The sequence below is a fragment of the Diceros bicornis genome, chromosome 5 (assembly GCF_020826845.1).
Source record: "Diceros bicornis minor isolate mBicDic1 chromosome 5, mDicBic1.mat.cur, whole genome shotgun sequence".
Taxonomy (NCBI): Eukaryota; Metazoa; Chordata; class Mammalia; order Perissodactyla; family Rhinocerotidae; genus Diceros; species Diceros bicornis.
Window position 1 is genome coordinate 60943682 of NC_080744.1, and position 72089 is coordinate 61015770.

Here is a 72089-nt window from a genome sequence, read left to right on the forward strand (position 1 = left end):
AGATCCATCCCCCGTCGAGCTCAGATGACTGCAGTCCTGGCTGACAGCTTGATTGCAGCCTGTGAGAGCCCAAGAGGCAGAGGGCCAGCCAGGCCGTACCCAGACTCCTGACCCACAGAAGCTGGAAGATAATGAATATGTGTTGTTTTAAATCGCTAACTTTGGGGACAATTTGTTATGCAGCTGCAGATAACTAATTCAATACATGTCGAAAATGCCTACAGTGTGCCTGGCCCCTTTCCCATCATTCTCTCCCCTGCTGCACCTGGGAGGTCAGCCCATTTCACAGACTTGGAAGGTGAGACTCAGGAGGTCCTGTGACTAGCGTAAGGTTGTATAGCTGGAGAGCTGTGAAGCCAGAACGCAAGTCCAAGTCCAGGCTCTTTAACCACGACCTCCTTGGAAGACAGGGGCATCCTACCTCAGACTTGACAAGGCATTTTCACCTGCCTCATTCTCCTTGAGCATCAAAGTCAGGTAGATATTATGACTCCATTGTCCAGATGAGGAAACTGAGGCCCAGAGGGGAGACTGACTTGTTTAAAGGCATACAGAGTGTTAGTTGCGAAGGCACGGTTGGAATCCAGCTCCTGAGTTGGGCTCCAGATCTTCATTTACCACACTCCAGGCTGCCCCCCCGACCCACTCCTGCTCAGGCAGAATCCGTGGAATGGGGATCAAAAGCAGGCAGACATTAGTGATTCTCAGCCTGGGTTCCTCAGGGCTCGGATCTGTGGACGCACCCACTGGGAGGGCACCTTTGCCGTCTAATGCCTATTCTTTGGGGCCTGAGACCTTGAGTCTAGGCCCAGCCCCTACAGAAGCCTAAATGGTCTTGGGGTCAAGAGAGAGCTCATCCTCAGACCCCAGGAGGCCACAGCCTTATGTTCTCAGACGCCCCACATGGAGGAGCCAGGAGTCCTGGCCAGAACAAGATGGGCAAAGGGTCTCCCCCATGTGGTGGCCAGGGCAAGTCTGGTGCCCTGCTGTTTCCACTTCTAGTTGGGACCTGGGACTGCCAGATGTGGGGGGCCTGGGCCCAGGCAGAAAGATGGGCAACATAAACGACCTCACAGAGTACTCACCAGATCCACATCCAGATGCACGGCTGGCCTGGATGTGCACTGAGAACCCTCCTCCTTCTTCTCAGAGAGCCTGTGTACAGACAGGACTGCACGGTTCCTGCTGGGGCCTCACCCCCCGGCTGGGACACTAGAGGGAGTCTGATGTGACTCCACTTTCACATTCTTGTCACCAGAATGCCTTAAAGTGAGAGCAACTCCCTCCAGAAATGGCCCCACTCCCAGCAGTCATGTCAGGAGATCATGGACTGTCCGAGCCAGGGAGGACGTTAAGGACCATCTGGCTCACCTCAAGCTCCCAGGGCCAGCCCTGTCAGCCTACACCTAAAGACTCAGAGGCCCCGGGGAGGGCGCCTGACTTGCCCAATGTCACAGAGCCTGGACTGCCAGGTCCAGGACTAGAACCAAGGTTTTCTGGCACTCAGCCCAGGGTGCAGTGCTTCTCAAGCTTCAGCTTGTATCAGAATCATCTGGAGGGCTTGTGGAAACACAGGTAGCTGGGCCCCGCCCCCAGGGTTTCTGATTCTGTAGACCTGGGTAGGGCCTGAGAATCTGCATTGCTGACCAGTTCCAGGCGCTGATGCTGCTGGCGGACGACCACACCTTGAGACTCTATCTGTCTAGACTATCTGTCTCCCAAATCGCTCTCCTGATGGTTCCCCAAAGCACAGACCAAGGGCAATTTGCAGAGTCCCAGAGTCCCTGTCTAGGCATCGTCTCCTTTGAGGGAGTGGGGTGCGGTTGAAAGAACCACGAAGGGCAGTGCCCTGTCTCGTTCATCTTTCAGCTATTTGCCAAGCAGCTTCCATATTTGCTGACCCCCAAAACCCACAGATAAATGACATACCTCGATTTTATAAGGAAATATTTTTGAAAAAAATTAATTTCTTTTTATCATAACCATATCCAAAGTATTTTCTTTTGTTCAGGTAAATCAAGTATTATAGGCAGGAATATTTTTGTTAAGAAAACCACCAATAGGGTATCAATGGGAAGTGAAATGATTCTCCCTGCTGTCATGTTTTGTGTTTCCATGCTTCGCCACTAGGGGCTGGTTTCATCCATCGCTGTATTTTACCTTTTTGGCACTAAAGCTTCTATCCTTAAAGCTGGTGCTTTGGGTACTGGGTAATTGGTGGATCTATCGATATAGACACAGATTCATATGTGGATGTGGATTCAGATAGAGATACAGCTGCAGATACAGACATAGATGGAGATGTAGAAGTGATGTTCTCTGAGGAAAAGGACATGCTTCCTCCCTCCCCTTCCCTCGGCCTAGCATGTGGATGGGGAGGGGAACCAACATGGACACATCAGGATGCCAGAGCAACAAGGTGGAAGGGGCCTGGGTGCCTGGACAACCTTGTGGAGCAGGATCACTGTTCCAGTCCTGGACAACCTACCCCGGGTCGTCACAGCAGAGAAAAGCAAACTGCTCTCTGACGTGCATCTAATATATCACACACATGTCCCCCAGCAGACAACACGCTCCTTGAGGGTAGGAACAGAGCCACCTTCTTTCTCACCAGACCACCCAGAAACCTAGCATGTTTCAGATCTGGTTCTGCCCTTTATTGGCAGGTGACCTGGGGCAAATGACCTCCTCGGCCTATTTCCTTTTCTATAAAGTGAGACTAAGAAACATTCTCATAAGACAGTTGTCAAGCCTAGAGATGTTGTGTGTAAAACCCCCAGCCCTGTGCGGGCACATAACAGGCGCCAAAGAAATGGTGCCTATTATCAGCTCTGAGTTTTTGGAAACCTGGTCCTGTCCCCTCCCAACCCTGCTCCCTAGTTCCCTTAAGCTAAAGTCTAAACTCCCTACCTTGACCCGTAAGACCGTTTATGCCCCCATCCTGCCCATCCCTGATCTTATCTCTTATACTTTGAACAATGCAGCCAGATGGAGTTGCTCTGCCCTCCCATCTTTCCCAGGGAGTTGTCCTGAGGTCAGAGTGAAAGGTAAGATATGTGCTTCTGAGTCCAAACACCCTTGAAAATCCCCCAAACTGCCCATAGGTACGGCACCCAGACCTAGTACCTCTCAGTAAGTCCAAGACAGTTTTCCTCCAGGGTAGAAGCAGGTGGCTATATCTTCAGTTGAGCACCAAGGTAGCTGGCTTGTGTTTAGGGACCTCCTGGAACCAAAAATATGTCTTTAATCGGTGGAATCACATTCAGAACTAAAAGTTCATGCGATGCTTCTCTACTGTACTTTCAGTCCTGGTAACACGTGCTGTCCTCTTATCTCCAAGCCTTTGCACATATTGTTCATTCCGCCTCGGATACTCTTCCTGCCTCCCCCTCCACTTGGCGTGGCCAACCCTCATTCATCTTTCAGGCTTCTGTGCAGGTGCCACTTCCTGGAGGAAGCCTTCCCTCACTACCTCCCACCTTCCTTCTGCGGGCCAGCATAGTCCCCCGAGCCTCCTCCGCCCCCTGCAGAGTCCTTCCGCTGTGCATCATCTGTGGCTGCTTGTCTGTCTTTTCTACCGAGTCCTTCCATCTCTTTTGTTCAGTGCTCAGTCCCCAGCACCTAGCACAGAATCTGGAGCAGAAGAGGTGACCAGTAAGTGCCTGGAAAGAATGGACCATGACTGAACGGTCAGGGATGCCTTCGCTTCCGTCGGCTGGCGTCCAGGAGAGGGCAGGAGGGGGACAGCGAGCGCCGTGGGGGCCTCTCCTTCCCCAGCGTCCTCCCAGACCCTTTCCCTGCCCAACAGGGCGCCACTGGCCTGTGCCACACCCTCTCTGCCGCCTGCCCAGTGACCTAATTATTGTTTTTTCTTCCAGCCCCGCGGAGGGGAAAACAGAAATTCCTGGTGGATGACACAGGCCCGGCGGCCGCCTGAGAGCCGAGCACGGGACCGGCTGGGCCGGCTGCGTCCGCCCTGCCCCGCGCCCGCCCGCCAGCGGGGCCCGGGCCCGTCACCAGGCTAAGTACAGGGCGGGCGGCGGCCGGCGGCCGGGAAATTGCCGGGTCCCGCGGACCCGCGGGCCTGCGGGCGCCCCGAGTCTGGGGGCCGGGGGCGGGCCGGGGCCCGGGGGAGCCCGGGGGGTCACGCGCGCCCGTGGCCGGGGAAGGAGCGGTGGGCCGCGGAGGCCGCGCGGGCGGAGGGGCCGGAGGCGCCAGGCGCGGGCGGGGCGGGGGTGCCGGGCGGCTCGGCCCAGGGTGCGGCCGCACAGCCGAGCGCGGCGGGGGCGCCGGGGCCCGGGCATCCCTGCCCCTTTCTGGGCCCTGCGCCCGCTCCGAGAAGGAGCACTGGGCCTGGAGCCAGACCGCTCCGGGGTCACGGGTCCCAACCCTGATGGACCGTGGAATCCGCCACGACCGTCCGTGGGCCTTGATGCTAGAGGAGCCTCAGGTCCCCGACCGTGAAATGGGTTAACAGCAGCTGTGGACGACATGAGGCGTGCATACGTCACCCCTCTCCTCCGTGCCTAGCAGATAATAGATGCTCCGTCTTCTTTCACTTATTAAGGGAAAAGGCCCTCAGTCATTCCTGCCTTCCCCCAGCAAATGGTGATTGGACAGCTACTGTGCTAGGCACTGTGTTAGGCCTTGGGCTTACAGTGATGAATAAGACAGATCCCATCGTACATTCTCAGGGGAGACAAACAGTAAGCAAACCGTAAACTAATAAATACGCTCGGAGGGTGCTTTAGATGGTGATAGGTGTTAGAGAAAAATAAAGGGATAAGGGGAGTGGGAGAAGTTCTATTTTAGACTCAGTGGTCCTGGAAGGAAAGTCTTCATGGTGAAGTGCCCTGTGAGCTGAGACCTGAGTGAAGCATGGGAGTGAGCAGGGCAATTAACTAGGGGAAGGCTTCCAGATGCAGCAAACAGCAGGTGCAAAGGCCCTGGCTCCCCCTCCCCACCCCTTGCTGGCGGAATTACTCTCCAAGGCTCCTGGGTTCCGGAACCACAAGATTGCTCCCCTTTCTCCACCAATCTACAGGAAGGAAGTCTGAAGAGCAGATCCGGAGTCAGATCCCGGCCCAGCTACTCACTAGCTGTGTGACCTTGCACGAGTCACTTGACCTCTCTGGGTGGTAGTTCTTCCATCTGTCAGATGGGGAGAATAATGGTATGTTCCTTACAGGTTTGTGTGAGGCTTCAATGAGGTAACGCTGACACGTTGCAAGCCCAGACTTGGGCACACTTATGTGCTCAAATGAATGGTCTGTGCGATCCCTAGGATGACCTCAGTTTCCACATCTGAAAATGGGGTCTCTCTCTGACTTGGAGTGGAAAGCGGACTTACTTCCCCCCGTCTTGGTGGTGGTGGGGAGACAAGTGTAGAACTGTGAACAGCTTGGACAAACTCTGGGAGACGGGTCCCCGCTGTGGTCTGGTGTTGGTCACCCTCTGGAACTCAGAGCTCTGCTTACAGAAAGAGAGAGAAGCAGTAGAACAGACAGCTACCCCCCGCTCCGCCCCCCGCCCCCGCCCCCCGACTGTCCAAGTCTCAGCCAGGCACTCAGTGGGGTTCAGAGAGGACCCTCCAGCAGGCCCAGGTCAGGGCAAAGGTGTGACATTGACAGAGCTCGGATCTCCCGTCCCCACCCTCTTCCTTGGGCTCCCTCTGCTGCCTCCCCGGCTAAACTTGCTCTTCCTTGGGAAAGGACAAGAGGTCAGTCACTTCACCCAAGGGAGGATCTCAGTCCTTGGAGATGGTTCTGCCACTCTCCCTCATTTGGCATCTGGGGAATCTGAAGCCCAGAGAGGGCAGGACTTTCTCAGAGAACACACAGTTGTTCTGTGGTATAAGAATTCACGCCAGCAGACCTTTGAACTAGGGCTGTTTCTTCATGTACTTCATAGCCGAGTGCCACCTATTTTACAGTAGGGAGAAACTGAGGCCCAGAGCTGTAACGTGAATCAGCAAAGGCTTCCCAGGCCAGCAAGTAGCAGTGGGGAATGAAGAATGTATTCTAGGCAGGGCTAGAGGGGAGGCGGAAACTTCCTAGACCCCTTAAATCGTTCCCAGCCCCACCTGTTTCGAAGATGATCTCTAAGCCCCCACAAGGGCAAAGGCATTTGGGGAGGTCTGTGGCCGTTGGCTCCCCCTCCTCACTCGGGAATCCTAAATCCCCCCACCCTGAAGGGCCAGCCCAGTGGGCATCCACACTGGTGCCCTTATCCATCTGGCTCCCCTGAGAGCTGGCTGTGATGGCTGAGCTGTGGCAGTGCCGGGAGGCCACCAGGGTCAGGCTGGGAAGTGCCACACCTGCCCAAGGCTCTAGACCATGCCCTGGAGGGAGCTTTATCTCAGAACTTGAACATCAGCAGCCAGTCTGGCACCAAAAGCCCCTCCTGGCCTGTGACTTTTGCCACTAGCTGCTCCAAGGCGTTGCTTTTCATTCATTCATTCATTCAATGAGTATTTCTGGAGAGCCTATCAGCTGCCAGGCACTGTTCCACACGTTGAAGGTGGAGCAGCAAACAAGAAGGCGAGGCCTGGCCCTCTGGAGCTCACATTCTAGGTGGGGGACAGGCAATAAACAAATACACATAAAATATGAGGTCAGATGGAGGTAAAAAAGGTGAGGGAGGCCGGCCCCGTGGCTTAGTGGTTAAGCACGTGCGCTCCGCTACTGGCGGCCCGGGTTCGGATCCCGGGCGCGCACCGACGCACCGCTTCTCCCGCCATGCTGAGGCCACGTCCCACATACAGCAACTAGAAGGATGTGCAGCTATGACACACAACTATCTACTGGGGCTTTGGGGGGAAAAAAAGGAGGAGGATTGGCAATAGATGTTAGCTCAGAGCCGGTCTTCCTCAGCAAAAAGAGGGGGATTAGCACGGATGTTAGCTCAGGGCTGATCCTCCTCACACACACACACACAAAAAGGTGAGGGGACAGCGCATGATGCGGGTGCTCTTTTAGATTGGGTAATTGAGCAGAGGCCACAGCAAAGTGGGGATGTGCCGTGTGGATGTCTGGGGCAGGAGAAGTTCTGAGAGAGGGAGCTGAAGGTGGAAAGGCCGGGACGAGGAACATGCTTGGCATCTCTGGGGGATGGCAAGGGAGACAATGGGACTGGAGTGAGTGAGGAGAGAGGGAGGAAATAAGACTGGAGAGTGGAGGGGCCGGGCCGTGAGTGCCCTCTGTGGCTCTGAGTGCCCCACCTATTCTGCGTCTGCCTCGGGGTAGAGCTGTGCCCTCCCAAGGTGGCCTGGGCATTCCAAAGAGCCAATTACAAAGCAGGCTGTCAGGGTTACCCCTTTGCTCCTCTCAAGGAAGAAGAGGCTCCCCCCACCCTTGCGCCCCCTTCATCTGTTCTAAAAAGCAGGATTAAAAAGATGGACAAGAGGCCAGCCCTGTGGCTTAGTGGTTAAGTTCAGCATGTTCTGCTTCAGTAGCCCAGGTTCACGGGTTTGAATCCCAGGCGCGGACCTACACCACTCGTCAGCCACACTGTGGCAGTGACCCACATATAAAGTAGAGGAAGACTGGCATAGATGTTAGCTCAGGGCTAATCTTCCTCAAGCAAAAAAAAAAAAAAAAAAAAGATGGACGAGGAAGCTGGCCTTCCCTGAAAAGACTTGGGTGTCGGAAATCTCTGGATTCCAGACCAGGCTCCGCTACATAGTAACTGCATGAGCTTGGCTGAGCTACTTAAACTCTTTGAACCTCAGTCTCCATATCTGTACAATGGGCTAAACATACCTACTGCCTAAATAGCTGTGAAAGCTAAGTGTCCACCCTCTGCCCCAGCAGGGGCCCTCCTAGGTCCATACCCAAGGGAAGTGAATGCTCATGTCCAAAAGGCACTGACGATGTGCTCCTGGGGGTTGGTCACAATAGCCCCCAGACGGAATCAACGCTGATGTCCATCAGCAGAAGAACGGCTGAATAAGGTATGGCATCGTGGTGCCATGGAGTGATACCGACCACAACATAACTAAAGAATCCTGATGGACGGACGCACCAACGTGGGTGACTCTGACGTGCTGTTGAGTGAAAGCAGCCAGGCACGAAGAACAGGTACATGTTATCCCGTTAATATGAAGTGCGAAAACAGGTGAAGCTCATCTACAGTGAGAGAGGCTGGGATAGCACTTACCCTTGGGGGGTGCTGACTGGGAGGGGGCTTGAGGGAAACTTCTGGCACGTTGGAAGTGTTGTATGCCTTGATCTAGTTGGTGTCACACAGGTTTATATGCATGTAAAAGTTCGTTCAACTTGAGTTCCATGGATAATTTGAGATTCGTGCATGTCATGCTATGTATATCGTAATAAAAAAGGCAAAAAGGAAAAAAACGTGTGCTGCCTTGAGAGCTGGTGGAGAGTAAATGAGATGGAGAACGTAGTTGTGCCTGTCTCAGGATAGGACTTGGGGACATTCCCTGCTTCCCCAGTGCCACCCATTGAGAGTAGCCCCTTCCCTTCACAGATGGGCAAGATTCCCCAGAGAGATGCTTGAGGACCGCCCCCCCAACATTGGTCCATACCCAAAATGCCCCGGGGATCAAGTGGCTGGGGACAGCTGTGCCACTTCTACCTTTCCACCCTCTTCTGAAGTCATTGTCCCAAGCCCAGAGAGGGGAGTGACTTCCCTAAGGCCACACAGGAAGTCTGCCACAGAGCCGGGCAAGGCCGTGGTTAGAGGGGAGGGTGAGAGGCTGAAGGCCTGGTCTGCCTGGGCCACCAGCCAAGCTTCCCCCTCAAGCCCTTGGGGGCAAGGCCGCTCCTGGGCAAAGGCCGGGGGGTGTGTTCCCTCCTGCTCTTAAGAGGGAGGACAGCTATATTACCAATGGGGCAAGTACTTTTATTATCAACTCAGCATGGGGGGTGGGCTTCTCTGGCAGGTACGTACAGGGTGAACCTCATCACTGCCTATCTCGGGGTCACAATCTAGGACCCACCTCCCCTTTGAGCCAATCCTTCTCTCGCTCCCACAGAAATATCACAGACTGTCCCTGTTTCAACCTGCATGATCTTGGTTTGAATCCGCCTGGCACCGTGTTGGGTGCGAGATTCCAGAGGTGAATGGGACCCAGCCCAGGACCAGTACAGGAGCTGGCCTCTCCCTTCTCACCTGCCTGCAGGTGTCAGTGTCAACGTCACCTCCCCAGAAAGACCTCCCCTGGCTGACCTTATGTCCCCTCCCTGGGATCCTCTCTCCTAGCCTGTTCTGTCTCTTCTCCACCCTTGTGGCTCACTCGCACTTATCTTTCCGTTGGTGGCGTTGGCTACGGTCTGCCTTTCCCCACAAGACTGTAAGCTCCTTGAAGGCGGGAGCTGTGTCTGTTTTATTCACCGCTGGGCCTCTGGGGCCTGGCACATGGTCATAACAAGAACAAACGAATGAGTGAGAACTGCTCTGGCAGGGATGTAGACTCCAGGTGAGAGGGCCAGAGAAGGAAGGGTTAGTTCTGGTGCCTTGTGTGCGCGTGTGTGTGTGTGCACGCGCGTGTGTGTTGGGGAGGACCACTTGGGCTGAGGCTGTGTGGTTGCAGAAGTTTCAGAGGGAGCTGGCTGGAGGACGGGGGAGGGCAGGAGGCCTCTATTGAAGCCTGGACACCTGGGAACTCAGCCCTTCCTCTATGAGCTGAAGGCTTGCCTGTGACACTGTGTGGGGTCCCTGCTTCGGGGAAAGGCAGCTCTGGGGTCCACAGACGCAAGAAACCTGGGCCCACTCTCCACAGGACTCCAGGCGGAGCCGGGAGACTTTCCCCCTCCGTGGGTGGGGGAGGCCGCCCAGGCCTTCTCCAGGCCCACTGGCCCTGGACTGGGCTCTCCCTTGGGGCTTCTATCCCTAGGAGGCCCTAGAGAGCCCCTAGCCCAGCCCTCAGAGAGCTCAGCGACCTGCCCTGGGTCACACAGCAGGGGAGAGGCAGAGCTGGGACTCACGGGCCGGGGCCTCCGCTTCCCACCATCTCTGGAGGGTAAGAGCCTCATACAAGTTGGTTGTCACAGGGCAGGCAACCCCCACCCTGGGTCCCACACTCTCCCTGCGGTTAAACTAGGAGCCCAGTGTCCCCATGCATTCCGGGGAGCAGGGCCACTGCCGTGGGGGGCATCTTCCCCGGCCATGCCTGCAGCCCACACCTGCTCACCGGAACTGCTCAGGACCCTGCGAGGCCTGGCTCCAGAAATGCCTGTTCCCCCGGCCTTGGCAGAGACGTCTTCCAGCTCCCCCGACAGACTGGGTCTTCCTGGGGCGGAGCTGTGCCTCCTCCCTCACACTGCAGACGCCTTGCTCGGGGGCGCCTCAGGTCTCCGCTCTCCAGTCCGCTCTCCAGTCCGTGGGCGCTGAGTCTCACCCCAGGACCCCCCAGGCTGGCCAGGTGTCGCCTCGTACACCTCCTCCTCCAGGCCAGGCCCCTCGGAAGGCCTGGGACAGAGGCCTGGGTCAGGTCAGGGTGGGGGGATCTTCCAGCACCCTCTTCCTGGAAGCTCCTGTGATTGTGGGCCGTGTCTTATTTGTTCCTGGGTCCCCTCACCCATCATAGAGCCTGGCACAGAGTGGGCTCTTGTGACACAAAAGAGGTGACTTGGGATGTCATCGGAGGGGCTCTAGGAAAAGATTCCAGGCCCTCCAATCCCCATCCCCCCGGCTCTCCAGGAGCCGTGGTCTGGAATTCCATTGAGAGAGGCACATTTCCTGACATTCTCTTCATGAGAATAAATCACAGGATTAGTTTATTTCGCTCCCGGGCCCAGAGGCCTTAGGAACTTTGGAGCGTCAGACAGAAGATATGGGTGGTGGGGGGCGGGGGGGGGGGGGTGGTCTGCCAGCCTGTCCTCAGCCTCTGGCAGAGAAAGGCTGAGACTCCAGGGAGGGGCTGACCTCTGGAGACAGGCTGGGGCTGCAGGGACCCTTGGGGCCGGCGGGAACAGTGGGGCCTGTCTGGGAGGGAGCCTCTGACAGACGCTTTATCAGGCCCTGTCGCCGGCGTTATCTGTGGCTTCTCAGCAAAGAAGGAGTCACAGTCCTCAGCCGTGCTCAGACCACTCCAGGCCTGGAACAAAGCAGCCGAGTCAGCTGGCGGCCCCGTGGCTCTACCGTCAGACCCATAGGCTCCACAGCCCCTAGCCCACGTGGAGTGTTCAGGGGGGTGGCTAGCCCAGGCTGGCGACGGCCCGTCTGCTGGGACTCCCCCGCCAAGTGCCCGCCGCCGAAGGGACCACCTCCCTGAGGCCTGTCTGCAGAATGGGGACGAGGCACGAGGTCACTCCAGTCCCTCCAGGGCCCGGCTGAAATGTCAGCCACAAGGGACGGGACACAGAGGGGCCTGTCCAGGAACAAGGGCCAAGTGTCAGTGTGGGATGAGGGCTGGGGCCAGGCTGGTCAAATGTTTACTTGGAATGGCTCGAGTGGGCACCCTCAGGCCACGGGGGCAGCTGGCGCCTGGCACGAGGCCCCTCCACCCACCACCACGGGCACTGCAAGGATTCGGACCCATCCCAGATGGGCCCAAATCCAAAAGCACCCAGAGGGGACTGCCAGTCAAGGCCTTGGCATGGTCACTCTCTCCCAGTCCCTGCCCACTGTTAGGGAGAGAAGGAGCTGGGAGGGCTGTTTTGGTCTCATTCTGGAAGCACCTGCTTCTCTGGCTTCCTGCAGGGCTGCCATGAACGGTTGGGCAGGTTGTGCACTACAAAAGGCACCTTCCTCCGAAGTGAGTGGGCCTGAAATCCTTGCACCTGGGCAAGGAGCTGCATCAGCCCAAAGGATGGTTTCTGCAACTCTCTGCTAGGAGGGGGCACCTTTTTGTGTGCTGGGCACTAGGAACATTAAGATGACAACATGGTCCTTTTGATAGGAGCTCATAGTCTTTAAAGCGTAGGTTGCCAGATATGATACAGGATGCCCAGCTGAATTTGACTTCAGATAAACAATGACAAATTTTTTTTTTTTTTTTTTTTTTGGTGAGGAAGATGAGCCCTAAGCTAACATCTGTTGCCAATCCTCTTTTTGCCGAGGAAGATTGGGCCTGGGCTAACGTACACGCCCATCTTCTCTTCTACTTTATATGTGGGACGCCTGCCACAGCATGGCCTGATAAGTGATGTGTAGGTCTGTGCCCGGGATCTGAACCTGTGACCCCCGGGCAGGTGAAGCAGAGCGCTCGGACTTAACCACCACACCACCGGGCCGGCCCCGACAAAATTTTTTGAAAGTATAATTATGTCCCAATATTGCAATATTGCAATGTCTGAGTGTCACGTGGGGTGGATAAGTCTGGTCAAATCAGACCTTCCCCCCATACCCTCCAGCAAATAGGGGCCTACGGGTCACGGAGGAGACTGTAGGAGGCTGAAGAGGCAGGCCGGCATGGCTGGAGAGGAGCCCTAGAGGTAACAGGGGTGAGATGGCATGTGGACTTGGGGGCCGGGGTACTCTGAGTGATTTGGGGCCACTGGAGGGTTTGAGCAGGGGACTCTCATGGTGTAACAGGCTCCCTCTGGTGGCCGTGTTGAGAATAGGCTGGAGGGACACAGCCCAAGCAGGCTGACCTGTGAGGTTTTTTGCAGCCATGGAGGCCAGAGGACCAGGGCAGTGAGCAGGGAGCTGGAGACAAACAGCTGATTCCAGACGTATGACCTTTGTATTATGGAAAATGCCAAACATGTACAAAAATAGAATAGTACAAGGAGCTCCCATGTCCCCATCATCCACTTCAACAATCATCAGCTCATGGCCAATTTTGTTTCAAGGAAATCTTTCACCCCTCCTGGCAACTGCAGTATTTTGAAGCAAATCCCAGATATCATATTATTTCATCCATAAATATGTCAGAGTATATCACTAAAAGATAAGCCCTGCATATATGTTGAAGCAGGAGCCACCAGGAGTTTGCCCAAAGACCTCGAGCAGCTATTAGGAGAGAGGGGGCCCCTGACCCTGCAAAGCCCATCACTGTGCAGTTAGTTCTCCAGTCTTAGGACCATCCCTCCTGAAGCTTTCTGGTATCTTCCTCCTCAGGCCTCCTCCCACACCCTCCTATCTGCACACTCTCCTGGCACGATGCTCCTCGGGCTGGGGTCTGGGGACACTGGCATCGACTCCCCGTCGGAAGCGCCTGCCTTCTCCCCAGACCTCACAGTGTCCCGAAGCCTCTCCTCTGTCCGGTCTCCTGATAACAGGACTGTCGGTGTGTCGGCCAGCCGCAGTGGCTCCTTAGGCCCTAAGGACAATCTTTCCCTGGGATCTCAGGAAATTCAGGCGACGCTGGTGAGGGTGAGGGAAGCACGTGGGAAGTCACAGAATGACGTATAAGGACACAGATTCACACATAAAAACCCTAATAAATGCAGGGAGGCTCTTTGCTTTCCAGAAGGCCACCCCCTCCAGGAAGCAGCCTGGCTCTGCTTATAATGTACTGGGAGCCTTTGGATAGGTGCCTTCTCCTCTCTGGGCCTGGCCGTGTGGGGCTTCCACCTTCTCTCCTCGCCCCAGATCCTGCACCCCCAAAGTCTGTGGGGTGGGAGGAGCTGAGGGGCAAAGCTGGACTTGAGGGGGCAGCTGGGAACATTCTGACCCAGCCACACACACACACACTGAACCCCGTGATGCAGGCATAGTAACCCCACTTCACAGAAGAGGAAGGCGAGGTGTGGAGAAGTAAAGACACTTGACTAAGGTCCCCTGGTTTGTAGGCAGCACAACCAGGACTTGAGTGCCAGGCAAAATGCTTAGCGTTGGTGCCTAGGTGCCTCCCTGGCTTTTGAGGCCCCGGCCCGGGCAGGGTCCTCCTCAGCAGGCCCAGTCCTGCCAGTGCAGTCCAGATTCCAGCTGCTCTGCCGCCTCAGAGCGTCCTGAAGCCTGGGGCTTCTTGCAGCCTCCTCGCCTTCCTACTCTGTTCACTTTCAGTCACTGGGCTCAGGGGACACCAGACACACCAACACATCTCCTCATTTAATCCTCACAGCAACTGAGTGAGGTGCTGTGGCCATTTTACAGATGTGGAAACTGACGCTCAGAGAGGTGCATTGACCTGCCCAAGGCCACACAGCTCTGCAGCGGTGAAGACAGGGTTGAAACCAGAGATCTCTGACTCCAGGTGCTCCTCCCACTACATTGCAAGAACTGGCTTAGAACAGTAACATGTCTAATGACCCAACGCCATTTGGTTGTCTGGGCTCAGGCATCCTTTCTTTGCAAATAACTCCTCTGTGTTATTTTACCTATGTGATCACACTTGATCTTACTAATAACCATGGGAGGCAGGTATGACGACTGTTTGGCAGTTGTTTTTTTTTTTTTTTGTGAAGAAGATGAGCCCTGGTCTAACATCTGTTGCCAATCCTCCTCTTTTTGCTGAGGAAGATTGGCCCTGGGCTAACATATGCACCCATCTTCTGCCACTTTATATGTGGGACGCTGCCACAGGATGGCTTGATAAGCGGTGCGTATGTCTGTGCCCGGGATCCCAACCTGTGAACCCCGGGCCGCCCAAGCGGAGCGCAGGAACTTAACCACTACGCTGCTGGGCCGGCCCCACAACTGTTCGGCTTTTACAGGTGAAGTACCATACATGCCCCTGGGGAGACTGTGTTTGGAAACTTCCTGAATCTTCCCCCAGGTTTGAGTTGCTCCCTTGAGTGGCCCACAGATGCTTATGTTCTTCTAGCACCCCCTACAGCCCTTCAACGACGTTGAATCACTCTGCTGGGTCATTCAGCAAGTTTTTCTTGAACAGTTTTCTTTCCCTTTTTAACCCAATCCCTCCCTCGGTTGCCACATCTGGGCCTTCCCCTCACGAGTTTGGACCCACCTTGTCCCTCCTTGCTCCACATATATAGCAATAGTTACAACACGTTTGCCTCTGTAACTTCGTCTTCAAGACACTAGGATACTATTTTAAAGGCTCAACAAATTGGGGAGGTTGTCAAGCTGGGGAACCACAGGCATGAGTCTGGATTTCTGCCAGGCTGGGGACCTTTGGGGTCAAGTCTGTGTTCCCCCACCAGATTAGACTAAGGGTCTTCCAGGGAAGGAACTGTGTGCCCGCATGACCCCCACACACTGGGACAAGGCCCTTCAGAGCAATGACTTGGCAGTGAGTGGGGGAGAGGTGGCTCTGGGCTCTGCCCCCCACGAGCAGGCCTCAGCAATTACGGCCTCAAGCCTTGTCTCGTGTCATCACGCCCTCCTCCACAACCATCAAATTATTTTTGAAGCAAATCCCAGATGTCATATAATTTCGTTCAGAAATATTCAGTATTATCTCTAAAAGATAAGGATTCTTTCCCCCAAAAAGCCACACTACCTTGTCTGTCACACCTAAAATGTGTGCCATCGTCACAGATAACATCACCAATGTCACCACTCACATTTCCCCGACTGTGTCATGAATGTCGTAATTTTTTTTTACAACTTGTTTGTTTGAATCAGGGTGCAAATAAGGTGCACGCAGTGCATTGGTTTATGTGTCTTCACGTTACTTCGCTGCAAGTCATTTGGAACAGTTCTTCTCTTTGTGGTTCTAGCACCAATTCAAGGCAGAGATTTATTTGCTTCATTTTGCTTTTGGGTTTTATGAATTTATTTAAAAATTTAAAATTTTATTTATGGTTCCGAAGTCTATCATACAAAATAAAGCATGTTTAGAAAGGTCTAACTTTTATTTGGGTCTTCCTCGTCCAATTCCCCCACCCCATGACTATTAATTTAAAAAAATTACGCTTTATCCTTACATTGATTTATATATATGTATACATATATAAGCGTGTGTATGTATATTACAGACAGACATATGTATGTATATATTCGTATCCCTCCCTCCTTTTCTTAGATAAGTGTTAACACACGGTCACACTTCCCTCTACCTCGCTCCGTTCATGGGACATCTCGCCCGCCATCTCGCCCCCAGCAGTCCCTCAAGATCTTCCCTGTTCTCTGTTCTTTAGAGCCAGCGTCCTCCACTGTGCCGACGACCACAGTCCCTGCTGATGGACGTTTTCCCTGTTGTTTCCAGTCTTCTGCTATTACAAACAGAGTTGCAATGACGAGCCTGTGCTTACATCCTTTGACACACCGGCTGGAGTAGACTCCCAGCAAGGGGACTCCTGAGTCACGGGGTGAATACACGTGTAGTTTTGCTGGCTTCGGCCAAATTCCCCGGCACAGGGATTGCACCGTTTTGCATTCCCATCAGCTGCATAGGAGAGCGCTCGCTTCCCCACAGCCTCCCAGCAGAACGTGCTGCCAAACTTTTGGGTTTTTGCCAATCTGATAGGTAGGAAATGGCATCTTCAGTAGTTTCAATTTGCATTTCTTTTATTTGAGCAGTGTTGATCCTCTTTTCATATGGTTATGGGCCATTTGCTTTTCTTTTTCTGTAAACTGTCTGGTAATATTTTTAGCCCATTTTTCTAGGACGTTGTTGGTTTTTTCCTTCTTGACTTTTAGGAGAGTTCTTTATAAATTAGAGACATTAATCCCTTGTCTATGATAAAAGTTCAGGTATTTTCCCCACGTGGTCATTTGTCTTCTTTCTTTCTTTGTTCATTCATTCATTCATTCATCAGTCTGAAGCCACTGGACGCTGGGGATACAGCCGTGCACAGGGTGGCCCTGCGGGGCTCCATCACCATGTAATGCCCAAGCCAGAGCCTTGGACCCTCCTGGACACTCCCCGCCCCAAGCCCTCCCCGGCTCTCCTTTCTGCCCCTGACCCCTCTCCTGCTGCCCAGTGACCCCCCTTCCCAAGTCCTGCCCTGCTCAGACCCTTAGCGTCTCCCCGACTGAGCTCAATGAGGGCCAGAAATGGGCCTGAGGGTCTCTCTGTCTCCCCCACAAGCCTGGCACCTGATGAGTAAGGGAGAGAAGAAAGAGCGAGTGAATGAATGAGTGAATGAATGAATGAATCTTGTGAAGATAAAACAGCCTCTCAGCCCTGGAAGCCAAGTCAGAGGGGAGCTTGGAAAAGCACCTTCAGGATCAAGGTTTCTTCACCTCTCGCATCTCTTCAGACCTAACTCAGTCAGAATTCCTACCCTCAAATTGCTGGCAGACAATGTATGATGACAGCTTCATTTCATAATTTAAAAGACTATCTACTTATTGTGGAAAATACAGAGAGGTACAAAGAAGAAAACAGAAATAAACCCATTACCCAGAGTAAACCACTGTGGACATTTTGGTGTATTTTCACTCAATTTTCTTTTTTTTTTTTTACATATTTTATTTTTATATATTCTGTTTTATACATACACACACACCCTTAACATTATAATATACATATTTCCTCATGGCATTAAATGTCAGCACATCATCATAATTTTAAATGAACGTATAATGTGCCATGAAATGAATGCATCATATGCCAGTCCCACTCCTCACCCTCTCTGCACCTCAGTGTCCCCCTCTGTAGAATGGACACAGGAAGGGCCTCCTTGTGAGTTCCTGGGGAGGGTTAGCTGTGATTCTGTGCATGGTGAGCACTCAGTGAGTGTTAACATTGTCATTATTATTATTATTATTATTATTACTGTATTTCCTAACCGTGGACATTTAAATTCTAGTTTTATTCTATTGCAAATAATGCTGTACTGAACCTCTCTGTTCGTGGGAGTTCTGTGGGGGCATCAGAGAGGGTGTTCCACTCCCACCCCCAAACTAAGCACAACAGTGATGGAGTGAGCAAGGTTTGCTGGGGAGACCCCTTGGCTGAAAGTTAGGACGGCAGGTGTCTGGGAGCCTGGGGAGAGGGTGGTCTGGGCAGGGAACAGCATCCGGCAAGGCTCAGAGGCTTGAAGGAGCAGGGAGGCTCTGATGTGCTTGGTAGGGCAGTGATTCTTGTCCCTGTTTCACCAATGGGGTGATTGAGGCCCGGGAAAGAGAAGCAACTTGTCTGACCATATGAGTGGGAACCAGCTTTGCAGCCCCTGACTCCCAGGCCAGTGCTCCGCACAGGCGCACTGGCCGTCCCACCCTCTTGAAAAGCATATGTGTGCTAGATGGGAGGGGGAGGGAGTGAAGAAGAGGAGACTCAGCTCTGTTCTCCCTTAGGCTCCCACATGCAGGCCCTCAGGCTGGCAGGTCTCCGAGGCCCCACCCTCACCTCCCACCCCTTCATTGCAGCCCCTGCAGACGAAGGCTGGAAAGCTGAGGGCTCGTTTCAATTTACCGTGCAGAGGACATAATGAGGCTGTGGGCTGCCCTGTGTTTATTTTTAAAAAAGAGTGTGACCATGACACTCAGTGCTCCTGCCAAGAGGGAGGAGCCTGAGAGGGCCCAGAAAGAGTTGGGGGCTTGGGCAGCATGGGGGTTTAGGGCCTTAAAGGCCAACCCAGCCTGAGGCACACGCACTGAGAAGCGGAGTTGGAGGATTCCTGAAAATTCTCCAAAACCCTCCCTACTGCCTGTCTCAAGGTCCACCGTGAGACTGATTCTATAGCATCTCGAAGGATTTCTAAGCATCAAAAAAATGCAAATTAATAGTTTTGGAAAAAAAACATTTCTACCCTTTATGGTCTGAATTTGAGAGCATTGTATGCAATAGCAGCCTCATTGCTGCACTAGTCCAAACACTTCTGTGTAATTGTCTCTTCCACATCCTGAGGAGCTCCTGCCCCCTGCTGTTTCTAGAAGATAGTCCAGGAAGGGGAGACAGCAGTCCCACAATGGTGGAAGCTCCTCACTCTAGGCCTGGGGAATTTTCTACTCATAGGACCTGACATTTTCCTGAAGGACCGTTGTGAGTTAAACCTCAGATTCAGGACGTATGAGTGGGAAGGGGTCTCAGGGTGTCTAGGCCATTCTTCTCGTAGGGCGGAGGAGGTGTGGGGAGACCTTGGAGAGGGGGAAGGACTCACAGTAGGCGGTGGCAGAGCAGGAGCTGGAACACAGGTCTCCTGATTTCAGCCCCAGCTCTGGGTCCGTGTTGTCTCCCTCCATCAAAGAGCAGTGAGAACACGTTCAGCAGCAGCTGGAGGGGGCCAAGCTCTGAGCCAACCCAGGAGTCACAGACCCTACCCTTGAGGGGCTCCCAGAGGCTGAGGACGAGGACAAGGGAACAGAGACTCATCTAAATCGGGGTAGGTGGAGGGCCGGCAGGGGTGGGTCCAGAGAGCTGTGGAGAACAGGGTGGAGAGAGACGTCAGGAAGTCTCCAGAGGGAGTTACACAGGAGGCTGAAGGATGAACAGGATCTCGTTACCAGGGGACGGAGAGAAGGGCCTCCCAGGAATGGGGAAGAGCAGGGGCTGCCTCATGGGAGAAGGAAGCGGATTTCTCCCGCTCCTGGGTTGAGTGGGCTCCCAGGAGGCTGTAACCAGGACCCCTGGTGTCCAGGGCAGACCTCCCTCCTCAGGGCCCAAGGATGCAATCTGCAACCCTTACAGGGCATATGCATGAATACAGAGATTGGTGGGACACGGTGTGTTTTAATCTGAAAGAATGACCCTCTCGTGGTGGAAGGCAGGCTTGTGGCAGATGGTGAGGGGAGTCCTTCCTGGAGCAGTGGTGGGAACGCGGGGTCTGCTGATGCGGGGCTGTCTCCTTCTCAGTCTTAATTCTGTTGACTTGTAAATCGCAGTTTAAGAGCCATCTGCTCACGTCCAGCTGGTGGGATGGCCACGCTCTCCTCCCTCTCTTTGACTAGTTATCCCACTCTGTGAGCCTCAGTTTCTCCACGTGTAAAATGAGGCAGGTGGGCTTGCTGGTCTCTAAGGCCCCTTCTGCCTGGGGCTGGATCTTAAGCTCAGTCTCAGGCTCTCTCTTTGCTGGGGTGTCAGAGGCGCCCTCTGGTGGCCAACATTGGCCACGCAACCCAGGAACGGGCTCGGCAACCTGCATGGCCCTCTGAGTGTGTAAGTGTGCGTGTGTGTGTGTGAGTGTGCCTGTGTATGGGAGTGGTACACAGGGGATGCATGACAGGCTCATGACACACAGAATGCAGAGCTTCTCTAACTCTCTGCTCCTGATGAAAGCGCAGACAGAGAAGTGGGGCCATTTACAACAAGGCAAAGGCAGGCAAACCGTTCTGGGGCTTGCCTGGGACACCCAGGGCTGCACAGTTCCCTGAGCCACCCATCCTGCTAGTACATGTTGAGAGCATTACCCCTCAGCTCAAAATATCATCCTGTGGCCCCTCTGCTGAACAGGGTAAATATCAAACTCCTGGCCAGGGCATTTAGAGCCCTCCTGATGCTGACCCCTGCTTGGTCACCCCTATGGCCTCATTTGTCACTCTTCTTCTTTCCTGACTCACTCCAGGCAAACTATCCCATCCTTTCCCATCTCCTAACCTCTGCTCATGCTGGTCCTTTTCCCCACCAAGTCCTGCCCTCTCCCTTAGTCCCCACAGCATCTTTCAAGACTTGGCTAGATGCCACCTCCTCCAGGAAGACTCCCTAGATTTTTCCACTAGGGTCTGAGTTCTTCCTCTGAACCTCCCAGTAACTTTGGCTACATCTGTCCCCTGGGACTGAGAGAGTTGAGAGTTTACCCAGGTAACTCAGGTCAAAGATGTCCAGGTCTGTAGCCCCTCCCTGAGGACTGGCTCCATGTCTGCTTCATATCTGAGTCCCTCCAACCACTGAGCCCTCCTTGCTGGCATCAGGCTATCCTCTGCAGGGCCCTGACTCCCACTGCTTCCCCCTCCTATGTGCCCTCGTAGGGGCAGCTCTCATGGAAGGAGGTCTGGTGGTCTAGGAGAAAGACATGAGCCTGGGGCCAGACTCCTGTTGGGTCCTGCCCTTCAGCAGGCTGATGGCTGCCAAGAACACAAGTCCATCTGCTGAGCTGTGTGTGGGAGGCTGGTCTCTGGGTGCCCAGAATGAAGGATCAGACCCAGGTCATTGCCCAGCTCTTTCCTTCAAAGACAGAAATAATAACTGCAGTCCTAACAGTAATACCCTGGGCTATCTGCAGAATCTGCTATTGTCAGTTTTTGTGCTCTGTAACATGAAATTCTCACACAACCCATTTATAGGTGAGGAAACGGGATCAGAGAGGCAATGTAACTTGCTCAAGGTCACACAGGTCTGAGTGGGAATGCTCAAACTCAGTCCCTGCTTTCCAAGTGTCTCCAAATCCTGTGCAGTTTCTGGAATACTCTGCTGTCACTCTGCACTGCACATAGTAGGTGCCTGATGAATTCCTTGATAATAAAACACAGACATAAATGAATATGTAAGTATCCTTTTCTGGCTAGACTTCCAGGCTGCCTCAGGTTACACGTTTACCTCTGTGTGTGGGAAGAGTCCCAGACTGGGATGGTCTGAGAGGGGAGCGGCTCCGGGGCTGAAGGGGCAGTGGTGCCTGGGTCCTGGGAGAGGTGAATTCCCTGAGTCTGGATGTTAGGGGGTAATGGGTCCTGGGCATGCTGAGGACCAGCACCTGCTGGCCCGCTGGCCCAGTTGGTGTGTAGCCCATGGATGTCCCATAAATTCAGGACTGGCCTGCAGGGTAAAGACCTGGAATTAATCCAGATTCTCTGAGAAGCAGACTCCACGGCAGGATTAGATATGCAAGAGGTTATCAGAGGACAGATCTGTGAGGGGAATGGAGAGGGGCTGGGCAGGCCGGGAGAGCTTCAGACCACGATGCTGCTCTGACCCGGGTGAAGGAGGGAGGGCAGGGAGGGAGGCAGGCTGAGGGGAAGTGTTTTTGACTGTAGAGTGGTTCTGAGAAAGATCTGCAAGGCCAATGGGGAGTCCCCTAGCCACGGTGCCTGTCGGAGGAGTCCCGCCTCTCCCAGGAAAGGGTCTCCCTCCTATTCCTGCCTCGCTCTTCACTGACTCGTGGGAGGCACAGCGTCTGCAGGCCCAGGACTCGGCGGTGTGCCCTGGGAAGGCAGGCGTCGTGACTGATGTGAGAGAAACCCTTTCTGGAGCAGTGGTGCTGTGAACGCAGTGTGTGCTGGTGTGGGGCTGCCTCTTTCTCAGTCAATTCTTTGATTTCTAAACTGCAGTATACGAGCCACCTGCTCACCTCCAACTGTTGAGGTGGACACTTCCTCTCTCCCTCCCCTTGACCCCGTCACCCTCTGAGCCTCAGTTTCCCCACGTGTAAAATGAGGCAAGTGGACTTGTTTGTCTTTAAGGCCCAGAGTGCAGCTGCTGAAGCCTCTGGTCACTTCTGCTCCCTACAGAGATCTGAGAGGGACATTTTCCCGGGCACCACAGGCCCTCTGTCTCCTCGCACCAGCCTGGCCTGGAGGCCATCACCAGCACCCACAGCTGGAGGGAAGGGGAATTTGGGCCTCTGTAAACCCAGGAGAGAAGCTGATTGGCCCAGCCTGGGTCAGGTGTCCAGCTCTGGTCCAATCAGCTAAGGCCAGAGGGTGGAGCCCCTTGTGAGCCTGCCTACTCAGCAGGGCCCAGGAGCCTGCTCTGAGGTGAGGGTGCCCAGCACGGGGTATGGGCACTGGCGGGGGCGGTGAGGTAGCTGGAGGTGTGGTGGCACTGTGCTGCTGAATATGTCCTCTCAGTGTGACAGGCTCGGTGGTTCCACGAGGCCAGGAGCTGGACTCTGGCTGTCTGGGTGCTGGGGCGGGCACACCGCCTGGCACCAGGAGCGTGCTGGCAGGCCTGCCCTGCTCTTGCCCACCCTGGAAGGCTGGCCTCTGCTGGCCAGGATAGGCACCACGCCTACCTGATGGCGGCCACCCCAGGGCAGGAACATCGGGGTCTGTCTCCCCACTCACCTGGAAGCCCCTGGTGGGCAGGGACCACTGAGGTTGAATAGCCCAGGTCTAGTCTTGGGTTCGGGTCCAGCTCTTCCACTAACTTGAGCAAGTTCCTTCCGTCCTCTGGCCTCAGTCCCCTCATCTGTCCAGTGGGTATTATCACCCTGAGCTGGTGGGGAAGAGGCTTCACGGTGTGGAGGTTTTGGGCTCAGCTTTCGAGCTGGTTTGAATCCAGCTTCTCCAGTTACTTGCTGTGTGACCTTAGGCAAATTACCCAACCTCTGGAAGCCTCAATTTCCCCATCTATAAAATGGGAATGAAGAAGAATCTGTCTTTTGTTTCCAAAAAGGTAACATGAAGAGTCAACGAGAATGCCTAGAAAGCTCTGAGCACAGCGTGTGGCATCACCTCATTGCGATGTGGCTGTGCTGTGCAACATGCCAGGGGTACTCTTATTCATCTCTTATCCTTTGCCTCTTCCTCAGCCCCACCCCTCACAGCTCCCCGGCTAATGGGTCAAGCAGTGATCAGTGTCTGGGCCATGCAGGGGACTCAACCATGCATGATGAGTGGGAATGCATTGCAGGCCTCAACCTCATCCATTCAGTTTATGGAGTAGTTCCTGCCAGGCAGGTAAGTCCCTGGCCTGAGGGGTTCCCAGGCACTTCTGCACAGGGCAGGATGCAGATATAGAACATTTCCGTTGTTGCAGAAAGTTCTTTTGGACAATGCTGGTCTAAATTATTAGCAAATCCATGGAGAGGAAAGAATGTTTTGGAGAACAGAGAATAAAAGTATTCTAAAGATCTTTGAAAAGGATAGTGGAGAAGTGAGCAGGCAAAACCAGCAGCAAAATTGAAAAGCAGAGTAGAATTTCTAAATAAGCAAGTGATCATGGTAGTGGTGATGTGATTTGAAATAAGGAATAAAGAGAAACTTGACCAAACCAGAAAAAGCAAAGGAGAAAGAGGGAGTAAATATAATCAGTAGTAAATATGAAATTAGGTGGCAGAAATAAAACTAAGTTCTCTAGCTATCCCAATCCCTGTGATCTGGGTGAAGTCCCCTATCAGAAGTCAAGGATGCTGTTTCCGGTAGATATAGAGAGAAATATCACCTGGTATCGAACACATAAAATGCTGGATAATTTTTTAAAAATATATTTTTAAAAACATAGTTTATGGGGCCAGCCCTGTATAGCAGTTAAGTTCAGCGCACTCCGCTTCAGTGGCCTGGGGTTCGTGGGTTTGGATCCCAGGCGCTGACCTATACCACCTGCACAGCCATGCTGTGGTGGCAACCCACATACAAAATAGAGGAAGACTCGCACAGATGTTAGCTCAGGGCGAATCTTCCTCACCCAAAAAACCCTAACCTTGTTTAGATGACAGAAAATAAAGGAAATATCAGTGTTCAGAAGCATCAAGAAATCTTGAGTCCACAGAGGTAAATACATTTTGGAGCCAGTGTTTGCCCAAAGGACATCTGACTATCCCTGGTGACCCCAAGTCTGGGTTTAACAGGCTATATGGCTCATGGCACAGAAGATAATTCCTGGGGCCCAAGCAAGGTGGGAAATAGGTTATAAGAGCCCTGCATGAAGCTAGAATCCCAAAGGGCTAGTAAACTAGAAAAAAAAAAAAAAGTGTCCACAGAGATTTGTCTGCCTGTCTTCACTGGGGGTGAAGCAGGGGAAAGCAGGATCTTCCGTGAGAATCTCTAGGACAAGTCCAGTTTCAAGGGGGTGTGGCGCCAGAATTCACACTGCCTGTATTGCTCCCCGCACTCCCCTCCTCCAAAAATCTAACTAAAAATGCAGTTTCAAGTGTTCCCCAGATGCCTGATGAAGCAATTGCAAATGCTCCCCGGAGAAACACGCTTTAAATCTAGACTTCAAAGAGTTTTCACAGATAAAACTTCCAAGGAACAGGAGGTCATACTGAAAAAAAAAAAATCATTAAACAGAAGAGGAAATAAGCTACATGAAATGAGAGTCAGCAGAAACAACATTGCTGAATCAGACTAACAACAACTGAAGATATTGGAATTATCTATTACAGAATATAAAATAATTATGTGTGGTTTGCTTAAAGAAATTAAAGAGGCAATTGAATGTATGATAAAAGAATGAGAGAGAGTATCGAAACCATTCAGATGAATTTGAAAAAGAGCCAAATAGAATTTCTAGAAATGACAACTATAATTGAAATTATGAAGGATTGGTTCTGGGAAAGATGGAGTGAACACACTTTACCTTGTCTCCTACTGAATGCAATTATAAACCCTGGCAGAATGCATGGACCAGCTATCTGAGGACTTGGAAAGTAAGTGGTAGCCAATAGATTAGAGAAGGAAACAAAAATTTGAAGCACAACTGAACTGGGGTGAGTTTCTCTTTTTTTTCCCTCCGGTATTGCCTGGCCTGGACTCAAAGGCAGCCTGAAACCTGGAAGGGTGCACCAGGTACAGGCAGAAAGAGCTTCGAGAGAGCAGATAGAGCTCTCTTTCTGGTCTAAAGAGTAGGAAAGGGGCTTTTAAGGATCAGAAGGAGAGGGAGGTTTTCCTGTTTATTTTTTTCTTTTTCTCCATCATCTCCCCTCCCAGTCTCCAGGCAATCTTGCAGGGGTGGTAGTGGCAATGGCGATGGCAGCATCAGCCAAGTAGTTACTTAAAATTCTAAGGGAAAAGAAACCTTCTCTCTACCAGAAGGCCTGTGAACACAAGAGCTTGGGCAAATTTTTGTTGCATTATTTTTGTTCCCTTCTCTGTCCTCCCACTGCTTAGCCCCAGACACAGATTCAGTCATAAGAAGTGCAGCAGGCCGGGAAACTAAAACCCCAGATTTCTGGCTGCAGGACTGGGAAGGGGGGTCCCAGAGCACCAGAAAGTGTTGGGGTGATTGTGGAGAGGAGAGAGCACAAGCGAGTGATCCCATAACTTTGTGTAGGAACTTCTGGGATCACCTCCAAACTGTGGAAGCATGGATCTGATCCTAAACATAGTATGAAAGGTTTTGAGAACTGAACTATGGGGCAGACCACTGCCCAGGTCCCAGAGTGGCTGCTGGTGTTGCACATGCAGGACACATTTGAACAGCACTGCAAAAGGCTTTGAAAACTGAACTGATACTGGAACCAGAGCCCACAGAAAGTGGGTTGAAACTTGTGGCCTAAACCTAGCCATGGTCAATTGTCTGCTAATATAAAAAAAAAAAAAAATCAACATTCTCCTTAGTGTTTAAACAAGACTCAGAGTCACATAACATGATATTCAAAATGTCCAGGATACTGTCTAAAATGACTTGGGATATGAAGAACTAGAGAAATCTCAACTCACAGTAAAAAAGCAATCAATAGATGTCAACCCTGAGAAAACACAGATGTTTAAATTATCAAAGACTTCAAAGCATTTATTATAGCTGTAAGAAGTAAGGATGAACACTCTTGAAATGAAGGAAAACATAAAAAGTCTCAACAGATAAATAGCAGATATAAATAAGAACCAAATAGAAATTACAGGACTGAAAAATACACTAACAAAAATTTTAAAATAACTGGATGAGCTCAATAGCAGAATGGAGATGACAAAGAAGAGTCAGTGAACTTGAAGACAGATCAATAGAAATCATCCAATCTGAACAATGGAGAGGAAAAAGACTGAAGCAATCAAAGAGTCTCAGGGATGTGTAGGACAACACCAAAATGTCAAACATTTCACGTCGTCAAGTCCTAGATGTAGTGGAGAAAGAGTGTAGTTCAGTAAATAATAATTGAAAATAATGGCTGAAAACGTCCCAAATTTATAGATCCAAGAAATTCAGGAAACCTCAACAGGATAAACTCAAAGAAATTACCTCCCAGATACATGATAATCAAACTTCTTTAAACTAAAGACAAAAGTCTTAAAAGTAGTCAGAGAAAAAAGTGCATTGTCTGTAGGAGAACATTTATTTGAATGACTGTTGATATCATATCAGAAACCATGGAGGCTGAAAAGAAAGGAAACAAGCGCTGAAAGAAAAGAACCGCCAACCCAGAGCTCTATATCCAGTGAAAATATCCTTTAGGAGTGAAGGGGAAATCAAATTATCCTCAGATGAAGGAAAATTAAGAGTCTGCTGCCAGCATGCCTGTTCTAAAATATACACTAAAGAAAGTTCTTCAGATGGAAGGGAGATGATACCACAGGGAGACTTGGAACATCAGGAAAGAAGGACGAAGAACAGAAATGGTAAATATCTGGGTAAATAGACTATTCGCCTTCTCTTGAGTTCTCTAAAATACGATTGACAGTTGAAAGCAAAAATCATGACATTGTTTGATGAAGTTTTCAATGTAGATCTAATATATAAGACAGCTATAATATAAAAGAAGGAAGGTAAAGGGACTTATATGGTGGTAAGTTTTCTACATTCCATCTAAGGTGGTAAAGTATTTGTTCTAAGTAGACAGTGAAAAGTTAACTATGTGTATTGCAATCACTAAAAAATTATCAAGAAGATATAGTAAAAAATACAATTGATAAATTAAAATGGAATACTAAAAAATGTTTAAACAACCCAGAGAAAGAAGGAAAGGGGAAACGGGAGAACAAAAAACAGAGCTAACAGAAAATAAATAATAAAATGACAGACCTCAATCCAAATTTATCAATAATTACATTAAATCTAAATGGACTAAAAACACCAATTAAAAGAAAGAAATGGTCAAAATGGATTTAAAAAAACCACAAAACACAACTATATGCTGACTGTGATTATATTGACATAATTGTAATAATATAGATAGGCTAAAAGACTTAGATACATATACTAAAAACCATTGAACAGTACTCTTTAAATAGGCGGATTTATGACATGGGAATTATATCTCAATAAAGTTGTTAAAAGAGAGTAAGATACACCATGTAAACACCAATCAAAAGAAAGCTGGAGTGGCTGTATTAATATCAGACAAAGTAGACTTCGGAGCAAAGAAAATTACTAGGGATAAAGGGACACATTTCAAAACAATAAAAGGGCCAGTTCACCAAGAAGACATAGCAATCCTAAGTGTGTATGCTTATAACAGGACTTCTAAATGCACGAAGCAAAAACGGATTGAACTGAAAGGAGAACTGGGAAACTCCACAATTATAGTTGGAGACTTCAACAGTCATCTCTCAGTAGTTAATGGAACAGGTAAATAGAAAATAGCAAAGATATAGAGGAACTGAACCATAAACCAACTGGATCTAATTGACATTTATAGAACATTCCATCAAAAAACAGCAGAAAACAAATTCTTTCCAAGTCTACTAATAACTTTCACCAAGAAAGACCATATCTTTGTCATAAAACAAGTCTTAACAAATTTAAAATAATTGAAATCATACAAAGTTATTTGATGACAATGAAATCAAACTGGAAATTTATAGCAGAGCAATGACTGGAAGGTCTCTAAACACTTGGAACTTAAACAACACACTTTTAAATAATTCGTGGGTCAAAAAGAAAGTCTCATGGGAAATTAGAAAATATTTGGAACTGAATGAAAATAAAACATATCAAAATTTGTGAGCTGCAGCTTGAGCAATGCTTAGAGGGAAATTGATAGCGTTAAATGGTTGTATGAGAAAAGAAAGATCTCAAATCAACAATCTAAGCTTTTACCTGCAGAAACTAGAAAAAGAAGAGAAATATAAACCCAAAGTAAGCAGAAGGAAGGAAACAATAATGACAAGAGCAAAATTCAATGAAATTGAAAGCAAGAAAACAATAGAGAAAAAGCAATGAAACAAAAACTTAGTGCTTTGAAAAGATGAATAAAATTGATAAACCTCTAGGTGGACTGACTAAGAAAAAAAGAGAGAAGACACAAATTAACATCATCAGGAATGAGAGATGAGTTATTACAACGGACATCACACACATGGAAAGGCTAATAAGGGAATAATAATGTGAACAACTCTATAAAATAAACTGACAACTTAGATAAAATGAACTAATTCCTTGAAAGCCACAAACTACCACAAACTCATCCAAGAAGAAATAGATAACCTGAAAAGTCCTATATTTATTAAAGGAATTGAATTTATAGTTAAAAACCATCTGAAAAAGAAAATTCCAGACCCAGAAGATTTCACTGAAAAATTCTACCAAGTGTTTAAAGGAGAAATCAAACTGATCTTTTCACATATAATCTCTTCCAGAAAATATAAGAGAAAGGAACACTTCTCAATTCCTTTATGAGGCTAACTTTATCCTGATACCAAAACCAGACAAAGCTAGTAGAAGAAAAGAAAACTACAGATCGATATCCCTCATGAACATAGATACAAAATCCTTGTCAAAATTTTAACAAATTGAGGGGCTGGCCCAGTGGCATAGTGGTTAAGTGCGCGCGCTCCACTGCTGGTGGCCCGGGTTCGGATCCCGGGCGTGCACCAATGTACTGCTTGTCAGGCCATGCTGTGGTGGCGTCCCATATAAAGTGGAGGAAGATGGGCACAGATATTAGCCCAGGGCCAGTCTTCCTCAGCAAAAAGAGGAGGATGGGCATGGATGTCAGCTCAGGGCTCATCTTCCTCACAAAAAAAAAAAAAAACTTAACAAATTGAATACAGCAATATATAAAAAAATAAGTGGGTCTTATCTCAGGAATGCAAGACATCAACAATCAATCAGTGTAATCCACTGTATTAACAGACCAAAGAAGAAAAACTACATGATCATATCAATCAATGCAGAAAAAGCATTTAAATCCAACATCCATTCATGGATGTCCATAAAACACTCTCATGACAGCCACAAAAACTCTCATAAACTAGGAACAGGGGACTTCCTTAACCTAATAAAGGGCACATACAAAAAGACCTACATCATACCTAATGGTGAAGACTGAATGCTTTACCCCTAAGATCAGGAACATGACAAAGATATTCATTTTCATCATTCCTATTCAACCTTGTCCTGGAAGTCCTAGTCAGTGCATTAAGGCAAGACAAATAAATAGAAGGCATTTGGAAAAGGTAAGGAAAAAATAAAACTATCCCTATTTGCAGATGACATGATTCTATGTTGAAAATCCCAATGAAGCTACAAAAATCTAGAGCTTGTAAGAGAGTTTAACAGTGCTGCTGGAAACAAGATCAGCACACAAAAAATCAATCATATTTCTATATCCTAGCAATGGACAATTGGAAGCTGCAGTTTAAAAATAATAATTGCAATGGCACCAGAAAATGAAATAATTAGGTATAAATCTTACAGAACACTTGCAGGATCTGTGCTGAAAACTACAAAACACTGATGAAAAAAATCAAAGATGACCTAAATAAACAGAGGGACATACTATGTTCCTGGACTAGAAGACTCAGTATAGTTAAGATGTCAATTCTCCCCAAACAGATCGATAAACTTTACACAATTCCAGCAGAAATGCTGGCAGGATTTTTGGTACATAGTTATAAGCTGATTTTAATATTTATGTGGAACTAGACTAACGAAAATAACTTTGAAAAAGAAGAATAAAATTGGAGGGCTCAATTGCCCAAATTTAAGACTAAATGTAGAGCTAAAATTGACCACATTATAGGACATAATCAAGTCCCAACACATTTCAAGTAATTTGTATCATACAGAAAATATTTCCTGAGCATAATGTAATTAAGTTAGAAATCAACAAAAAATGACTTTAAAATTTAAACATTTGGAAATTGATAAGTTCCCTTATGGACAATTCACGTCACAGATCAAAGAAAAAACATAATGGAAATTAGAAAATACTTAGAACTGAAGGTTAATGAAAATACCACCTATCAAAATGGGTGGGATGCAATAAAGTGACACAGAGGAAAATTTGTAGTCTTAAGTGCTTATATTAGAAAGGAAGAAGGCTGAAGTAAGTATCCTATTTAAGAAAGGCTGAGCTAAGTACCCTTTTTAAGAAGTTAGAAAAAAAATAGCAGAATAAATATAAAGGAAATAGAAAGAAAGAAGGAAATATCAAAGCGAAAACAAATGAAATAGGAAATAACACAATAAAGAGGACCAGTGAAGCCCAAAGTAGATAGTCAGGTTGTTCTTTTTTTTAAATTACTAAAAAAATTGACATACTTTGTTTCTGCTTCTTGAAGGATAATGACAACAACCAAAATTCAAATATCTTTATATAGCCTCCCCAAAACATATAGATCCACAAGAAGAACAAGTAAAATAATCCTACAGCATAATAAACTTCAATTTACATGAGAGTAGGGCAATAAGTATAAATGTACATGAGAGTAGGGATGTTTAAATTGAAACCAACACAGCCTGTGGTAGGGCAGAGTCAGGTGGAGACTGCAAGGAAAAGAGATTGCAAGCAGGACCTAATGATGGTGGAACTTAGATAAAACCACTCCCAGAAGGTAAGAGTCTCATCCTGAGCAGGAAATACTGATGGATCAGAGCACTGTCTATTGCGGAATTGAAGAAAGTGGCTTGAGAGTGTGGGACCAAGGGTGGCAATCTTATGAGGAACGATTATTGTGGGAGAGAGAGATGACTTGGAGGGAGAGGAATCTTTTGAATGATTGATGGTGAAGGAAAATAAAGAAGCAAGTGGTAGAAATTTAGGTTCCTACAGAAACAAAATAAACTTTCTATGAAACTACTTCACTTCACTACACCAGCAAAAGAGGACACTCTTGAACTAAGAAACTTAGTAAGCCTCCCAAATCATTTTCCTTTGTCTACATAGAATTACCTGTAATGGCTGGTCTAGAAAAATATAAGATATTAAATGTAAACAGAAAATGGCAGGCAACATTACACAAACCTACTATAGAACAGAAACTGAGAATCAAAAATTTCAGCCAATAAAATTCTCTCTCCTAAACCAATGATGAAGCAAAGCAAAACTATTACAGAACACTCCAACTTGACTTAACTATCCTTCAACAAGCATTTGCTGATATGAAAAAATAAAAACCCACCTAAGTCGGAAATTTGAAAGCACAGAAGAGAAAAAGACAAAACCAAAACAACAGAAAGATTAAAGTTTACTAAATTCAGCAAAGAAATAGCAGAAAAAGACAAAATCATCTCAGAAATAAAGAAAAAATTACAGGGGCCAGCCCAGTGACATAGTAGTTAAGTTCGTGGCTCTGCTTCATGGCCCAGGATTCACAGGTTCGGATCCTGGGTGCAGACCTACGCGATGCTTATCAAGCTGAGCTGTGGCATGCGTCTCACGTATAAAGTAGAGGAAGATGGGCACAGATGTTAGCCCAGGGTCAATCTTCTCCATCAAAGAGAGGAGAATTGGCAACAGATGTTAGCTCAGGGCTAATCTTCCTCACAAAAAAAAAAAAGAAAGAAAGAAAAAATTACAAGATGCCCAAGGGAGGATAGATTTGACTGACCATATAATAGAAGAGGAATGAAAACAGCTAAGAGTACAAAAATGAAATAAAGAGATTTAAAAAAATCAGAAAGAAACTAATGGCTAGAGAAGGCAGGCAAAGAAGGTACAACATTTGTATAATTAGAGTCCCTGAAAAAGAAAAAACAACTAAAATCTAAAACTATAATACAACAACAATTTCTGGAAATAAAATAAGACCTGAAACTGTGTTCAAATGGTTTACTCTTGGGAAACTAGGGAAATAGTTGGGGAAATAGACCTGGAACAGTCAACTCCAAGACTTTGACTTTAGGGATAGAGAAACAAATCCTCTGGCCTCGAATAAAAAAAGAGCAATTCCCTTATAATGGAAAGAAAATCAGTTTGTCATCACATTTCTTAATAGCAACAGATGAAGAAAGAAAACAATGGAACAACATTTTCAAGAAACTCAAGGAAAAAAGGTATAAGCCAAGGAATTTTTAGATCCAGACACACATAAGCATAAGGGCTATAGAACAGTTTTAAACAGGCCAGGACTCAGAATACTGTACTCACAAATCATTCCTGAGGAATCTGCCTGAAGACCATTATTATTCTTTTGAATAAAGGAGGCCTGGGTTCTAGTCTTTCTTGGGCCACTTTGTTGTATGATGTTGGCAAGTCACTTTGTTTCTCTGGTGACCTGGACATTTTTGAGGTCTGCTTTAGCTTTGACTATGTTGGTTTTACCTGGTCTTAATAAAGATCCTGGGACTGCAGACTTGGTGAAATGGAGTAGAAAGAGCAGGTCCTATGGTCAGATGGACTTGGGTTGAAATACTCTCTGCCTCATCTATCCATCCATCTAACCATCTATCCTCCATCCATCCATCCATCCATCCATCCATCCATCCATCTATCCATCCATCCATCTATCCATCCATCCATTTAACCATCTATCCATCCATCCATCCTCCATCCATCCATTTAACCATCTATCCATCCATCCATCTATCCATCCATCCATTTAACCATCTATCCATCCATCCATCCTCCATCCATCCATTTAACCATCTATCCATCCATCCCTCCGTCCGTCTGTCCGTCCATCCATCCATCTGTTCACCAAGTATTTGAGAGCCCCCAATGAGCTAGGCACACCGCTAGGCTCTGTGGATATAGTGGTGAGCCAAGCAAACCCAGGGAGCTTACATTCTGTGGGGAAGGTAGATATTTAACTAATAATCACACAAATGTATTATCCCAAATTGTGGTAAGGGCTGTGAGGAAAGTATGCAGGATTCTCTGAGCATGCATAGAGGTTGGGAAGGCAGAGGCCAGGGCAGGCTTCCCTGAGAGGACATTTGGGCTGAGCCTGGAAGGATGGGGGTCGGGCATTCTAGCAGAGGGGACAGCACGGGCTGAGAGTTCTGTTGTAAGAGGAAGCACAAACCTTTGAGGGCAAGGTGGCAGAAGCAAGTGGCCAAGTGATGTGAGAGAGACAGGGACCAGGTCCCAGGGTGAGGATGTGGTCTGCTGTAATTACAGTAGGAACACACTGAAGCCTTGAAACAGAGAGCCATGTTTGGAATCATGTATTAAAAGGATCATTCTGACTGCACTGGGGAGAATGACTTGGGGTGAGTGGTGGGAGGGGGCAGGCAAGAAGGGATGGGGGCAAATCAGGTCTTCGCTGTGTGGCCATGGCTATATCACTTAACTTCTCTGAGCCTTAATCTCCTCACCTGTAAAATTGGAATAATAATGCTAATTTATGGGACCACTGTGAGGATAAGATGAAATCAAGGGTGCAAAATGCCTGGCACAGAAGAAGAAATTCAACAATGGTGGCTCCGTTTTGCTATTTAATTTACCTTGGACAAGGTGGAGTCTCTAAAAACAGTTTACGGTGTCTTCTTTTCCTCTCCTCTCCCTCCATCTCTGGGCCGTCTGCTCTCCACCCCGCTTTAGGAATGCCTCTGATGAGAATTGAACGTAACTTGAGTTTTAGTACAGCAAAGTCATGCTCTGGGTCAGAAACGCATGTGGGCAGCGTGAGGACCCGTGAATCCGACAGGAGCAGGATCCCTGAGGTCTGCCACCACCCTCTTTCCCTTGGCAATATTTTTGAGGCTGTAGCTCAGAGCTGCCCAGAGTTCTTAGAACAAGAATAAAGATCTTCCCTGCAGGACTATCATTTCCAAAGGAACGCCAAAAACTACTCCACGATAGGGACCCTCTCTCTTGCTTCTTTTTCTCTCTTTTTCCTACTTTCCATGTTGCTTCAGGAATACAAACTAGTTCGGAGCTCTAACTCATTGAGCCCGAGACGGTAGAACCCAGCTTTGGAAAAGCTCCCCCACCCCCTTGCCTTGAGGGAGAACAGCAGCTGGAACACTGGTCATCGCGTGCATACGGCCTGAGAAGGCTGGGCTCAGGATCTTACACGCCCATCTCTTTGTTCTTTAATGAGATTTAATATATGTATGATAAAGTGCATCATGTGCTCCCATCTTACATGTACAGCTCAATGACATTTTACAAATGGAACTACCACCCTAACCAAAATCTAGAACATTTCCAGCACTCTAGGTCTCCTCGTGTCCTCTTCCCAGCCAGTACCACTCCTGACCCCAGAGGTCATGATTATTCTGACTTGTTACCATTGACTAGTTTTGCCTGTTCTTAAATTTCACAGAAAGGGAATCTACAGTATGTACTCTTTTACTCAATCCAAGGTCTGTGAGATTCAACCTATTGTTGCATGTACTTGTAGATTGCTGTATAGCATTACATTGTATGGACATACCACAATTTATTTATCCATTATCCTGTTGATGGATGTTGCATTGTTTCCAGTTCCGGGCTGTAAGGAATAGTGCTGCCATGAACACTCTCTAGCACAAGTGTTTTGGTGTACACGGGCACTTGTTTCTGCTGGGCATATGCCCAGGAGTGGGATTGCTCAGTCATAGGGTATGCATATGTTCAGCTCTCACAGATGCTACTGAACAGTCTTCCTAAGTGGTTGAACCATATTGCATTCCCACCAGGAGCCGAGTGACAAATCCAATTCAAACTAGCTCAATCAAAAAGCGTATATGCTCATGCAAGCAAACCATGGGACAAGGGAGGGTGCAGCTGCCTCAGGGGTGGAGGAGACCCTGCTGGTCTCTCCGCTTCTCTCTGCACGTCAACACCATTCTTTCTGACAAAAGACTGGTTTCCTCCATGTGTCAACCTGGCCTCACATTTCAGAGCTCCACTGACTGGCCCAACCTGGATTCTGTACCAACCCCGGAGCGCCTGTGCTGGGCAGCCCCATTAGAACCACAGAGTTGGAGGAGAGGAAGAGCAATTCTCCCAAAAGACAGGCGGTGCTGTCCTAGACTGCATGGGAGCTGTCTACTGCAGGGGCAGTGCAGTTCAGTGGAGAGAGCAGAGTGTTGGCATCAGGTGTCTGGACTTCATTCCCAGCTCTGCGGCATTCTCCTCCTAGCCATGTGACCTTGGGCAACTGCTATAGACGGAATGTTTGTGTTCCCCCAAAATTCATATGTTGAAATCTAATCCCCAGTGTGATAGTATTTGGAGGTGGGCCTTTGGGAGTTGATTAGGTCTTGAAGGCAGAGCCCTTATAGATGGGATTAGTCCCCTTATAAGAGACCCCAGAGAGCTTCCCTGACCCCTTCCACCATGTGAGGACACAGCGAGAGGGCGCCATCTTTGAACCAGGAAGTGGGCTCTCACCAGACCCCAAATCTGCTGGCCCCTTGATCTTGGACTTCCCAGCCTCCAGAACTATGAGAAATACATTTCTGTTGTTTATAAGCCACTTAATCTATGGTATTTTGTTATAGTAGCCCAAGCTAAGACAGCAATTCATTTAGTTTCTCGGAACTTCAGTTTCCTAATGGATAAAAAGGAACAAACACCTACTCCACAAGTTCTTCTTAGTAAATAAGTCAGAACAGCTGAAGCCTCTTGCCCTTAATAGATGCTTAATAATGCCCCTTCCTTCCCCGACCCATCAGAGCAGGAGTTCCTGCTGGGCTAGGAGGTGAGTCCCCCCGCTTATGATTCCTGGAACTATGTTCTGTATCTAAGGGCTGCTTCTCCTTACCACTGGTTGAGAAAACAAATGCCTGGGGGCAGGAGGGGCCATCACCCCGGACTGTATATGCTCTTCCCTGGGGCTCCATCAAATTGCCCTGCCCTGGATTCAGTGGGAAAGGAGATATCCGGATGCTGACTCTGTTAGGAATGATGTTCTGGGAGATTCCTCAAACAGCGACTTAAACAAATTAGAGTTCATTTCCTTCCTTTGAATAAAAGAAATATGAAGGCAGGTCACCTAGTGCTGGTACAGTGGTCCTTGATGCCGTCAGGGGCCCAGAATCCTTCCTGCACTCGTGGTCCTAATTCGCTCCTCTTTCCCTCACTGCACACCCACAGTCCTGGAGAGGGGAGGGTCCAAAGGCACGTGGTGGCTGAGCCTGCCCCCTTTTAAGGGGCTTTCCGGGAAGTCTCACCCCACAACCTGCCCTCACATCTCAATGACGGTGTCACCTGCCCACCCATTGAAGGGTGTCCAAGGAGGCTGAGAAATGCTGTGGGAGGGCTCCATAAATATTAGCTGATGGTCCTGTGGTGGTGCCAAGACCACATGGGCAGAGGCTGGCGGCTTCCTCTGGGGAATTTGGGGAATGTCGTCTCAGGGTGGAGAAGAGCGATCACTGTGGAGGACATATTTTTCTTTCCACGATGTCTGGCTAAATGGACGTAGAGAGCAGCTTCTGGTAATAGAGCTGAGGGCATCAACGCCAGGTAGGCAATCAGTAGAGAGAAGAGCTGCCTGGAGGAAGCGTCACTGAGGCCTGGCAGCAGCTGTGTGCTGACTGTGCCAGGGCCGCCAGTCAGTGCCCACTGAGGCCATAGCCCCAGCCCCCCCCCCAGAAAAATGCCCATGTGCTGCATGTGCTCGTTCTGTCCCAAGCGACCCTGTGCCAATCCTTGCCCCTTGGTCTCAGCTGATTGGACTAAAGGCTGGCACCCAACCCACAGGCAGCCAATCCACAGGCTGGCTGCCACCTATGTCCTCACTCAAAAAGCGATCTATCCATTCAGATTGCCTGGTTCAGGTACTTGACCTGACTGTATGGAAAGAATTCGCAGGTGGGATCAGAAAAAAAGGAAGGAGGCACCTGGGAAATGTTCTGCCCCGGGGTGCCGGGGCTTGTCCTAGATTCTGCGTGGTCTCTCAGGACCCTGGCTCAGGGGGTTCTGGCTCAGATCCACAAGCTTCTCTCCTAGCTCCTGGTGGAGTCATCCCCATCACATGGTCCCCCAATTTGAGCTACTTCGAGAGGGTCTCTGCTCCTTGCAACCAAACGTACTGGTCCCCAGTTTTTAAATCAAGGTCATCAAGCGCTTCCTATAGACATTCAGTTGATTTCAACAACGGAATCAAAGGCAAACTTTTGGGAGTTCATTCTGGTGAGGGTGCAACATCTGATATTGTAAATTTTCTTGCAAATTCCTTTACAAAGTTCAGCATTGAAGACAGAATTATTTGTGCTTGCAAATAGGAATATAAATTTTAGTTGAACACAGCAGCATGGTAGAAACAATATTCATATCCAATTAGGAAATTCATGGAGCAGAAATGAACTTGGAATTGGTGGTGGTGCACATATAATTGAAAACTGGGATAAAACAGTTGTGACGGTATGTCAGTTGAAATAGAAGTTGTAGTTATTTGTATGTACACACACACGCACATAAAGAGTAATTACACTACAATATTTTTATGGCAAAGATGATGTTTAATAGAAAACATATTTCAGTATGGCAGCAGGGCCAGGACTAGGGTGAGGGGAGGAGGCACCTACCTTAGGTGCAAAGTTTAAAGGGACATCAAAAAAAACCAGTAATCAAGACAAAGAGTATTTTAATGCAATATTTTAAATTTCAAAATAACACAAAAGTCCATGAACAAAATATCAAAATTTTAAATAAAGACAGGATCAGTTCTATGGATTTTTCTTTTTGCCTCAGGTTCCCATGTGACTTGGCACAGCACCACATAGCTGTGTGTTTTCTTTTTGCTGCCTGCCATCAGTGGAATTTTTTAAATGTTTGAGCCTTTGAAGAATTACTTTGTAAATCATCTTAAGTGTTTACAATGGAATTGAACATTTGTAAATAACTCCTCTAAATTTTGTTCAAAAGCAATTGAAAATCTTCCTTCAGAGTGTTCAACAAGTGTGCCAAATCAACTTGAACTCTGGAAATTTATATCAAATGTAAGGTGTTGGAGACAAAGCTTTTAGCAAATTTCAGTTATTGCATGCTGGAAAACATTTACATTTGTCCCTCAAAAGCAAGGGAGTTGCTGGACAAATTAAGTACTGAGAGCTCAAATGGTGGCCAAGACTTAATTCAGAAATTCTATAATTTTCCTTTGGAATGCCTTGACTTGTGGGAAGAATATTTTGATGGAGCTCCTATTTTTAATTGGGCAAATTTATATTTTGTATCTGGATTGAAGACAGAAGGCTTATGGTTTTGCAGCATCTACAATTGGCAAAATATTAAAAAGAATTACGAAGTCAACTTATGTGATGTTTTATTCTCTCATAATATTTGTTAAAGAAAGGTATTCTCAATGGAAGTAAAAATACACTACCTGTGAAAATATTTGGTCTGAAATTAACCATTCCTATCTAAAAAATTGAGGATACCCTCCATTTAGCAGAATTTGCTCCAGGCTTACCAGGTGCCTCTGCAGAAAAGCTATATTCTCATTAAAAATATTGTGATCTACAGAGAAGAGTCTATGAAGGGTGTCAACAAATTCCATTTTGTTCATCATAAAACATAGCTTTGAAGATGATTACCAGCAATTCTTTGAGGGGAAAAAAAAAGAGACCATATTTTTAAAAACACATATTCTTTAGAAAAATACCAGTGACACAATATTAGAAACAGATATGGCTAAGAAATTGATTAAAGTATGTGAATATGTATGAAAATTCTTGCTCTTTTAATGTTACTTTTAATGCTCAGATAATACAAAAGGTTTTTAGAAATTTAATGTACATATTAAATGACAATTTACTCTTATTTTTAAAATAAACTTAATTTTAGAATAGCTTTGTATTTACAGAAACCTTGCCCAGATAGTAGAGAGTGCTTCCCTAGACCCCTCACCAGCTTCCCCTACTATTAACATCTTACATGAGCGTGGTACGTTTGTTATAATTAATGAACCAATATTGATACATTCTTTTTTTTTTTTTTTTTGGTGAGGAAGATCAGCCCTGAGCTAACATCCATGCTAATCCTCGTCTTTTTTTGCTGAGGAAGACCGGCTCTGAGCTAACATCTATTGCCAATCCTCCTCCTTTTTTGTTTCCCCCAAAGCCCCAGTAGATAGTTGTATGTCATAGCTGCACATCCTTCCAGTTGCTGTATGTGGGACGTGGCCTCAGCATGGCCAAAGAAGTGGTGCATGGGTGCGCGCCCGGGATCCGAACCCCGGGCCGCCAGTAGCAGAGCACACGTGCTTAACCGCTAAGCCACGGGGCCCGCCCCAATATTGATACATTCTTATTAACTGAAGTCCATACTTTATTCAGATTTCCTTAGTTTTTACCTATTGTCTTTTTTTCTTTTCCAGGCTCCCATCCAGGATGTCACACGACATTTAGTTGTCACGTCTCCTTCGGCTGCTCTTGGCTGTGACAATTTCTCAGATCTTTCTTGTTTTGATGATCTTGACAGTTTTGAGGCGTGCTGGTCGGGTATAGCTCTCTGTTGGATTTTGTCTGCTATTTTTCTCATGATTAGACCGGGGTTATGAGTTTGTGGGAGAAAGACCACAGAGGTGAAGTGCCATTCTCCTCACACCAGAGCAAAGGGACACACTGGTAGCATCCCTTACACTGTTGATGTTGGCCTTGATCACCTGGCTCAGGTGGTGTCTGTCAGGTGTCTCCACTGTGAAGGCACCTTTCTCCCCTTCTCATACTGTACTCTTTGGAAGGAAGTCACCATGCACAGCCCTCACTTGAGGCTTGCGGACTTATGTGTACCTACATAAATTATTTGGAATTCTTTTGCACCAGAGATTTGTCTTGTCTCCCTCATTTATTGATTCACTCAATCATTCCTTTATAGCACTATGGACTCATGGATATGTATTTTTTACTTGGGGTTATAATCCAATACTTCTTTATTTATTTTGTCGCTTAAATTGTTCCAGCTCTGGACATTCAGAGCTCTTTCACTCGGCTCCTGTGTCCCTTTAACATAACCCTCATTGTGGGGTTTTTGTGGGAGCATTGGACCGCAGCATTTTAGACAGCTTGGCAATTATATTTTATATATTGATTGATTTGCATTTTTGGTTTTTTTTTTTTTTTTGCTGAGGAAGATTAGCCCTGAGCTAACATCTGTGCCAATCTTCCTCTGCTTTATATGTGGGTTGCCGCCACAGCATGGCTGACAAGTGGTGTAGGTCTGCACCTGGGATCCGAACCTGCAAACCCGGGCCACCAAAGCAGAGCACGCCAAACTACGCCATGGGCCCAGCCCCTGATTGGTTTTAAGGAAGGAAAGTTAGCTGTAAAAATCTCCAGCCTAAGATTTTATCCTTATCCTTGAAAGATGGCTGGAGACCAATCCCTCAGGCTAGTCCCCTCTCCAGAGCCTTGGGCCCATGGCCTGAAGAGAATGATCCATGTCACCAAGTGTTTGGGACTACCCCATGGGTTCAGCAAGTCTCCAGTGGCCCTCTGGCTGGCCACAGTCCTGCCAGAGCCCTGCAGGGTCAGCTCTAGGAGGACCTGAGAGATCACCGAGTTCAGCTCCCCAACTTTAGAGATGAGAAGCTGAGGCCCAGAGGCAGCAAGTTGCTTTCTCAGGATCACAGGGTCCAGGCCCTCAAGCACCCAGCCAGGCCTTCCCAAAGCCATCCATTACACCCTAAAACCTACACTGAAGCTGACAGAGGTACAGCTCCAGCGGAAAGAGGGTGCCCTTTTCGACCCCTCTCCAGAGCAAGGGGGATTTTAGAGAGCTCCCAGGCTTAAGCAAATGAATGATCTCCAGTCACAGTCTCACCCAGGCATTCCCTTCTCAGAAACAAGGCAGTGTGAGGGACCCTCCTGGCCTCCCCCCAAATCCTTGCTCCCCCATTCACTTGCTTCAGGACCTTGGGCAAGTCACTTAACCCCTCTGAGCTTCAGATTCCTTCTCTGAGAAATACAGGCAGTAATAATACCTCCCTCGTGGGGTTGGCATGAGGGTTAGAGGCTATGATGTGTGTGAAGGGTTTAGCACGCGGACATGGAAGCTAAGCAGCACAAAAATGATAGCTTGTTGTTGCTGCGTTTTATTATCACTAATAAACTCTTTCCATGGGGTGCCTCAGTTTTGAAAATAAATGGTACAATCACAAAGGCAGATGGATTTGCAGTTTGTAAAACCCCAAACCCACCCAACCCAGGCTGGGGAAGGCTGGCGGTGCCCAGAAATGTGACCAAACAGCTACCTGTGAATACAGCCAATGAACCTGCCGTAGGTTTGCTGGGGCAGCCCATTAAAGAGCAATTGAATGGAGTGTTGAGGGTGGGCTGAGGCCGCCTTCCCCACCTGGGCCATCCATGTCCCCAGCAGCGGCCTGGCACTGCCAACACCTGGGCCTGGCCCCAGTACGGGGATTCCCAGGCCTCCTCTCTACCCTGGTCCCAGCTGGGAGGAAAAAGGCGACCTCGCTGGCTGCAGCTGGGCTGTGAACAGAGGCTTTGAGGGGACGGCGGCAGATGGCGGCTACATGCTTGGCTGTGCTGGAATGCTGTGAGCACGGAGGAGCCTTAGTTACCAATTGCCCAGCTCTGCAGGCTCTGCACACACCCACACACGTGCTTCTGGGCACGTGCATTCACACACCCTCACCCTCCCTACACGCGCTTCTATGCACTCACACTAACGTGTGTGGTTGGCAGAATAATGGCCCCCACAGATGTCCGCGTCCTAATCGCAGAACCTGTGGATGTCACCTTACGTGGCAAAAGGGACTTTGCAGATGTGATTAAGGTAAGGATCTTGAGATGAGGAGATCATCCTGGGTCATCTGGGTGGGCCCAATGGAACCACAAGGTCCTTATCAAGGAAGGAGTGAGGCAAGAGAGAAAGATTTGATGCTGGCTTTGAAGACGGAGGAAGAGGCCACAAGCCAAGGAATGCAGGCTCTGGAAGCTGGAAAAGACTAGGGACCAGATTCTCCTCTAGAGTCTCCAGGGGACACAGCCCTACCAACCCATTTTGGACTTCTGACCTCCAGAAGTGTAAAATAATAAGTTTCTTGTTATTTTAAACCACTGTGTTTTTTTAAGCCATTAAAAGTTTTAATACACCTTTGTATATTCAGCATCTGGATCAAGAAACAGAACGTTGCCAGCACCCCCAAACATCAGTAATTCACATGTCACCTCCCTGATTTTTGCCTCATCCACATGCCGACTTTGGGATCTTTTCTTACAATTGGTTACTTAACATTTTTCTTTAAATATTTACACATTTAGTTAACTACATTTATTTGAAATTTTATCACTTTGTTGAAAGTGAAAAACCATTATTACAAGCCATTATTTATGGCAAGTATTCTATTTGAAGGCAAGGATAAAAATAACTACAGTTACTAAATTCCAGCTAGACCATCCCACCTGCCAGAGGCTCTGAACCTGAGGGCTGTTCATTAAAAAGGAGAATTAGCAGGAGGAGTCTGAGAGGCGTTAAGGACTGACTAGCACCAAGCCCAGGCTTTCACCTGTGTCCAAGCATAAGGATTGAAAGATAAATGAGAAAGAACTTTCGATAATGCTATTTAATGCCAAGTCTGCATCTGCCCGCACACTTACGTCCCAGGCCACCAGCATTCACTCCACACCTCATGAAAGGGCAGGGGGCTTGTTTCTGACTCCTCTCAGAATGCTTGCAACTCACTAGCTGTGCAAGCCCAGGTGGAAGACTTAACCTCTCTGAGCCATAGTTTCTTCAACGGCAACGGAGTAAAATACAGTCAATTCTCATTATCCACCGGCAGTCAGGTTCTGTAAAGAACTGGGGAACACTGAATTAGCAAATACTGAGCCATTATTCTCAGGGAAAATACAGGGTTAGGTTTCTGCCAGCCTCCCATCACATTTTCCTCAGTTGATCAATACAGTCCGCCCTCCATACCCCCTGTACTGCAGCCACTGATTGAACTAACTATGGTATGGAAAGGCCTACCATAGTTGCCCTTACTGAACACGTGCAGGCATTTTTCTCTCGTCATTATTCCCTAAACAATATAGTATAACAACTATTTACATTGTATTGTATTACAAGTAATCTGGAGAAGATTTAAAGTATACTGGAGGACATGCTGTAGGTTTTATGCAAATACAGTACTCTGGCCATTTCACATAAGGGACTTGAGCATCCACAGCTTTTGGTATTCTGGGGCGGGGCGGGGGGTGTATGGAGGGGACGGGGTGGGGCGCGGGGGGGACGGGGGGCGGGGGATGGAGGGGGTCCTGGAATCAATCCCCCGCGGATACCGAAGGACCACTGTACTTAACCTTATTTTATGTGTTTCTGTTTAGATACCTTATTTGATATATAGTATTGACTCATTAACAAAACGAACACACCTGTTCTAACAGACCTGTTTTCTCTGCAAGGCACATCGCAGCCTTCTTGCACTTAAGAACACCGGAAAGCACTTCAGCACTCCGCTTGGGGCTACTTAAAACAGCGAAATCACCAACAAAAATGTGAAAAGCGTGGCACTAAATAGACCATGAAAAGCACACTTGTTTACAGCGTGAGCTGCAACAAGAGGGCAGAGCGTCGTGTGTCTGTCTTCGGCTGGGTACGTGCGCGCAGGAGGACTCATTTTTCGCTGCTCCGCACATGTGCATGAATGACCCTGAAAGCACGGTAAGTCTTGATTGGGGGTTGAAATAAATTTGATGGACTAGGCGAACTCGCAAATACAGAACCCGTGAACAATGAGGACCGACTGCAGTACCAACCTCTCTGGCTGTCGCGAGAGTTAACAAGGTTCTAGCCACTGCCCCGTAGGAGGTCCTCATTCCACCGTAGTTACTGCTGCTGTTCTGTTACTCGCTGCTTCTGTGACTTTAGTACCTCAGACTCTCAAGGCGGCGAGGTACCCGCTTTCAAAACGGGGTACTACGAGGCCGAGTGACAGGTACGCGGAGAGGCCCCGCACCGAGCTGGCGCGCAGAGCCTTTGTCGAACCCGAGTTGAACTTCCTGCGGCATCTTTAGCTGCATTCTGAGGAGCCCATGGACATGCGCACTCCCGTGCAGGGCGTGGCGGAGGATACCGAGGGAAAGTGAGTGGGGGCCCCCGAGGGTAAGGGCCTCCTTAAACGTTGTGCTCTGGGCATGTCTCCCTTCAACCTAGCGCCGGCCCTGGGGGGTTGTCTGGGAAGGTAGGTTGGGCCAGGTGGTGGAGGCGTATGTTTAGGGTAGAAGGGAGCCATGGAGGTTTGTGGAGCAGGATGATAATCGGGATGAAGTAGGTTTTGAGACGGCAGCCCTGGCGGTAGCATGGAGGAGGGGCGCTAGAAATAAGGCTTGGGGCAGCCTGCCTGGTGGGTGGGGACGGCCAAGAGAAGGCAGCTGCCGAGGTCTCACCGGCCTTTCGAAGCCACATATTTCTCCCTGTGCGGCGGCTGCGGTTTACCCCAAGAGCACCCCTGACGGCACTGTGGGCTCTGCTCCTCTCCCTGGGGCTACATCTGCCAAAGCTGCCAAGCGTGCAGGCTCCCCTGCGCTCCACACCATTCCTCTGCTCGCTAAATTTTTCATTAAGAAAAATGGTCTCCACAGAGCAGCGGCTGGGTAAGGTTTCACCAGCGCTGGTGGGAGATGAACGAGCCAGATACAGAAGTGTGACGTGCCTCCCGCTGCAGGCCGTGCGCTGGCCTGCACACGTGCACACGAGCGCCCCCCGGGCACACACACGTGCACACCCACGTCAACACTGTCAGATGGACGCGTGCTGCACAACACACAAGAATGCTGTGTGCCACACCCACAGACTGACCCAAGACACAGCATAGCCCAGGGCTCCCGAGTCAGGCAGCAGGTTTGCTGCGCAGCTCTGCCACTCGCTAGGCAAGTTACTTCACCTTCCCAGCCTTAGTTTCCTTATCTGTAAAATGGGGGATAATAATAGACCCTCCCTCAGATGTCAGTGGCAAGGGTTGAAGGAGACCACCCACCCTTCGCACGGGCCTGGCACACTTAGATAAGCGCTCCGTCAGTGTTAGCTTTTACCGTTGCTTGTTGTTAATGGTAGCGACATACACACTACAGACCAGCTCCACAGGCATCCTCCTCCTCAAACTCCCTAATCTCTGACTCCCACCCTTTTATAACCTCTCTGTGGGGAAGGGCTTGAGGTGAAGGCCTTAAGATTACCTAGCAGCTCTTGGCCACTTCCTTTTAAATTGGGCAAGGCAGACTGTTCATTTCTCATTTTGGCAATGGGATATCTATCATTTTAGGGGGTCAGCAAAAACGTCCACTGTAAAGCCCTGCAGAGAGAGGAGAAAAAGGCAGGGTGGGAGATGAAGGGGAAGGCTGGAGGGTGACTGTTCCTGGTTTCAGCCTTTCCTGAGGCCCGCTGTGTCTCCTTGGGCCCCTCCTAAACCATGTTCGTGGCCTTCCAGCAAATTCCCCTTTTTGATTCGGTAGCTTTAGTTAGATTCTGTTACTTGCAGCCCAAACCAGTAGAGAGCCAGGTGAACGGGATGCAGCTCGTCCCTCCCTAGAGCTCAGTCCAGTGTGGGGACAGGCAGGCACACAGCCCCAGTGGTCGCCCTGTGGGAAGTGCTGAGACAGGGAGCGTGGGCAGTGGGGGCACAGCACAGCCATGCGAAGCCAAGGTTGGGTGGGTGGAGGGAAAAGGGGTTTCTCCCAGGAAATGAGCTCTGAGGTGAGGAAGGGAGGAGGAGAGGGCAGCCACGGCAGGGGACACAGCTTGTCAGACACCCCAAAGAGGGCCTGCCATATTTTATACATTGACCCCCATGTCTGTGTCTTTATACCTCTCACAAACATTAATAGTTCCTGCCTCTGGAAGAGCTTCACGGCCCCCATGCATTTCCCCTCACAGGGTTGTGGTGGGGACGGTGTTATTCCCCCATTCCCAGGTGCAGAGACCAAGGCTCACATGGCCCTGCCTTTTCTTCCAGCGGATTCCAGGAAGGACCTGGAACCTAGAGCCACAGGCTGAGGTGGCGCTGGAACATCCATCTAGGGCGTGGAGAGAAGGGTGGAGGAGGCGCCTATGTCCTCCACAGGGGCAGTGAGGACCAAGGGGACCAGGTTCTGGAGGCAGTGGGAAGGCCTCCTAAGTGGGGGGCTGAGGGGAGGACTGGGGGCTGGCAGAGGGGAGCAGGCAGCCGGTGCCCGAGCCAAAGGCAGAGGTGGGAGTGCAGGGCACCAGAGTAGGGGGCTCTGGGCACCAAGGGCCTCTGGCAGGATACATCGCACTGGGTGCAAGGAAGGCACTGTGGCCAGGCACAGCTTTGATGACCTGCTGCATTCACTCAGGGACACAGCCCAGGTCCGCATGTCTGACCCTAATTTAAAAATATGTTTCTCTACATCTTAGAGAGAGACAGAGACAAAGAGGGAGTGCCCGTGATCGCTTCGCACCAGGCACTGTGCTGGGTGCACTGCTCCGTCCCATTTCACTCTTGCAACCATCCTGTGAGGAGGTATCCTCATTCTCATTTTTCAGATGAAGAAATCAAGACTCAGGTGATGCCACCTGCCCGAGGTCACAGAGGTACTAAGTGGCCACAGAGCTGCATGTTACGGTGAAACGGCTCCAGTCCAGCCCTCATCTTACCTGCGGACTTACTGTCTGTGCTGCGGGAGGGAGCAGCACCCAAGAGCAGCCGGGAGAGACGTCGGGAAGCCAGTTCAAGACCGCTCTGGCATCTCACTGACAGCTCGGCATCCTCACAACAGCCCCTCTGTGTTGTTATCCTAGCCACCCCCCCCCCCCCCCCCCCCCCCCCCCCCGCCTAGCCCTGCTCTCTTTCAGGACTTATTCACTCTTCGTTTACACAGACTCCTAATAAACAGTGTGGTGGAACAGCGCGGATCAGTCAGAGGGCCTGAGGCAAGTCTGTTACCCTCTCGCTGCTTCTCTTCCCTTAGCTGGAAAATTGAGATAAAAATAAACGCTTCAGGGCCGAGGGTCTCCTTCAGGTCACAGAATCTTAAAGACACGGTGTCCTTCATAGAACACGGTGACACTTTGACGTACTTAATTCCATAGTAGAAGAGCACATTTATGGAAGAAAATATAACTACATATCATATCCGCAGGATAGTGGTTCCTTACAGAATATGCGACACATACAACTTAAAATCAAGAAAATGCTTTTAATTTCTTCCCCCCGTACACCGGGAAAGTCTCTATGATGTTTCAGGCAGGACACCCAGGTGCAGCTCATGCCACAGGTGCCAGTTAGAGAACCTCTGGGCTAGAGAGGGGAGACCAGCATTCTAGCCCCTATGGCCATCACCTTGCTGTATAACTTTGGGCAAGTCACTCACCTGCTCTGGGCTTCTGTTTCTCCTGGATGGAGTGAGGGGATGGGGTGGACTAGAGATCATCTGAGGTCCTTTTCACTTGCAATCTTCAAGGATGGACTTGATTCCTGCACCTCAGGGTCACAGTCAGGATCCACCGTGGGCCAAGGTCAGCTGTGAAGTCATCCTTTCCTCCAGGTCCTCATCTGTGCCTCCAGTCTCACCCCATGGGGAGCTATACATGGGAGCCCTTGGGCTGAGGAAATGCTGCTCCTTCACCTCACTGGAGACCCCATCTCCCCAGTCTAGGGCCTCAAGACCCTGAGTAATTGTCTGAGGGGTAGCCAGGCTATTAAAGTAATTTACATAGTAATTAACAAGGTTCCATTAGCTGATTCCTGGAGCCAGTGCACTCTGCCTTCATTTCCTTTTACGGGTCCGAGGTCCCAGGCTGGGACTGGGGTTGGCTGGGATTTGGCTGGTGGAACAGAGAGGGGAGAAATTTTCCGTGCCCATGTGTCCCAGCCCCACACCCAGGGAAGAGAAACAATGACTGAGTGAGGGCCCCAGCTGGCTGGGTAATGAGGTCTGGGGCAGAGGGGCGCCTCCTCAGCACTTGGGGCCTGAAACCCCAAGAAGAAAGACAGCCGTGAGTCTCAAGGCTTGTGTCTATTCCACAGCCCAGGGCCTAGTGCCTCCAAGAGCTCCTCTTTCAAGATGACGCCAAATTTCTTCTCATGTCCTTCTGGGCCTCCCGATAACAAATTATATGTGTGACCATAATAAGGTGCAAAACCACTGCAGTTACCACCTTGGAGCCTCTCTGCATCCCTGTGAGGGAAATGTTATCTTCTCCTTTGTGGGGATGAGGAAACTGAAGCCCAGAGAGGTGAAGTAACTTGCCCAGGGTCACACAGCCTGGAAGTAGCAGAGTGGGACTAGAACCTGGGTCCTCAGACACAGTACCCGCTCTTCCCACTTGGCCAGTGGTTTCTAAACAGCTCTGTGGAGCCCCGGGGGATTCTCAGAGTGGTTTGCCTCAAAGATAAGGTGGTGGTGAGAGGACAGGCAACTCCACCCCGCTCTGTCCCCCCACTTCAATCGGCAGATATTTATGTGTTGGACTTGTAGGTAGGATTGTGTTTCAATTCCGCAGCTAGAAAGGCTTTTAAAACCACTGCACTTCTACAGAATTTTCCCCAGAGGAGACCTGGCACAGGGCACTTGATTGCATCTCTCCAACTGTGAATGGAGGACTGGAGCTGTGTAGAATTGACCCTCTGAGGCTCTGGTCTGGGGTCCCATAGCCCTGGCCCTTGGTCTCCCCATCAGGCTCCCTGCAGGTTAAGCCTCGGACCCCCTGCCTGCCCCCATTCTGGTCCTGGCTTCTCCCACTAAGCCTGGCTGTGGGCGCCTTACTTGTTGCTTCCCCTACCCTGCCACTGCCTCCCACTGCTCTGTAAGATCTTCTCTTTGGCTCTGCTGTCTCTATGACCAACCGAGGAATAAGACAACAAGGGAAGGGGGAATGACAATGATTCTGGTATCTCACCAAGTTTTGAGTCATTTTCCCACACTTAGCAAACATTTCTAGAGCTGTAAGGGCCAGCGTCTGAGGATAAAAAGATAAATGAGCGCGAGTCCTGCCCTTGGAGAGCTTATGGGAAGACACAAAACAGACTCACCAATAATGAATGGTTCCCATAGAGGAAGTACTGGGTGCAGTGCTGGGGCTTTCCAGGCCCTGTGGAGGGGCAGGAGGAGCAGATGAGTCCTGATGGGGGAACAGGGCAGACATTAGGGAAGGCCACCCAGAGTTAGAGGAGCCTGAGCTACTTAGAAGGTGGAGGAAGAGTCGGCCCAGGGGGGAGCGGGGGAAGCACATTCTTACTGGAGGGAATGGCGTGTGTGAGGGCTTATGGCAGGAGGGCAGAGGGCATTTCATGTGGTTCCACCTAGGTGTATGTTGCAAAGTGGAGGAGTGGGGCCTGGGCAGCTGGGACGAGGAGCCGAGTGAGGGGGCCGTGGCCTTCAGGCCTGCTGCTGCCCACCCTCCTCTGCGGTTCCCTTCACAGGCACCTCTCCTCAGGGCACCCCGGAGGGGCCACTTAGGTTGTGGGTGGGGGTCAACAGGATTCATAGCCCAGCAGCACCCCCACAATGGTACCCCCACCCCGTGCTCTCCCCGACCCTGGGCCTCCCCTCCTAGGCCTCACTCCTGCTGGAGGCAGGGCCAGTGAGGCTCAGCGGCTGCCTTCCTGAGACCTGGGGACCAGGTGGGGAAAGTCACAACTAGCGAAATGGCAGCTTCTCCTTATGGGGCCTCTGTCACTCCTTCTCTGCAATAATGGGGCTGTTGCGCAGATGATGGCTAAAGCCCCTTCCGGGCTGGATTCCTCCTGTACGGACAAGGACACTGTTAGTTGGGTCTCTCCCTAGAAGCAGAGCCTGAAACAAGGATTTGAGTGCAAGTGGTTTATTTGGGAGGTGATCTCGGGAAGCCCCGGGGGGGATGTAAGAGGAGGAAGGAAAGAACACAGGGTGCTTGATGAGCAGAGCACCCCTGTGGGCAGCCAGGGCTCTTGCCACCAGGGAGCTCTGGGGGGCTGTGTGACACATGCCTTCAGAGTTGTCCTGTTCAAGGGGACAGGAAGCCAGGTCTCCATCCCCCAACTCCTGTCTATCTCTTGTCGAGAGCTGCTCCTGGGGCAGGAAATCCCCGGCATTTCCGGCCTATCCCACCTGTGGGTGCCGCATCCTCCTGCAGCCAGAGAAGCTCTTCAGGCCCAGAGCGGCAGAGGCATGCCATTGGCATGAAGGCGACAGCATGTCGGGAATGGTACTTCCACAGGGAGGGTGGCCAGCATGGATAATACATTCTTCAGAAACTGAGACCCAGAGGGCCTGACGTGATCTTCCCTGGGTCACACTGCGAGTCAGTGACAGGCTGAACCGAGAATCCAAGCCTCCCAGCTCGTCACCCAGGTCTCTTTCTGCCGCCGCATCCCTGCCCTACCCCACCGCCAGGTTGTCAGCTCCCCAAATCATCCTTGTCCCTCCTCCACCCCATGGTTTAATAACACTTTGGTAGCAGATATGAATGGGTCTTGAAAACCACCAAATGGTTCAAATCTGTGAGACTTTGAGTGCTTCACTGAAAAAAGCCTTAGCTCCGTCTTTGCATCCCGGTCCTTGACCCAGTGGCCCAGCACACAGTAGGCCCTCAACACACAGAGAGATCAACTGATGTGTTGGCCATTTGCTGTGTGGCATGGGGCAATTGCTATGCCTTTTTGGCTCTCAGTTTCCTCGTTTGAAAAATATGATGGCATAGGATACCCACCCTGCTAACTTTCTTGGGTTGTTGTATCAGATATTCCGCATGACGCATGGCACCTAAGAGGTGCTCCACAGTGTCTGCACTGATGAAGACCGCTTGGGAGACTGCACAAGGCTTGCACCCCAGAGGGAGGGGCAGTCATGGTGGTTAGCCGGCGGCGGTTAGGTTAGCTGGGGAGAATGCATTATGAGTCAAAAGATCCCTGCCCACCCCTGTGGGTCTGAGGTCGGGTTTCCTCTCCCCCCACCCCCAGCGCCTTCACATTCCCGTGTCCCTGAAGCTCATGAGTCAGGTTTTCCGCCTCCTGCGATTTCCCAGCTCCCTGCCAGCCAAGCTGTTTTGCGGACCCAAGTTGGTAATGACAGATTCTTCTCTCCTGGCCCTCCACTGGTGAAACCGCGGAAAGTATTTGAAGCACGCAGCCCGGGAATGTGCAAGCTTCCATTCACCGGGCTTGGCAGCGGCCAGCCATTTCTCAGCCAGCGCTTTTGACTAAGACTTCTGCGGCTCAGGTTTCCCATGAGCTCGTCAGCTCAGTTTTTCAACAGCATTTATACCTTCTTTTTTCCTCCAGAAAATTAACCCTAAAGCAGGTTCTGAATCACCCATCCCCTGGAAGCATGGCGCTTTCTCTGGTAGAGGCGTGGTTCTGGAGGTGCCGCAGGAGAGCTCGCCTTGGCCTGGAAGGGATCTGCTGCCTCTCAAGGCCCCTTGGGCCCTGGTGACCTGAATCAGAGGATTCTCTGCTGAGAGGGATCCCTGAAGATCTTCCAGATCTTCTGCCTTGAGAAAGATCCGGTTAACCCATTCCAGGCCTCTGCGAGTTTGATTTAAACATATCCTCCCAAGGGGATGAAGGAAGATGAAGAAAGGGAGAGAGGATAGAAAGAGTATGGCCTCTGGGCCTCGTTACACCTGGATGTCAATTGCACATCTGCTCCCGCTTGGTTTCATCATCTGTAAAATGGCGACAATTATGCCCACCTCCAGGTTATCGTGAGGTTTAAGTGGCAGCGTGTGAAAGTACCTAGTACAATTCCTGCAGACAGTAGGTGCACCATAGTTTCCTCTCTTCCTTATGTCTTGGTCACTGCTTCTACTATCTCATCGCAAAGTTGTTTGACGAATGAATGAATGAAGGTCTCTATACACCTCAACACTCTCTGCTCTTGATGATCCCCTTCTTCTCCTCTCAAGTCAACAGTTCAAAGCCATGGAATAAATATTTGCTGAGCATCCACTCTGTGCAAAGAGCAGAGCTAGGTCTCCTGGAGACACCCCTGATGCCCAAGCCACAGTCCCTGTTGTAGAGGATTTTCTGGTTGAGGGAGTGAGGGAGCAGGCACCACGGGGAAACAACAGGGTGGATAAAATGTTGTCCACTGGAGGAATAGTCGCAATGATGTTGCTCACTGGCTTCCACACGTTAGCTCATCCCTGCAGCAAATATTTACTGCAGGAGGAGGGCCAGGCCAGCCCTCCTCCCCTGTGATGGTTCCGGGGGCTTCTAAAGCAAGCCCTTTTCATTTTACATGCCTGCTTCTGTTTGCTATGAAGACACATGACGTGCTTTGGAAATGAAAGGTCATGCTGTTCCCACTGCCTAGAACACCCTTCCCGCCTCACGCACCTGGAAAACACAGGACCTAGCCCAGAGAAGGTGGGCGCTGCTTCTCTGAGCCGCCCTCCCAGACCCCCTGAGGCCTATTTGGCTGCTCCCCTCTCTGGGCCCCACAACACTTTGGTCATAACAGGGGTATTGCCCCCAGCACACTGCATTGTGATGGGCTGGTTCCATGTCTGCCTTTGAGGACACAGCACACATGAGTTGGGTACCAAAAGGGAAAATGGAGAGCCTAATCTAGGCTCCCGAAAAGCAGAGCCTGAGATGGGGATTTGGAGGCATGTGGCTTATTGGGGGGCACGTTCTCAGGAGAAGAAGTGAGGGGAGCAGGATGGGGCAGCAAGGATGTGGTCTCAGCTGGACTCCAGCCTCAGCCTGATCCATGGGGAGTTCTCAGGTGGAGCTGCACCACAGAGCTTGGCCCCCAACCCCCGACACCCCTCAGTCAAGGGGGCCAGGCTCTGTACCCCTGCGTTGCTTAGTCTGACGTCAGAGGGGCAGGCAGGGGAGCCTCCCCGGTGCGGTGGCTCCTCTTTCGCCAAAGCTGATTCTGCAGGAGGGTGGCTGTGAGCTTCGGCCGCCAACACTCCAGCGGTGGGGACAGGTGCCTCAGCCTTGTGTAGGGGACCTGAGTGGGGCACCCACAGCATCACCTGGCAGGGGGCAAGGGAGGATCAGGAAGGAGCATCAAGATCTCCACCATCTTTTCCAAGATAGTGTACATGTTCTTGAATTTGTCCCCCATCTCGCTGTCTTTTGCTAACAGGACTCACAGGCAGGGACAGAGGGGCTCAGCAGAAGCTGCACACCTATGGACAGGGGCAGGGCCAGGGTCCCTGAGAGGCGCAGCAAGGAGAGGGGGGTCCCAGCTCCTCACCACTCACCTCGCAGGCTGCCCCGCTGTCCTTTATGCCCCGGTGGACCTGAGCTCCCCTCCCCGTCCAGGCCCAGTGAGTCTCTGTCCTCCGAGCACCCTCCGCACTTGACTACAGACCCAGTAGGCTGTGAGGACTTGCTTTGCCTTCCTGAGCCCACGGTGAAGTCTTAAAAGCAAGGGCTTCATCTTATTTAAATTTTCCTGGTGCCTATCTCAGTGCCTTGCATTTAATAGGTGTCCAATAAATATTATTGAGAAAATAAAATAATAGATTCCTTAATTTTCCTATGAGGTGGGAGAAGGGCCAAGACCCCCTCTGATGTCACGGTTTGCCAGGGGTGCACTGGTGTTCAGGCAGGGCCTGGGCCGTCCTTGCTCCTCCCATGCCCCGGCCGCAGCCAGGGCTGAAGCCTCTGCTTGCCTCCACGCGCATCCTGCGTGGCAGCCTCGGGCGAGGGTGGCCAGTGGGACGCGGCAAGGACAGAGAGCTCCTGCTGGCCTAGTGCGCTGACTCCTTGGCCTTAATTTATATGAAATGTGACTCCATCACTCAAAGCCTGCGCCTGGCCCTGGTCGGTGCAGGTAATGATGATATAGGCTCATTTATGCAAGATTATCCTTTTATCACATTTCCAGACTCATTTATGAGGCTCATGTTTCCCCCCGAGGGCATCATCAAGCAAGTTAAGTTGTACTATTTCCCTCCCGCAGAGAACTGGCGGGAGCCTCCCTCGTTGACGGATGAGGCCCGCTGCCTTTGCCAAATAGGGTCGGCGTGATGGATCTTTTACTTGTGAATATTATAGCTGGAAATTAGCATGTTTATTGAGGTAGAATGTGTTTGTTTACATTCCACTACCCATGGCATTACCTCTTATGACCTGACTTATTTAGTTGAGGATAAACACAAATGATCCGCATTTTGGCACCCGCAAAAAATTAATGAACTTCCAGATATAGAATTCAGCCTTAAGTAAACACACCAGCGAGGTGGGTGGGGGCAGTGGGAAGGGTGCCGGGGGTTTGGGTGGTGAGTAATGTGGACTATCTGGTACTTTGACCTGACCTGGAAGGGGCAGAAGGTCGAGGGATGGAGGAAGGGGCCATGTGATCGGGCATCGCCCCAGCACCCAGCTTGTCTGTTGAGTGGAGGTGACTTCTGTTGATAGAGGAGGGAGGAGAGAGGGAGAGGACCAGGATGGTGAGCCATTTTCCCATGGGTTCTCCCGAAATTCCTCTGTGTCTTGATGCAGGAGTGAGAGGATGGCCCGAGTTCACAGACTAAGGATGGGGCCAGGCAGACGAAGGATTGGGCAAGAGTGATGAAGACCCAGGTGAATGATGATGGGACCTGAGAGGTCCCAACCTGGAGCCTGCTCCTCTCCCCACACTTGCACCTATAGCAGCTTTGAAGCCCAGCTTCTCTCTCCACTCCCAGTTTGCTGGTAGGCAACATGATCTGGGGTGAAAACACTCGCTAACCCAACACGTTCTTGTTTTAGAAGAAGAATCTGAGGTCCAGAGAAGTGGAAGGACTTGCCCAAGGTCTTGGAGGCAGAGGGAAACCAGAACCCTGGCTCCCACAGCCCCTGCCTTCCTGTGGCTTTAAGCCCAAGGCCTTATAAGAAGGTGCAGAGGGGGCATCCTCTAGGATGTTGCTTTAGGGACCCAGGAACGCTTTGCCCCATGTGCCTGGCCAGCAGAGGCCTGAATTTCCACCCTTAAAACAAGATAGCTTCGTAGTTAATCCCTTTTAAGGAGCAGATTCCCCAGGAGAGGGCCTAGTTCTTGGGCGTTGCTACCTCAGGATGCAGGAGTGACCTGTGAGAGACTGAGGGAAGGAGGAGAGCTCAAGGGTGAGGGTCAGTGCCCCCAGAATCGCCTGACTGAGAGACCCTGGAACAAACTGTTCCCCCTGCACAAATTTTTCCAAGTGAGCAAACCCATTCTTACTGCCCCCAACCCTGAACCCCTGAACTTAAAGATGGGAGGGGCGTCCTACCTGGACATTGGAATCAAACAGGCCTGGGTTCTAGCTCTGGATCTACCCCTTCCTAGCTCTGTGACCTCTGTGACCTTGAAGGAGTCATTTAATCCCTGTGGAATTATAACACCCACCTGTCAGTGTTGCTGTAAGATTAAAAGAAAAAGTACTAATGTTCTTAGCACATATGTAGCACTTGGTAACTGCCCATGAATTAGTGCTCATTATTATTTTTCCTTCCCAATGAGGTGCTGCAACTTACCTTGGCTTTCTGACAAGTGCGAATTGGTGGAGGGGATTGAAAGAGACAGAGAGAGGGGGAGACTGATTCCCTCCACACTCTCCATCCCTTTCTCCTCGTTGGGTCCTGATGTGGACCTGTGGGCCCTTCCCAGAGAGCCTGCAGGGTTCCCATGAGGTGGAGTGGGACAGAGTGAGGTGCCAGACGGGATTTTTGTCCATTTCAGCTACAAGCTTCTCAGGGATCAGGGAAAGCTCAATGGTTCCAGACCTCAGTCTCCACATCTGTGAAATGGGGCCAGCCTCACTGGTAACCTGGGAAGCAGCCGGGTCCATATCCAATTTGTCTCTGAATCACCAGCACCCAGCACTGTGTCAGACATGCAAGAGGTGTTCAGTGGTGGCTAGAGGATGGGCAAAGAGGCTGGACACTGTAGATGGGGTTCAGAGAACTTTTTCTTTGAAGGGCCAGAGAGTAAATATTTTAAGTTTTGTGAGCCATACAATCTCTGTTACAACTACTCAACTCTGCCACTGTAATACAAAAGCAGCTACAGACCAGATGTAAACAAATGGGTGTGTCTGTGGGTTAGGAAGACTTTATTCGTAAAATCAGGTGGCGGCTGGATGTGGCCACAGCTCCTCCCCTGTGTGTAGTGAGGCCATGGCAATTTTTAGACTCAGACAGCTGGGCTCAAATCCCAGCACTGCCACTCTTCAGCTGTGTGGCCTTAGACAAGTGACTTACCCTCTCTGAGCCTGCATTTCCTCCTCTGTAAAATAGGGGATGATGGCTTCTACTTTTTTGATATTGCCCTCACCATGCCTCCAGGGCTGGGCTCAGAGAAGGGGTTCAGGAAAGACTTGCAGATTGGCTCAAAAACCGGTCTCTGACGATAATAACTCCTAATGAGAGTACTGTGCTTTTCAATTTACTGTGCATTTCACATACATCTCATTTCTTCACCCCATCCTCTCACAATGGGTACAGTATTATTATCATTATTTTATTTATTTATTTTTTTGAGGAAGATCAGCCCTGAGCTAACATCCGATGCCAATCCTCCTCTTTTTGCTGAGGAAGGCTGGCCCTGGGCTAACATCCATGCCTATCTTCCTCTACTTTATAAGGGATGCCGCCACAGCATGGCTTGATGAGCAGTGTGTCGGTCCGCGCCCCGGATCCGAACCTGCAAACCCTGGGCCGCTGAAGCGGAGTGTGAGAACTTAACTGCTACGCCACCGGGCCAGCCCGTTACAGTATTATTGTTATGCCCACTTTAAGGGTGAGAAAACTGAGGTCCAGGGAGACTTAGAGACTTTCCAATGGTCACTGTCTTAGTCCATTTGGGTTGCTATAACAAAATCCCATAGACTGAGTGGCTTATAAACAACAGAAATTCATTTCTCAAGTTCTGGAGGCTGGAAAGTCCAAGATCAAGACACTGGCAGATTAGGTATCTGGTGAGAGCCCACTTCCTCATAGACGGCTATCTTTTCGCCGTAACCTCACGTGGCAGATGGAGCTGGGGAGCTGTCCTTCATAAGGGCACTAATCCCATTTATGAGGGCTCTGTCCTCATGACCTAATCACCTCCCAAAGGCCCACCTCCTAATATCAAAGCGTTGGAGATTGGGTTTCAACACATGAGTTTGGGAGGACACGTATTCAGTCTATAGCAGTCAAACAATCAGTAAGAGACAGAACAGGGATTAACACCAGATATTGCAGCAGCAGATCCTCGAATTTTCCACCACACTAGAGCCGTCATAAATAAACCTCCTCCCCAGGCTGTCTGCCCCGCCATGGGCAGTCAGCAAACGTTCTGGTTCAGGTGCTGGGGAAGCATGGAGATCAGGGGCCTCATCTCTCTGTGAGAAGGGGCTACTTCTCACCTCCTCAAGTTCTGTGACTTACAGGCTAGAAATATGGGGATCTTGGCTCTGTAGTGAAGATCCTGAGCGGGGTGAGCAGATCAGGGCTGGCGTCAGGGTGAGAGTGAGAGGACATTGCTGCAGGCTGAGGAGTCCCTCCTGGGGCAGAAAGGGGATGGGCAGGCAGTTCTGACCAGCTCAGAGGTCAAGCTTTCATATTTTGATAGACCAGGGAACCCTGTATCAGTTAAAGATAACATTTGCCAGCAAGTAACCAAGATCCAAAATGCTAAGGCTTAACAAAAACAAAAAACAAAACACAAAAGACAAGGCCTACTTTTCTCCCATGTACCATGAAATCCAGGGTGGTCAGGGCGAGGGCAACAACTCCAAGATGTCATCAAAAGCTCTGGCATCTGCTGTCTTTCTACTCAGCCAAGTGGCTTCCATCCTTAAGATTACCTCATAGTCACAAGATGGCCACTGGAGCGCCAACCATCGGGGTCACATTCTAGGTGGGAGAAAGAAGGAAGGGGGAAGGGTGGAAGAGGAGCCTGCCAGCTGAGTCGGCTCCTTTTTAAAGGGTCTTCTTGGGAATCCCACCCAAGAAGGGAACAACTTTGGCTTTCATCTCATTCACCAGAATTGGTCTTGGGGCCAGCCCTATCTAAACGAGAGGTTGGGAGATGTGGATGTTGTAGCTGGTACATTGCTGTCCCAGTCAGGGCTGTGCTAGGAAGGAAGGAGGGGAGAATGGATACAGGGTGGGCAAACCACAGCCTCTGCCTCCTTCCCCTGATTTGCCAGGTGAGGAAACGAAGGCCCAGGGGAAGAAGCAAGTTGCCCAAGATGGCACAGAAAGTTAGGGGCGCACCTGAGAGCAGACCCCAGAGTTTCTGACTCCAAGGCTGATGCTTCTTCTACCGTCTATACCACTTCTCTTTGTAGCCACACACTTGCTCACAAATAATAATGTTATTACTATTGATTAAGCACGAACTATGTGCCAGGTATTATGCTAAAGGCTTTCCAAGTTCGCTGCATTTAATCTGGTACCAAGCATTTGAGGTAGGTGTTGCTATTATTCCCATTTTACAGAGGAGGAAGCCAAGGCTCAGCTAAGTGTGGGGGCTGCTCCAGGTCACAGGGCTCGTAAGTGTTGGAGTGGCCTGGAAACCCAGGTTCCCGACTGAGGCTCAGTGCGTGGGATTAAAATGACCCAGGGACGCCCCCAGTCGGCTGCTGCGTCCAGGCGGGTCTCTCGGTGACCCTGCACCATCAGGAACGCCTGCAGACCGCCCCAATAGTCAGGCAGCAAGCCTTCCACCAGCCGAGGGGGCGCCCAGCTCCCCACCCACCTGGCCAGCCTCCCTCTCCGCGGCTCCTCATTCCAGCCAATTACTCCTAATGGAGTGATATGAAATGTAACTAACTTGAGGAAATATCTGTATACTTTAATTAAGTCAGTTCGCAATTAGCCATCTGAGTAATGAGGCTAAGGTGTTTATCTCCCTCTGAGCCGGCGGGCCAGGGGAGCCAACGGCAGAGGGATTTTGTGCGAATCGCATGGTCCTAGTGACAAGCTCCTCAGGGGGATGGAGGCAGGTGCTGAAGCCCCAGGAGAGGATTTGGCCCAAATTTGCTATGATTAAATAAATACAGCACCTCAGAGAGGAGCTACTAATTTATGGGACTAAATTTTTAATGGCTACAGCTGTTTTTCTTATTAAAGAAATACCAGGGCCTTTAATCCAAACACCTCTTGGCAAAGGGCTGATAATTACACGTGTCCACTGTGTGACCCCAAAGTCCCCAGTCATGGTAAATGCCTGGCTGGGCAGGCTGGCCGCTGTCCGGCTAGGGGCTCCCTAAAGGCCTCCAGCTGGCAGGGCTGGAACCAGGGTGAGGCCAGTGAGGCATTCGCATTGGGTGCAAAATCCTCAGCAATCAAGTAATATTTTAATGCAATATATTTTAAAAATCAAAAATGATGCAAAAAATTGATGATAAACAAAATTTCAAAATTTTACATAAAGACAGGGTCAGTAATGATGCCGTGCTGCCCTGAGCCATGTTAGAGTCTGAGCAAAAGGAAGACTCAGTGATACTGGTTTTGTCTTTATTTAAAATTTTGATATTTTGTTCATCATGGATTTTTTTTGCATTGATTGTGATTTTTTAAAATATTGCATGAAAACATGACGTATCTTGATTACTGCGTTTTTTGGCGCCTCTGTAAATTGTGCTCCCATAGGCGAGTGTCTCATTCTCATAACCCTAGTCCCGGCCCTGTCAGCTGGGTTGCCTCTTAGAGTTTGTGTCTCCTTTGGTAAAATGACCATTACTGTGTGTCCCTCCAGGACCCAGCTGGGTTCGTAGGGGCTCTAAGTGGCAGACTTTCTGGTGGCTGAGACGAGAATGGCACTTGGAACCCTAGACTGTTAAAGCAGAGAGCAGTCTCATGATGGCTCCAGCAAGACGCAGAGACCAGAAGCAACGGGCCTGAGGTCACACAGCAGGGTAGCGGCAGAGCTAGAGCTGGAGCTGGGTTTTCCTGATTCGCAATAACGCTATTACCCACCAGAGGAGGGAAGGGCTTTTCAGAGGACCCAGGGTGAAAGCCATCTTAGAGCCACCCTGCCCCAGGGGAGGCCCTAGTAAAATGATCCATGGTGGATGGTATTGACTGGCTGGCTCAGCCCCCACACACAGCCCGCTTCTCTCTGCCAGTGACAGGTGCAGAGGTGGCTACGTGGCCCAGTTCTGGCCATTAAGACATAGCCAAAGCCGTTGTCTGGGGCTAATGGGGACAGACTCAGCTCATGTCTGTTTGGCCTTTTTTGCCTGTTCCTCTTCCCCCTCCCTGTCTCAAACTTGCCCTCTGTGCCTAGAGGTCAGCAGCTGCCTCATGACCTTGAGGACAAAAGCCACACGCTAAGGATGGCAGAGCAGAAAAAGAAGAGGAGCCTGGGCCCTGAGGCCTCTTTAACCCCTTGTTCCAGCCCTGGGCTGCCTAGCTCAGTCCTTTTTCAGTGAGTTAAATTAAAAAATTAATACTCTCTCCTCAAGCCACAATTAGCTGGATTTTCTGATGGTCACAGCCAGAATGCAATCCTAGCAGCTCCATCACCCATGGTGACAAGAGCAACTTTGGGTGAAATTCATTCGGTATTCACATGGCTCACTTCCTGCTCATCCAGGTCTTTGCTCCCCGTCACCTCCTCCAAGATGCCTTCCCTGACCACCCTATCTAAATGGCAGCTCCCATCACTTTCCATTGTTTTCCCTGCATTATTTTTTGTGGCCCTTATCAATTACTGCTTGACATGATGTTATGTAATTATTTGTTTGTTATTTGCCTTGTCTACTGGAATTAGTTCCATGTGGGCAAGCCTCTTTTGTCTTGTTTCAGGCTGTATCCCCAGTGCCTAGAACAATGGTTAACATATAGTAGGTCCTCAATAAACATTGTTGAATGAATGGACATACTCTGAGCCACTGGGGCCCCGAGCCTTCACTCCTGCCTCTGCCATCTGCCAGCTCTCGGTGGCGGCAAGTTAACTTGGTCCCTGGAATTAGGATTTCCACTTCCTCTCTGGCTCAGCCTCTCAGTACCCAATTGTGAATTCCCATTAATGACCCCTTTGCTCCCCTGTAATGGACACCACTGGACACCCCAGATCCCAACCAGCTTGCCCATGGGCTCTGCTGCTGCCAGCCCTATCTCACTGGACATCCCCTCCATCCATGCCTAGTGACAGCTGGGCACCCTCTACCTGGGACATCATTCCCCATCCTTTTTCATCCTCATTCTCCATGTCGTCATCCTTGTGGAATCCCAGGCAGTGATCACACGGTGTGAGAACTCCCGGCTCTCCTGTTGACAATTCATCAAAGGCCATTACCTCCTGGTTCTGATTTCCAAGATGGAGCCTGCCTCTAAGAAAACAAAATGAATGGGTTTGGTGTGCCAGACTCCATTAGCTGAATACCCGAACTAATCACCAGCAGGAACTCAAGGAGATTGCTGGAGCAGATTGAGAAGTCGGATTCTCTGGGTCTCTTTTTTTTTTTAAAGATTTTATTTATTTATTTTTTCCCCCCAAAACCCCAGTAGATAGTTGTATGTCATAGCTGCACATCCTTCTAGTTGCTGTATGTGGGACGCGGCCTCAGCATGGCCGGAGAAGCGGTGCGTCAGTGCGCACCCGGGATCCGAACCTGGGCCGCCAGCAGTGGAGCGCACGCACTTAACCGCCAAGCCATGGGGCCGGCCCCTCTCTGGGCCTCTTGATTGAGATGGGAAGAATAACTGTTTGAGGGTTCCATTTAATAAGCTTTGTTTACTAACCCCAGATCCTGTTTTGATATTTCTGCCTCAATGATTGGGAGTACGGCCACACTAAAATACAGAATTTTGGCGTTGTTGCTCATAGGGACCTCAAGGAGAAAATGAGGTCAAGGGAAGCGAGGAGCCTCCCCAAGGCCGCCGGGGATTAGTGACCGCTGCCAGGCGCTTCTGCTTCTGAGAAAACCAGTGAGAGGCTCAAGGAGCCTCAGAGGGCATCCTGACACGGGCCGTCAGTGCATCCTGAAGGGGTTTAAAGAACCGAATCTCCTCACCAGTTAAGGAAATACTTGGACAAATATGATGGGAGGGGGCGGTGTGTCATTGTCTCCAAGCACCTGAGTCTTCCTTGGAAGGTAAAGATGGCTGCCACATAGGTACCCGCATCTGTCTGGGACCCATCTTTACCTGGGAGTTACTGAGAATGCCATGGAGCCAGAGCATTACAGAGAATCACCACACGTGAGGGAGTCTGGAGAACCCTTCTGTGAGGCCTAGAGAGAGGACTGGAATTGCCCAGGTCTCTAGCAGCCAGGCCTGGGGTCTGGGTCTCCAGAGTCCCCACTTGGGTGCTGTGCCCGACTCCACACTGCCCAGTCCTGCTCATGGCACCAGGATGTTGATCTGGGAGGCAGCGAGGGCAAACCCAGATGGCTGTCCCTGCAGGTGCCCTCCGGTTCCCTGGGGAATCGGGGAACAGGGTGTAGAACAGACAGTGAGTTGGGGAACCGGAAGAGGCGAGGAGAATCATGGCCAGGTGTGGTCAGGGAGGTTTCCCCGTGGAGGAGGGGAGGCTCTGCACTTGAAGAAAGGGCAGGATTTAGAGGGCAGAGGGGTATTTGTTCTCAGTGGGAAACCAGTGGGTACCTGAGAGGTGTTTAGAGGAAATACATTCATTCTACACAGTTTTTTGAAGCCCTTATTATGTGCCAGATTCCTTACATATGCCATTTATTTTAATCCTCACAACAACCGTATGAAGGAGCACAGTAGTTTTACTCCCATTTGGCAGCTGGGGAAATGGGTGTAGAGATGTTAACTTGCCCAGGCTCACGCAGGAAGTGGTAGAGAAAGGATTTGAACCCAGGAGTGGGTGTCTCCTTCCACTACAGGATATGCAAATGACTTGTAAGTGGAGTCCTAGGGGTGGACTTTCATGGATAGGTTTGAGGGTGGCCTCACAGGAGAGGGGGTTTGGGGTACCAAACATGCCCTGGGCCCCCATCATGGTTGGGCCCTGGCTCCCTCTTTCCTGTGAAAGCCCTTCCAATATTCACAGAAAGCCCCCTGACCCCTCAAATCTTTCATGCGTTTGTTCTTTGGACGGACATGACCAGCACCTTCTCTTCTATCAGGTGCTGGTATAAGAGTTAAGAAGATGTGATCCCTTCCATCAGAGTTGCCCACCAGGGACTAGATCTGTCCCTGCTTCCTTCCAGAGCTCAAGCGTCACTCACGTCAGGTGACTGCGCTGTCCTGAGCGTCTTGGTCACTCAGCCCCAAGTCCTCAGTGGGTCTAGCACCAGCGCCGTCTTTACGCCACGCTTGCATGAACACCATCTAAGCTGGCATTGGTTCTGTTAGCATCTATACCCCATCTGTAGTTAGGAATCCGTTTATGGATTACTAAAACCTCAGGGATTTTAGACAATGACCTGCTGTCAAGGCAGGTATCTCCCATTCTATGCTCAGCCAATCGATGGTTGATACTTAAACGGGAAACACTACTTTTTGTCTGTAAATTTCACCTTATTGCATTCAGCCTATTTTTTGTAGCTTATTAAATAATTTTTCCAGTCTATATTTTGTCACTCAAGTACTTCTGCGATGCCTGGGAATGTGGAATGTCTGCTTTTAGAGTCTTCCTTCAAGGCAGTAAAATGCATAATAGAACAGAGATAAGGATGGGCCCTACAACATTTCGCCAGAGACCTCCTTCCAATCAACTTCTCCATATTCTTTGTGTGCCGTTGACTAACGAGCTGTGAATCTGCATATCTGAACCCTCATCTTGTCCCATCTCTCCATTTTGTTCACAGGCTAACAAGAGAGACTTACAAAATGCTTTGCAGAAATCAAAATGCATTATGTGAAAAGCACTCGATCAGCAGAGAAATAGGTGAGTTTGGCAAGACTTTTCACGGTGAATCCCCACTGATTCCTAGTGGCCACTGTTTCTTTTTTCCTAACTGCTTATAAACTAGGACAATACCAACAGTCGCAAAAAGAAGTTCTACGAAGGGAGGCAACCACTTTGCAGACCAAGGATGACATAATTCCACTGCAGCAGGAGAACCAGCTTCACCCGCAGGCAGCAGGAGGAAGTGGAGACAATGCAAGAAACTAGCACAGGAAGCCCCATCAGGGAAAGTGGGCCAAGAACAAAACCACAAGTGGTTTTCCATGAGAGAACAATTTAAAAACCGAATCTGGAACAGATACTAGAAACAGAATGAGCTGGAACATTTGGTCTCATCTCGGGATCCAGGCCATGGGAGAGAATGGCCCATCCAGTACTGCCAGGGCTGAAGTGTGCAGCCCTGCACTAGGGGCTGGTTATATACAAGAAGACATAATGCAGTGCTGATTCTTCTGAGAGCTAAGGGTACAAGAAGGAACATGACAGCAGCCAGAACTGCGGGGCATCTTCAGGAGCAGTTCCCCTTGCAGTCACGGAAAGGTGCTGGCTTTTTAACACAGATGTGCCCCCTCAAGTCCTGGTTAGTTGCCACCTAGGCATCGTACCTGCAAATCTCACTACAGCCACCAGAGGCGGTATTTGCCATAACTGATAAGACGTAGGGTTTTCCAAAACATGCCCCCCGTGGCTGCTATTGGAATCACAGGACCGCTGTTTAGGATAAGCATTGGTAAGGATAACAATGCATAGGGTAAAGCACTCAATTTGCAAGAGAGAGTGCCGACTTGCTTTAGCGTTTGTAGAGTCGCAGTAGCCATAACAATTCCAGGTGATGAGAAAACCACTTGTGGAGGGGAGACAAAGAAAAAAGACCAATGGTAAGAAATTTTATAGGAGTTATTTGTGTGTGGGGGATGGGTAGAGGTGTTGTCCAGACAAGACGGAAGACAAGAGGGAGAAATTTAGAAGGAAAGGAAAATGGACCAACGTAATGTGTAGCTCAGTAGTAAGTACACTCACATTGTTGTGCGACCCTCACCACCATCCATCTCCAGAACTCTTCTCATCTTCCCAAACTAAAACTCAGTAACTATTAAATACTAACTTCCCATTCTCCCCTCCTCCCAGCCTCAGCAACCACCATTCTACTTTCTGTCTCTATGAATTTGACTATTTTAAGTACCTCGTGTAAGTGGAATCCTACAGTATTTGTCTTTTCGTGACTGGCTTATTTTACTTAGCAGAATATCTTCAGGGTCCATCCATGTTGTAACTTGTGTCAGAATTTCCTTCCTTTTTAAGGGTGAATGATATCCCATTGCACGTATATACCACATTGTGCTTATCCATTCTTCTCTTGCTGGACACTTGGGTTGTTTCTGCCACTGGGCTATTGTGAGTAAGGCTGCTCTGAACATGGTGTGCAAATAACGCTCTGAGGGGCCGGCCCAGTGGCTTAGCGGTTAAGTGAGCGCGCTCTGCTACTGGCAGCCCGGGTTCAGATCCCAGGCGCGCACCTACGCGCCGCTTGTCCGGCCATGCTGAGGCCGCGTCCCACATACAGCAACTAGGATGTGCAACTATGACATACAACTATCTACTGGGGCTTTGGGGAAATAAGAGGAGGAGGATTGGCAATAGATGTTAGCTCAGAGCCCGTCTTCCTCAGCAAAAAGAGGAGGATTAGCATGGATGTTAGCTCAGGGCTGATCTTCCCCACAAAAAAAAAAAAAAAACTCTCTGAGTCCTTGCCTTCACTTCTTTAGGTGTATACCTAGAAGTGAAATTGCTGGATCATATGGTAACTCTGTTTTTATTTTTTTGAGGAACTGCTCTACTGTTTCCATAGCTACCTCATGCATTCCTGTGAGGAAATGCCACTCCTACTCAAGCCAAACACAAAGTCCCCCAAGGAATGAAAATTGGAGAGTTCCTGAGGTGGAACTCCATCCCCAGGTGGAAAGGAAGGACTTGTACTTTTCCACTTTCACCTCTTGCTTCTCCCCCTCGTAACTCTCACTCTGGACATGAATAGCACCTACATATTTAAGCCAAATTTCAAATCCACCAAGGCTGGAGCAGAGAAGAACCCCGACTTCCTTGGCGATTGGAGGGGGTAGACGCCCAGATAGTGAATTGGGGAGTGCTGCTCTCTGTCCATGTGAAGCCTAATCTTCTTGAGCCTGGGGGAGTTTGGGATCCATGCTGAGTACTCATCAGAATTGAAAGGAGAATCAAGCCTAAACTATGAAGGAAAGACTCACAAAACCATGATCCTCTTCTACCCTCACAGCCCCTGCCTTGCCCAAGGGAGGACAGCTCCTCTCGGAGCACGAAGGGTAATAGAACCCACTCCTGCCATTACTAGATGACACCTGCAGGGGGCAACCTGGCACAGAGGAAAGAGCGGTTTTGGAATCAGAGAGACCTGGGTGTCAATCCTTCCTCTGCTGCTTACTGGTCATATGACTTTGGTCATGTTCCTCATTTTCACTGAGACTCATTTCATAGCCCACAAAACTAGTGAGGATCGTGTTGACTTTTTCACTGCTGTTGTAAAGATGACACGACATGGCAGGTGTAGAGCGCCAAGCACAGCACACAGAACCTAGGGGTTCCATGGATGTTCCCTTTCTTCCTCCTTCACCAATCCTTTCTTAATTATTGACTTTAATCATGTTCCTCCAGAGTCTTCATCTCTCCAGGCTGCCACAGCCAGTCTTCAAGGACTATGCTTACCAACAGTGGCTCTACCTTTGAGTATTTCCAGTTGGCTTCTTGGTCCAACCGGTCTTCTCCAGATTAGCTCAGACACATCCCTCTCTGGCCTCCCAGTTCAATGGCTGCCTGGGGAAGGGGACGGCACCATCTCCATTGGAGCGAATTCCAAGGCAAGGCAAGTGCTCTTGACTCCAGTCTCCTCTGGCTGCAGATTCCATGCAAGGGGAGCTTGGCTAGTCCAGGTGAGCACAACCAGCCCAGCCCTGGCCTTGTCTGGCTTTTGTTAGATTGTGTTACAACCTGAACGTTACTTAACTGAAGAGGACTTTGGGATGTGTGTGTGTGTGTGTGTGTGTGTGTGTGTGTGTGTGTGTGTGAGAGAGAGAGTCTCTGTGTTAACAGCAAGTTGTGATAGATGCCTTTGGCGCCCACGCATTCAATAACACCCACACACACAAAAAAAGAAGGGGGGAGGGGAGTCGCTTTTACGGGAGATAACATAACTGCTTGCAATTTGGCTATTCATTGTATCTTTGGCATTTTATGTACTGCATTAGCAGAGGCAATTTCATGCATATGGATATAATGCATTAAGTGGAGGCATTTAAATATAGTGAAACTAATTTTATGATGATTAGTTGAAGGAAAACATTGCATTCGTATCATCTATATAGAAGCCAATTTGCATGAAAATGCCCAAAGTTGCTATGCCAACATTTTCTGTGCTGCTGGTCGGGGTCGTCTCCGAGTCAAGACTTTGTATTAAAAATCGGTCTCCAGTGCCCATGTCTTTTAATTCATTGCAAGCTGTAGGCCATTTGCTCACAAAGCGCTCGCAGTAAAACAAATGAATAGCTAAAATACTCATTTGCATGATTCCCATTTGAAAACGATTCCCCTGAAATTAAAAAAGCGTGTTACTCGGTTGTGAAGATGGATGGGCCAGTGAGGCGGGCAATTAATATTTTCGGCGTTCTCTTTAAAGCCCTCCCAAGACTGAGAACAGCACATGCCAGACAAATTGGGCCCCACAACAGTTTCAGGGCCTCGGCGGCAGCAGCTTGCTTCCACTGTCTCCCCTTTATTGTCTCACTTACATTATGCAGTAATTAAAACTATTTACCATTCCTACTTATCCGCCATCTGCTACCACGGAAGGTTCCTCTTCTTTAGAAAGCCGTCTTAAAGAGCAGCAAGAAGAGGGGAAGGCTTGGCACTGACTGCGGAAAGGGGCTTCAGGAATCTGTTCCCCTCCCCCTGCCGTGTCCCCCTGTCCCTCCATGGAAGGAATGACAGAATGATGGAAGAGGTCATGGGTGTGATGCCCAGTTTCTGAGCAAGTCGGTTGTGTGTGGGTGGAAGTATTAGAACACAGCTTCCTTCCTCTTTGGGGGGAGTCTTGGCTTAGATCTGGGGTGATCCGTATGTCTAGGGGGAGCCTAGGCCTGGATCTTCTCACAAATAATGACTGAAAAATGTCTGGGGGCTTTTGCCGTGCAATTGGGGTAGGGGGCAAAGACACCAACTACGGTTGTGCAAGTTGTTCACTGCACAAGTGTGCCCAGCCCAGGGGCCTGTAAAGGCTGAAGTCCATCCTGTGATCCATGCACCAATCTGAGGTCCTGTGGGGCTGTGTCTGCCCCAAGGGGGTGCCTTCTTCTGTTCACACAAAGGCATGCTATGACCTCACTGTGGCCTTGTCTGAGAGAAGCCATTTTGAAGGCAACCAAGTCCCTGCCTCTTTTCTGTGGCAACTGATGCCTCCCAGACTGTTTCCACCGTGGGAGCTGGCCTCACCCAGCCTTAGCATTTGTTTGCAGAGGCTGAGCTACGATGTCCGAAGAGCAGCCTCCTCTGTGAACAGTTCCATTTCCTCCTGGGCTCAGCCCCCGAAGCCAGTACAGACTCAACTAGGGAGAAGCCAAATGCAGTGGGAAATGGGGACTAGCTCTCCCCAGGACAGAGGGTGCGCCTGGAGCCTGCAGACTTGTGGCCCAAGGCATGCTCTGCGAGGACAGGGCCTGCATCGAGAATTCTTTCTGCTTCCTCTGCTTTTCGGAACCCACCCGGTGCTGGGCACACAGCAGGTTTCCCAAAGTACTTGTTGAATTAAGTCGACAGTGAAGCCTTCAGTCTTGCCATCACTGCCCAGTCGTGAAACCTCCTCTGAAACTTCATCCAGCAGACTCTCTCAGCTCACACCTGCCTTCCCATTTTAATGGTTTCTTTCTGGAACTTAGCCAAAGGGTTTGGATATTCCTAGAACCGAGCCCCTTAGCTCTGACTTCTCTGGCTCCATTCCCCACTGGAGGCCTCGAGGCCATGCACTTGCGACTGCCTTAGGCCTGGAACACCCCTTCCCTGTCTCCTTATCTCGGTAACTTCACCTCTGCTTCTCCACCCTCCTAGGAGATGGGACCTTACTTGCCCAGGTCCACAGAGACAGCTCTCTTGGTCTCAACTCACTGATGTGGGTTTGAGTTGGTACTTGGCATGGCTGTCACACCCTCCATCTCCAGGTGGCTGTGGAGCCTCCTGGCACTGGGCAGATCAGAGAGGATGCCTGGCCATTCCTAATCAAGTGATACTGCTTTACTGAAGGTGTTGGTTTGGGTTCCACACAGGAAAGGTGAATTTCAAACAAGAGCTTTGTCCAACAATGGTGTGGACTGCCTCTGAAGTTAGTGAGTTCCATGTCATTGTCACTAAAGATATGATGGCATCTGGGAGTCACATGTCGGAATCTCCACCTCCAACACAAAGATTCTGCTGGGCCCTGAGACTAGTGAGTCTTAGCTCCTAGACTAGAGAAGCTCATTCTCACTAACAGAGAAGGAACGTTGATGGACAGTGTGGGTTATATAATTAAAATAAATAAATACACAGGTTAGGAAAAGGCAAGACTTAACCTAGACGACAATTCTCCCTAAGGCTTGGCCACAGTCAGAAAGGGAGCAAGGGGTGCCTTCCGGGGCCTCTCAAATGCTGTCACATCAGCAGCTGCTTATACCACCAACAGGAAACATGCTGCCCACCCAAACCTCAGCCACCATCTCCCTGGGCTCCTACGGACTGGCCAGTGTGCAAGGTGGCCAGTGTGCTAGAAAGAGCACTGACTTTGGAGGCCTGGGTTGGAATCTCCTCTCTGCCGTGGACTGTCTGACTAGGGCCATCATCAAAACTCTTTGCTAGCCTCGGTTTTCTCATCCATTAAATGGGGTTTCATGCCTGCCTGTCTTGAGACAGGTTGTCTTGAGTCCATTAGTTAATATATACCTTGTATTTCAGTGCCCTCTCTGCATCCCCAGAGCAGGCATGGGCCCTCCTGGAGCAGATGGAAGCATCTTTGTGTGCTGGAGAAGCTCTGCGGGCGCGAGCACTTGAGCTGTCTGTTGCTCTTAGCTTGTACCTAAGCACAGTCCAGCTCTGCGATTCAGAGTCAGGTGCTTGAAAACCTGGGCCTGGTCTTGCTGAGGAAGGGCAATATGCTTATCCCCATATCCAACATTGCTGAGCACCTCCTCTGTGCCAGGCCTTGTCCTAGGCCCTTCACGTGAGCAACCTCCCTCCAATTCTCTGGTCTTCATTCTACTGATGGGACAATTGGGGCTCAGAGGATCCAGGCTGAGTCCCAGAGTCCAGTGTCCTTCCTAACTTGCTGTGTGACCTTAGGCAGGTCACTTGGTCTCTCTGAGCCTCCATCTCCTCATTTCCACTCCACATCTCCTGCAGTTCCCCATCCCACACTGCCTTTCAAATCCTCCACTGACTGTGAGCTGCACCTCCTGGAATCTGTATAATTGTTACTGTGAAGCTTTGTTATTAAGACCTGAATAAGAGAGAGACATTCCTAGTCGCTGAAGAAGACATAATAAAACAGGAAGCGGGAAGCTAGAAAGGAGAGGAAAAGGGCAGAAAATGCAAAATCAACCTCATGAAAACCTTCACCTGTCGTATTTGGAGGGATTGGCCAGAGGGAAAGAGGAGAAAAGCCGACTACCCACTCAGGACCCACCACTACAGATCAATACTGGACCAAAATAGAATCCCACATAGGAAATGATCTTGCTTCACAGCTCCGGAAAAAAATTTAACATAGAGAAGCCATTTAAAGCAGAAAAAATATTTGTATGTAAAAGGAAATATTTTAGGTAGGAGTTGAATACCAAATGATTTTGGGTCTCTGTGGGGAGTAATGAGGCATAGCAAACACACAATTCTATATGCATGTAATATTATCATCGCACGCCTCGGAAAGCTTTTAAATCACAGAAATGCAGTTAGGGACCATTGTACAAAATAAACATCCCACTTGGTGTCTTGCCTGCCCTAAGTTCCTTGATCTAGAGCAGCACTGCCAGATTTTTACAGCCCCATAAATTAACGTGGTGCTGATTTGATTGAGCTAAATTAATAAGACTTGTGCTTTGTTGCAAAATAACTATTACAGTATGTTGTGGGGACACACTGCCGATAAGGAAATTGCCGCGTTTAACAATCCCACTGAAGTTTCATGGAGGATTTCAAAACCGATTTTAATTAAAACAAAAGCTGATGTGTGGCAATAATGTGGGTGTTAAGGAGAGAAAATGCAAAATGCCGTTTTAAATCCATTTTAATATGTCTTAAGGACTGGATGATGGATGGGGTGCGAGCCGGCGGCTGACACCGCGCCGGGACGCCGCCTGCGCTCCCTGTCGCCACGACACTGGCACCTCAGGCCCACCCGGCGGGCCTCTGCGCTGGCTCTCGATTTCGGCGAGGGGTCATCTCTTGAGTTGGGACTTCAGCGGGGAAGACCCCCTTTCAGGTGCTTTCTCAGTCCTGGAGACTGGGGCAGAAGCTGGCCATTCAGAGCAGGGCCGCAGCCCCCAGGCCTGTCTCTGGCCTCGAGGACCAGGCTGCTCCCGGTTCCCCACTAGCCTGTGGCCAGCTCCCTGGCTGCTGCCAGCGCTCGAGGCAGCCTCTGGGAACCCTGAGCAGCAGGGGTTTTAAATAAGAAACAGCTGGAGTGTGGCAGCGAGAGGAAGGGCTAGTGCCCGAGGAGCCCCGGGCAGAGCGGTCAGGCCAGGGCCCCTGCAGACACGGCAGCGGAGAACTGGACTGGAGCCTCCTGGCCCTGGAGGCTCAAAACTGGAGCCTCTGGGGGCCTTGGGCCAGAGGAGGCCCCGCATCAGGGCGGGGAGTGGTTCTGGTGCCGGGGCAGGGGTGTGAGTTTGGTTGGTCTGCCTGCAAGATCCATTCTAAATCTCAACGTCCCATTACCTCAGTTTCCTCA